This window comes from Dasypus novemcinctus, chromosome 4, assembly GCF_030445035.2.
Source record: "Dasypus novemcinctus isolate mDasNov1 chromosome 4, mDasNov1.1.hap2, whole genome shotgun sequence".
Classification (NCBI taxonomy): Eukaryota; Metazoa; Chordata; class Mammalia; order Cingulata; family Dasypodidae; genus Dasypus; species Dasypus novemcinctus.
In genome coordinates, this window is record NC_080676.1 from 123,055,825 (window position 1) to 123,127,913 (window position 72,089).

At 35.0% G+C, this 72,089-nt stretch overlaps 2 pseudogenes; both read right to left on the bottom strand.

The window, feature by feature from the left end:
- Positions 1-21,915: 21,915 nt before the first annotated feature.
- LOC139438821 (polyadenylate-binding protein 1 pseudogene) lies at positions 21,916-22,747 on the bottom strand (annotated as a pseudogene).
- Positions 22,036-23,751, bottom strand: LOC101435715 (polyadenylate-binding protein 1 pseudogene; annotated as a pseudogene).
- Positions 23,752-72,089: the final 48,338 nt, after the last annotated feature.

Here is a 72,089-nt window from a genome sequence, read left to right on the forward strand (position 1 = left end):
GTCAACTTATGTTTTATTTCTCCAATGAGGGTTCTGTAGATGTTATGGTAGCATAAATATTAATTCAATATGCATGTAACAGTGCACCCATATTTACAAATTTTCAAGGGGAAGTGAATAAAATAATATTTTCTCACCAAGGCCTAGGTACAGAGATTTTCTTGTAGACTGTCATTGCTTATAGGTAATTTTTTTTTCCTAGTACATCTTTTCACAAAATGCGTCATGCCTTCAAAGAATCCCTTTAACATGAAATTTTATTTTATTTTATTATTATATTTTATTTTATTTTAGTGGATTTAATTATCTTTGACTTTTGAGAGAGTGAAGAAAATCAGAACTTCTGATCCATCAGTGACCCTAGGAGATAGCACAGGACAGCTTCTGGCAATAATGTCTGCACTTCTGTTTCCTCCAAATCATATCTTTTTACTTCAATCCTTTTGTCCTTACTCACATCATAAGGAATTTTCTTAGTTTAGGATTCTGTCTTTAATTTAAGGCTTAGTCTTATTTCTCCTGTGTGACTGTTTTTCTTCATAACAATTTTTTCCTTGTGGCATTTACAGATTTTTTTGTCTTGCTTTGTTTGCCTGTGGGTTTTTTTCTTTTATATTTTAGCTTTGTTTTTTCCTTTGTCCCTACAGATTTCTCTTAAAATTTTCAAAAGTCTAGCAAGGGATATAGTTTTATTTGTGGTTTCTTTTTGTTTGTTTTAATGTTTCCATACTTTAGGTGCTAATGTCTCCACAAGCTTGGTGTTTTGCTGTGGTAGGGCTTTAAAGAAACATAGTTTACCATTCCACCAGAAGCAAGAAGGTCTCCCCCTCTCCAGTCTTCTTTAAATTATCTGAATATTTTATAATCAATATATATCCAGATAACCCCCAAACATGAATATTCATGTTTATCTAACAAAATGTGCTAATACCAAGAATATGTTTAGAATGTATACATTACTAAATATAAACCAAGAATTCATTTAGTATGTATTTATGAGCAGCAGAGAAGAAGCTCCATAAAAAATTCAAAATATATTCTAGCATTTTCTATGTAAAATGTTCAAATTATTGGGGGAAAATAGAATATTCAATAAATAGTGTTAGGATATTGATTAGGGAACTAAAATAAAATTAAGGACCATATCATACATGTAATACCCAGGATATATTTCTAAAGAGTCAAATTTTAAATTTAAGTTTATAAAATACTAGAGGAAATCAAGTTGGAATTCAGATATTACTCCCAAGTGATAAAGGTTTTTAAATTTTCAAAGAAATCCCAGAATCCATAAAAGATTGATAGAATTTTAAATTTCTACATAAAAAATAGCATGAGATAAATTAAATTATTAAAGAAAAACTAGGAAAAATTACTTACAACCCTTATCACAAAGAACTTATTTCTCTAACTTTTCCATGGTATACACACTTGAGTAAATACACAGGTTTTATAAGGTTAGATCAACAATGCAGGCGCTCCAATACCAGAAAACTAAGAAGATCAGAATCTTTCCACCTCAAAGTTATTCCAGGCTATTGTAGCATACCAGTTTGGAAGTTTTATTTGGGATTTTAGACAGTAAAAATGCTAACTCTTCAATAGGGAAATAAGGGACAAAGGACATAAACATACATTTTACAGAAGACAAAATTCATAGAACTTTAGGATAACAAAGTTAAGAAGGAGGTTTCTCAATATATTATCTCTTACATATTTTGACCTTTGTACTTTCCTTTTGACTGCAATTTAAAAGTATATCTCCAATTAAGCATTACTCAGAGAGTCAATAACAAATGAAAGTACCTAGTACCTAGAACCAGACTTCCTGGGTTCAAATATGGCACTTATGTATGGTGTGAGCTTAGATAAAATTTTTAAAAAGTCTATGCTTTAGTTCTCCATTGGTTCTCTAGTGGTAAATTGGGCAAAATAATAGTATATATACATATATGTGTGTATATATATATACATATACATATATCAAGGATCTTGTGAGGATTAAGATAATGCCTATAAAGTCTAAAAGAGTACCTGATCAACAAGTCTAATCTTTTTTGTTTGTTTTTTTGTATAATTATTCTTATTGGAATAATGAAAATTCTCTAATAATGATCGAAGTGATGAATGCACAACTATGCGACTACACCAAATACCATTGATTGTACTTTGGATGGATTATATGCTTTATTAATATATGTCAATAAATTTGATTTAAAAAATAGCAAGCAATGAAATGATCATTTCATACAAACATTCATAGACCACAATAAAGCTGATTTAATGTTATTCCCAGTGGAAAATGTTTTTTTTTCTTTAATTAAAGAAAGAGTAATTTCTGTATGTATATTTGGATTGAATATTTAGATACACTTAGAATATTTGCCTGATCCTTTATCAAAATGTATACTTAGCTGCTCTAGCAGGATGTTCTTAACCAAAATTTCGGCACCTGGGACCAAATTTGGTTTGCATCTCATCATCATCTGATTTACATCAGCTTTTGTCCCTCTGGATCTTAGCAATGGTAAAGAGAAAAAGACAGTTTCAGGCCTCTGGTATTTTCCAAACTAATGCTTATGGCATTTTACTTTATGTCCATCAGGGACAGAAAGAATATTTGAGGAAATAATGACTGAAAACTTACCAATACAAAACATAAATATCAATATCCAAGAAGGACAATGCATCCAAACAGAGTAAAACTGAATAGACCTACTCCAGGATGCCTACTATTCAGAATGACAAATATCAGAGATAAAGAGAGGGTTCTTAAAGCAGCAAAAGAAAAGCATCACATATAAGGGAACCTCAATAAGATTAAGTGCTGACCTCACATCAGAAACCATGGAGGCAAGAAGAAAGTGGTATGGTATTTTTAATGTACTAAAGAGAAAAACTACCTGCCAAGAATTCTGTATACGTCAAAACTGTCCTTCGAAAATAAGGATGAGTATCAAGTCTTCACAGACAAACAAAAACTGAGAGTATGTTACCAAAAGAGAAGAATTACAAGAGATGCTAAAGGGAGTAATGTGGGCTGAAGGGGAAGAAAAGAAGAGCAAGAGACTTGGAGAAGTGTTAGAAGTGAAGATTATTAGGGGAAATTAAAGGGTAAAAGATATACAGTGGTGAGATATGATAATGGAAAGCCAAAGGATTCAATGGATGAAGTAAATAAATCTTTCACAGTAATAACATTGAATGTTAATAGCTTGAACCTCCAATCAAAAGACATAGACTGATAGAATGGATAAAAAGATATAAGTCATCTATATGCAGTCTACAAGAGACTCACTGCAGATGCAACAACACAACCAGTGTGAAAGTGAAATTTTGGAAAATATATTCCATGCAAATGGCAACCAAAAAAGATCTGAAGTAGCAGTACTAATTTTATACAAAATTAATTTTAAAAGCAAAACTGCATAAGGGATGAAGAAGATCCATTATAATATTAATAAAATGGGCAATTCACCTAGAAGTAGTAACTATAATAAATATTTATGCATAAAACCTGGGTGCCCCAAGATACATGAGGTACACACTGGCAAAACTGAAGACAGAAACAGACATATCTACAATAATAGTTGAAGATTTGAATATAATCTCAGCATTGGATAGCATATCTGGACAGAGGATTCTTAAAGAAACAGAGAGCTTGAATAACATGATAAATGAATAATTAGATCTAACAGACATTTATAGAGCATTACACCAAAAGAAAGAAAGAAAGAAAGAAAGAAAGAAAGAAAGAAAGAAAGAAAGAAAGAAAGAAAGAAAGAAAGAAAGAAAGAAAGAAAGAAAGAAAGAAAGAAAGAAAGAAAGAAAGACTAAAATTGAAGACTTAATTACATACTTCAAGGAAGAAGAAAAAGAAAAGCAAATTAATTCCAAAATCACACCAAAGAAAGGAAATAATAAAGATCAGAACAGAAATAAATGAAATTGGGAACAACAGAAAAAAAGAAAAAATAGTCAGAATTAACAAAGCCAAAATATGGTTCTTTGAGAAAATCAAAAAAGTTGCCAAAACCTTGTAATGAGAAATAAAAAAAGAGAAAATATGCAAATTAACAAAATAAGAAATGAGAGAGGGGATATTACAACTGACCCCACAGAAATAAGACAGCTCATAAGAGGATATTATGAATAGCTATACACCAAAAAACTAGACAACATAGATAAAATGGACAAATTGCTAGAAAAGTTGAACAATTTACACTAAGCCTAGAAGAAATAGAACATCTCAACAAATGAATCACAAGAAAAGAGATTGAAACAGTCACCAAAAACTTCACGAAGATGAAAAGCCCAGGACCAGACCTCTTCACAAGTTAATTCTATCAATCATTCAAAGATGAACTAATAAAAATCTTTCTCAAGCACCTCAAAAAAATAATTGAACAGGAATGAACACTGTCAAACTCATTCTATGAATCCAACATCACCTTAATACACAAACCAGATAAAGATACAATGAAAAAAGAAAATTTCAGACCAATATCTCTAATGAATATATGATTCTCAATGTAACAGGATTAGACTTATTTAACATTTCCCTACACAAGACTCTTCTGCCCCTTTTATTTGAACCTATAATTAGCACTATTATTAGCATCATTAAATGTATGTCCCACTGACTTGATCTTTGGTCCATTCTTATGCCAGTTGAGCCCTGAATCTCAGCAAGTATAGTTACACCTACTCTCCAGTTCATTAGACTCACCCAGGACAACTAACAAAAGGATGATGGGCAATGCCTATTTCGAAAAAACAGAGAATATCTACAACAGTAAGCAATACAGTTCCAACCATCTGCCTCATGAGATCTAAGTCCATCTCAATTAGAAACAGAATGGGCATCACCATCCCCAAATTCTTAAGATTGAAGAATGAACAAACACAAAGGAGGACTGCAACTATGGACTAAAGTAGACTTATTATTATTTTAGTAATGAAAGAAATTTTAATATCGATATAAAGACAGCAGTCACCAGATGTTCTGAGGGGAGGGAGAGGAAGAATAGGTGTAATATGGGGCATTTTTGGGACATTGGAACTGTTCTGCATGAAATCGCAATGATGAATACAAGGCATTATACATTTTCTCAAAACCTATAAAATTGTGTGGAGCAAAGTGAAAACCATAATGTAAACTATAGTCCATGATTAGTAACAATGCTTCACTGTGTGTCCATCAACTGCAGCAAGTGTACCACACTAATGAAAGATGCTGTTAATATGAGAAAGTGGGGGAGGGGTGGGGTATATGAGAACCCATTATATTTTTCATGTAATATTTATGTAATCTAAAGCTTCTTTAAAAATAAAAGAATAACTCAAAAAATACTCAGCAAAATTTTGCAAACTGAATCCAAAAGAATTATACTCCATGATCAAGTGGGTTTTACCCCAAGTGTGCAAGCATTTTTAATACAAAAATCTCAATTAGGGTAATAAACCACATTAATAAATTGCAGAAGAAAAATCACATGATCCCCTTGAATGATGTAGAATAGGCATTTGACAAAATACACTGTCCTTTCTTAATAAAAACACTCCAAAAAGTTGGAATAGAAGGAAGCTTTCTCAACATGGTAAAGAGCATATATGAAAAACCCACAGCTAGCATTAGACACAACAGTGAAATACAGAAAGCTTTCCTGCTGAAGATCTGGAACAAAACAATACTGTAAGCTATGTTATTAAATATTCGTGTTAGAATTTCCAGCTAGGACAATTCAGCAAGATAAAGAATGAAAAGGCATTCAAATAGGAAAGTAAAAGGTAAAACATTCACTATTCATTGATTATTTGATCCTATATCTAGAAAATCCTGAAAATTGCACCAGAAGCTACTAGAACAAATAGAAGAGTTTGGCTAAGTGGAGGGATACAAGATTAATACACAAAATCAGTAGTGTTTCTATACACTACTGCTGAGCAATCTGAGGAGGGAAGCGGAATAAAAAATCCATACACAAAAGTGCCTCAAAGAATGAAGTATTTAGAAATAAACTTAACAAAGGACATAAAGGACCTATATTCTGAAAACTACAAAACATCACTAAGAGAAACTAGAGAAAACTTAAGTAAATGGAAGGACATTCCATGTTAATGGACCAGAAGACTAAATAATATTAAGATGTCAATTCTACACAAAGTGATTGACATATTCATTGCAATCCCAATCAAAATCACAACAGAAATGTTTGCAGAAATGGAAAAGCAATGATCAAATTTATTTGGGAAGTTAACAGGCCTCAAATCAAATAGCCAAAAATGTCTTGAAAAAGAATGAAGTTTGAGTATTATCAAGTCCTGATAAAGCATATTACTTAAATTAAGTGGTAAAAACAGCATGGTACTGGCATAAAGATAGATTGTCCAAAGTAACCAAATCAAGAAAGCAGAAATGGACTCTCACATGTACAGTCAAGTGACTTTTGACAAGGCTGATAAACCTTCCCAGGTGACCAAAACCACCTAATCAACAAATAGTGCTGAGAAAACTGGATACATATCCAAAAGAAAGAAAAAATACCCCTATCTCTCACCTTATGCAAAAATTAACTCCAAATGGATCAAGGACCTAAATATAAAAGTGACGACCATAAAACTTCTAGAAGAAAATCTTGGAAAACATCTTCAAGATCTTGTAGATGATCATGAGCAAAAACAACAACAAAAATAGATAAATAGGACCTCCTATTTTTTTTTTTTTTTTTTTTTTTTTTTGCTTCAGATGACTTTAAGAAGGTATAAATGCATCCTACACATTGGGAGAAAATTTCTGGAAGCCACATATCCAATAAGGGTTTGATTTCCGTGTTATGTAAAGAGATCATACAACTCAATTATAAAAAGACAAGCAACCCAATTGTAAAGATGGGCAAAAGATTTGAACATAAATTTTTCCAAAGAAAAAATACAAATAGCCAAAAATCACGTGGAAAGATGCCCAACAGCATTAGCTATTAGTGAAATGCAGATCAAAACTACAATGAGATACGATTTCACACCTTTTAGAAATGCCATTATTTAAGAAAAAAAAAAACTACAGGAAACTACAAGTGCTGGAAAGAATGTAAAGAAACAGGAACACTCCTTCACTGTTGGTAGGAATGTAGAATGGTGCAACCTCTGTGGAAGACAGTTTGGCAGTACCTCAAGAAGTTGAAGATAGGACTACTATATGAGCCAGCAATCCTGTACTATGAATATATGCAGAAGAACTGAAAGCAAGGACTCAAACTCACATTTGCATACCAATGTTCCATGGTCTCACTAATACAAACTAAATATGATGAGTAAAATGGAGGTGATTCTAGAGTTTAGATTACTAGGACATAGAGAATGAGAGCTGAATCTTATTGTATGTAGCATTATTAATAATGTTGATTGTAAAAGTGTAGAAATAATAGAGTTGAGCGTGACACAATGTAGTGAGTATAACACGGCTGATTTAGAAATGTGACTGTTACTGAAATGGGAAGTCTGTGTACAAAAATGTCAATGGGACAGGAAACTAGAGAATAGTCTAGGAAATGTATAACATACTAATTTTATTGCTGGGTGAAGATTGTGAGATTGTCATTAATAGTAAAAATATAAGAAAGCTCTTCCTTAGAATATGGTGATACATGGAAAAATTATAAATAATTTAACTTATGAAAGATAGTTAACAATATTATTGTAATATTTTGCAGTAGTCGCAAGAAGATATTTCAATACTAAGGGACAATTAGAGAGGATTACAGTGGGATTCGGAATTTTTCCATTTGGAGTAATGAAAACTTTCTAAAGTTGACTGAGGTGATGACAACATAACTGATGAAAATGAAAGCGATTGAGTGTACACGTTGAATGGATTGTACAAAGCATTAAACTGTATAGAAAAGGGAACTCAGTGGTGAGTGATGGACTGTGGTTAATAGAAAAAAATATGAGAACATTTGTTCATGAATGATAGCAAATATATAATACAGGGTTTTTAATAATTGAGTGGGTTGGGGGATAATACACCAAACATAAGATATTGACTATAGTTAGTAGTAATTCCTTCCCTCCCCTTCCCTCCCCTTCCCTTTCCTTTCCTTTCCTGGAATTGGGGTTGATTCCAGGACCTCTTATGTGGGAAGTCAGCACTCAACCACTGAGCCATATTGACTCCCCTGATTTGGATTTTCCCTTTGTTTGCTTCTTTGTTTTGTTTTGTTTTGTTTTGATTTTAGGAGGCACCTCAACTGAACCTGGGATCTCCCAGGTGCAAAGCAGTCCTCAATTGCTTGAACCACATCCACTCCCCAGTTAGTAGCAATGTTTTGATGGTGTTCTTTCACTGTTTGTAATAAATGGTTCATATCAGTGCAAGGTGTTGGTGGTTGGCAGATATATAGGAACCTTGTATGATGATATGAATGTTAATTTTGTAAATTAACAAATTTTATTATACATTTATTTTTTATGTGTGATCATGTATGAATGACATACTTCAATAAAATTTTATTTTAAAAAAAGGAATGAAGTTCTGATATGTATGGCAACATGGATGAAGACATATGGAGTGAAATAAGCCAGATGCAAAAGGACATTGTATGATCTCACTGAAATGAAATGATTAGCATAAGTAAACTTGTAGTACCAACTCTAGAACATAGGCTACCACAGGATGGGCTGGGATTAGAGAATGGAAAGTTAAGTCTTGAGATGTACAAGGTTCTGTTGGAATGATGGGGAAGTTTAATAATGGACAGTGGGGATGGCAGCACAACATTTTGAGTGTAATTAACACCTCCAAAATATATATCTGAATGTGGTTAAAAAGTGAAATGTAAGGTTGTGCATATGGTAATAGAATAAAAATAAGACAAACTGAACTTTAAGTTAAACCATGGACTATAGTTAATACTACACAATTATATAAATGTTCAAATTTTTATAATTGTAACAAATGTTCCATTTCAAGTTAAGGTGCAAATAGGAGAGTAGTATATTGGATTCCTCTCTCTTTGTAGGATTGCTCTGTGATCCCAGAACTTTTCTAATAAAGAAAAGAAACTAAAAAGTTCAAGAAGGTAACAAGGAAATTTAAAGGCCCTTTGCCACATTTCCTCATAGTCTCTGTCAGCTTTTCCCAGACATTATAAATAAAATTTTATTGTAAGATAAAAAAAAACTTTGTGAACTTGGTTTAGGCAAATATTTTTTAGATAAAATACCAAAAGCACAATTCATAAAATTAATATGATTGTGCAGACTTCATCAAAATTAAAATCTTCTCTTCAAAATATATTTAATTGAAATGAAAAAATAAAGAACCAAAAAGGTCTTTAAGAATATCAACATAAAAATCTGTTTGTAAATGTTTATAGCAGCTTTACTCATTATTGCCAAAATTAGGACACAATCCAAAAGTCCCTCAACTGCACAATTGATAAAGACACTGTGGTGCATTCATTCATGAAATATTACTCAGCAATAAAACTGAATGGTTACTTAACATGTAATATGGGTAAATCTAAAATGCACTATGCTAATTGAAAGAAATAAGACCACCAAATATATATATTTGTATGATTCCATTTTTATGACATTCTTGGAAAGGCAAAGCTATAGAAATTGAAAAAAAATTCAGTGATTGCCAGGGCAGAGGATACATTAAAGGGTTGAGTCCAATATGACACAGGGGGTTTTGAGGTGTGAGGATACTGTTTTTATCTTGATCATGGTGGTGGTTCATTAAAATTGCAAATTTGTATACTTTAAGAAACATAAATATTACTTCATATAAATTATACCATAATGTAAAAAAAAACATGGAAAAATGATTATATGCAGATGAATTATCAAACCTGGGATCAGAAAACCTCAGATGGAATTGCCTTCCTATGCAATCTGCAAGCTATACAAAATATAATAAACTGTTTAACTTTTCTGAGACTTTCTTAAATGTAAAATGGAAATAATAAAATCTGCCTCTTCTATCTCATACAATTATTGAAAGTGTCAGATAAAATAAGTACAAGGGTATTTGCACAATATAAAATACCCAAAATATCAAGTATGATCATGAAACAGGGTTTTGAATAAATAATCAAGTCAAGATATCTAATATAGCATACTATAGGTAATATTTTTTGTCTTTATTTTTTTAATGCTACATTAAAAAAATATGAGGTCCCCATATACACTAACCCCCCTCACCCCACTCCTCCCCCCATAATAACAACCTCCTCAATCATCATGAGACATTCATTGCATTTGGTGAATACATCTCTGAGCACTGCTGCACTGCTGCACTTCATGGTCAATGGTCCACACCATAGCCCACACTCTCCCACAGTCCATCCAGTGGGCCATGGGAGGACATATGATGTCTGGTAACTGTCCCTGCAGCACCACCCAGGACAATTCCAACCCCTGAAAATGCCCCCACATCACATCTCTTCCTCCCACTCCCTACCCCCGGCAGCCACCATGGCCACTTTCTCCACACCAATGCCACATTTTCTTTGATTACTAATCACAATAGTTCAAGAATAGAATATCAGTAAGTCCACTCTACCCATACTCTATTCCTCCATCCTGTGGACCCTAGAATGCTGTGTCCACTCCACATCTATAATATTTTTAATCTGCCATTTTTAATTAATTTACATGCCAATAAATACATGCATCATTTTCAATTGTCTTTTAAAGAACTCTTTCACATGTTATTCTTTAAACTTTCCTATACTGTTAAATTTCCACATATAATTTTTGTGAATTTAAAAATTTTAAATCACAAAAATGAAGAACATGAAATTGTTATTTCATAACCTGTTCCAAAGTACATTGAGCAATGAGCTTAAAGCTGAACTTTGAAAATGAAATAAATTAATACTGCTTGAGACATTAAAATGAAAATAAATCACAATTTAGAATTTCAAAATAAAAGCTCTTTATAAGCTTTAAATCTTCAAATTTAAGTATCCGCTTACCCTACTACGAAGTGTTCTCAATTATACAAGGTTTATATAATAACAAATTTTGTTATGTAAAAATTATCCAAGAATAGTTAGGAACCAGAGTGGATATTTAATTAATTCAATTAAGAGCATTAATATCATAAGTAATATAATTTTAATTTTGAGCTTTCGTAAATTTCAAGGAGAGTAACAATATGGTATTTATGTAGAAATAAAAATCTCTTCTGACTAAAAGTTTAGAAATTGGTAGATGTTCCAGGTTGCACCTTTACTCCAAGTAGGATAGCTTTATAGCAGATGGAATTTTGGCCACAGATAAAGCAAATAGATCATCAGTATAATAGTGTTCCTTGCCATATCCTATGAATGAATGTTGAATTTCTGAGTAAAAGGGTAGAGTCATCAGTAAGTGAAACAGCTTAAGGAAGAGATGGCATTTCTCAAAGAAATACTCTGTAGATAAGAAGAAATATTGAAGCAGGTACTTAGAGATCTAATTTCTTTTAATTTACCTCATCTCTGAAAGACATAGCAATTATTCTAACTTATGGCAATAATCTCTTATAAGATTAACTAATGCTAGACAAGCCAGGAGGATTTATACTTATTTATAATGCATATGTGGAATAGAATGAAAACACCACAAATGCATAAACCTGTGATGTTAATGATTTTTTAAAAACATACCTCTACTGTCATTAAATTGCTCTTTTAAAATATGCATCTAGAGATTAATTCATAAGAAATAATTTCCAATGAAGTTAAACTATAAAATGAAGCTGAAAATCATCTCTCCATAGAAAAATATTCAAAGAATTGTGTAGCAAGATGAAGAGTAACCAAGACAATAGAAAAGTAAACATGTATATCTTACAGGAGCAGCATTATTCAACTTACTTAAATCACATGCAACTATCATTAGGAAATGGATAGGTAGGTAGGTAGGTAGGTAGATAGATAGATAGGTAGGTAGATAGATAGATAGATAGATAGATAGATAGATAGATAGATAGATAGATAGATAGATAGATAGATCAATCCAGACTGAAGGTAGAGAAGATAGACATACTGAATTAGTATTTCAAATGGAAAGATTAAGCAAACCATATGTGATCCTTACCTTCAGGAACATTTGAAACACTTTTATAGAGCAATTCTTGAAAATCACAGGTGAAAGATTCTGATATTCCTCAGCAAGTTATTAAAAAATTATAAATATTTGATAAAAGAATCATTTCCTTCAGTAATTTCTATTTATTTATTTTCCATATTTCTCAAAAGATCTACAATCAAGTTTGGATTCTAATATAATTCTGTAAGTCATATTTTCTTAAGCCCATGATAATGGCAGCAAGTGCACAATATCATAACTTGAAAAAAACACTATACATTTTCCCATTCTTTTCATGGTTCTGCAAGTTGCATTCATTATCTCTTATATAATTTTTCTTGTTTTCTAAAATAGAACCTTATCCAGATGTAGTAGAAATTTCAAGTACTTACTTATAACCAGTTCTCCTTCCCTTTATTGCTTATAATTGGCTTGCTGATTGGGCCCTTTGATGAAATGTGGACAAGTAACTACTAATATTTCTGTCCGATGGAGAACAGATGACCTAGAGAGTTGCTCAGATCTAAGGTAGATGTTATTCAACCAAGTAGGTTTATGTGTTTGTCTATGGAGACGTTGCAGTTGTTTGTTACTATAGCATAACCTAGACTATCTGTACTAAAATAGTAGGTCAGCAGTATAAAGTAAATTTTCAAATTATTACACAATTTTCATATATCTTTTCAGCTTTGCCCTCCAAAAGAGTACCTAAATTGAGTTTTCCTCATACCCATCCCTCTGCCCCTGAATATTCCATAACCTCTGTAGCTGCCAATATCATTTCACTTGCCCCAGTGCCTTGAGGTTGTGTTGTGCTGTGTAAGCCCTTCCCAGAAAGTAAGGAATTGCCTTACTTTCTCATAGGCAGGAATTGCCAGGATTTCACACCTGTCTTATATATAATAACATTTATTTTTTCATGATTAACAGTTAAAAAAATAAAATAATTGAGATTTTAATATGGTTTAAATTCTGACAATATCACATAGTTTATATTCATTTTCACCCATCATCTGGAAATACTTGCAAAGGCTTTTATTTAGTATTCTGGGTTTCATTTTATTTATAAATCTGTGCCCAAAAAGGTAATGGCAGCCAATACTGTACTTTCATGGGCTCATACCTATGCCCATGTTCACAACATAACTCAGTGCTGTGAATGCACTGATCTGCCAGCAGAAGGAGCAGAAGCTGTGGACCATTACCCCAGTGACAGGCCAATTAGACTTGGTTTCAGATGACCAACTGGTCCACACAAAATGGGAAACAATACGAAGACAAGTAGAAGCACTACTCCATAGAGATATGGACAATACCTGACCCCTAGTGGGTTATGCTATCTGTAATGGGTGGGAGTAGCTTCCAGCTGAACATGTAACATTAAGGGAAATAGTACCCCAGTGTATTGAACAATGTTTCAATGATTCCCAGAGAATAGCAGGATGGGCCCCCCAGTTTTCTTGTAATTGTACTGTAGTCAATAGTCAAACCACCTATTGGTGGGAACATCTGGGATCCATATGAAAATGGGTTGTGTTAATCAGCATTGGTTTTACAATTTTCTTAGTTATGTTTTGTTATGCCTTATATTGTTGCTGTGGCCTTTGAGCCCAGGGTGTGCCCTGTGGTGTTGAGCCCCTAAGATGCCAGCTATTTAAGGGTGGAATGGATGGGAAGCTACCAATAGTTAAATGGCCTGAGCATCCTGGATACTTCTTTGCTACATCCGGGATGCAGTGACACAGCATAACTGCACTCAGCTTCCAGAGGATGACCTTGATTCCAACTAGCCCATAAGCCAGCTAATCAGTATATGTAGCATGATAGGTATGCCACTGTAAGAGTTAATCATATATTCTAATAATAGTAACATAAAGGCCTCTACCATGTAAAGAGAGATGCAGAGAGAACAAAGGAAGCTTAAAAGAACAGAAGCACAAAAAGCACAGAAATGTGGAAAAGAACATGGAATAAACTCAATACACATAAACTCCCTGTGACTCCACATGCCTTTTTCTTTGCTTGGACCCAACAGATGGTGTATTAGCCAAAGGGGTACCGATACAAAATACCAGAAATAGGTTGGTTTTTATTTTATTTTTCTGCATATGGTTTATTTGTATGCAGAATACATACAATACATAACAACAATCTCCTCCATCATCATGAGACATTCATTGCATTTGGAGAATACATCTCTGAGCACCACTGCACCTCATGGTCAATGGTCCACATCATAGCCCACACTCTCCCATGTTCCATCCAGTGGGCCATGGGAGGACACACAATGTCCAGTAATTGTGCCAGCAGCACCACCCAGGACAACTCCAAGTCCCAAAAAGGCCTCCACATCTCATCTCTTCCTCCCATTCCCCACACCCAGCAGCCACCATGGCCACTTTCTCCACACCAATGCCACATTTTCTTCAATTACTAATCACAATAGTTCATGAATAGAATATCAGTAAGTCCACTCTAATCCATATTCTATTCCTCCATCCTGTGGACCTTGGATTGGTTGTGTCCACTCCACATTTATATATCAAGAGGGGGCTTAGACTGGTTTTATAAGAGTATTCATTTTGGGTAGAAGCTTACACTTACCAGGCCAAAAGCATAAGTTACTTCCTCACTAAAGTCTTTTGCCATATGTTGGAGCAAGATGACTGCCAATGTCTGCCAAGATTTCAGGCTTCTTGAGTTCCTCTCTTCCTGGGGATCATTTCTCTGCAGACTCAGCACCTCTGTTTTCTCCACAAGGTCAGCTGTAGTCTATGAGGCTTACTAGGCTTTGCATCTCTCCAGAAGGCCAGTTGCAGACTATCAGACAAATGGCTCTGTCTCTCTCCCCAGGGTTTCTTTCTTGTCTAAGGAGCCATCTCTATTCTTCTGTGTTTTTATTCCTCTGAGTTCACTTCATGGGTTCCAGCTCAAAACTCCAGCATCAAAACTCCAACATCCAATAATTTAATCATGTTCACGTACAGTTTACAAACATAATCCAATATCTATTTTTGGAATTCATGAACCATACCAAACTGCTCAGATGGATAAATAAATTGTGCCTAGTCACACAATGGAATACCTCATATCACTGGAAATGAATAAATTCATAGTATACACGCAGTATACATGAAAATCACAAATACAACATTGTGCTAATAAAGCTAATCACAAAAGAAATAAATCTATTTATATAAAATCAAAAATAGGTGAAACTACTACATAGTCAAGAGTCATAATAAGATGATATAGGGTGGTCCTTCTAGGGAATATTATTGGAAAGGGAGCACAGTTGGCTTTCTGGACTGCATGTCATGTTCACTTTATTGATCTGGGTGCTGGATGCACCGGTTTGCTTAATTCACAAAATTTATAACTTCAGAATTATGTACCTTTTCTTTTGTGCACTACGCTGCAATAAAATATATATATATATATATATATATTTAAGTTTAGGTACCCAATTATACCTTTAGTGATGTAACTTTTAAATAAACAAAGAATTGAACATACATGTAAATTGTTCAAGTAAAGGAGATCACAATATAAAAATTTACATAAGTGCACAGACTTCAAAGCAAACTTATTTATGGATGTTTCTGAATAACATGACTCACTATATCACTTTTTAAATCCAAGATGTTTATTTCCCAAATCAAATGATGTCTTTTATTTATATTTCATAATTAGCTAAAATAAGCATCTAGAAAAGTATGGTAGCATGATATGTAAAAGTATGTATTCATTTTCTTTCCCTGAACACATATATTCTATTCCTATACTTGTATCTGATAACCTCCATGCAAATTCCAACCTGAGAGAGCTAGATTTGAATGGAAAATAAAAGCAACAAATGTTTGACTTTGTAGTTCAAAAGCCACTGACCTTAAAGGCTGAAGATCTAAAAGTGTATCTGAAAGCCACAGGCTGAGAAAAGGAGGAGGTAGGTGCTGATGAGATTATAGACTTCAATCTCCCCTTCACTGAGAACTATTCGTTCCTTTATCAGAGAATTCTGTGAACATCCAAAACAAGTTACCTTCCTTTCCTCCCTCTGGGGAGGACCTTGCAAAACCTAAGCCAGCAGCCAGTTTCAGCCTCCTGAGAATTACACACGCATGTGACCCAACCTTTGTAAAGCACCTTCCTCTTAACACCTCAGGTAATTATTAAACTCACAAAAAAATGTAGGATGCAACCCTAGGCACCTGTGTGTTCATGATCCTATGAGATGAGGCCCTGAGTAAATTGGGACCACACAAAACCAGCCAGACATTTCCCATAGAGCAGAAAGAGCAGAGAAACAAATCCTGCCTATAACAAAATTTTATTACTGAGTTTATATTTCTTTCAGGGCTATGAAGATGGGGAAAGGTGATTAAACATGATAGGATTTTTGTATGCATCCAATTCCAATGATTGTATATAGATTGCAAAAGCATCATATTCACTTCAATTATCATTGTAACCTCTAGAGGAAAAAGTAGAGGTATTTAATTACTCCTTGATATCAGGGACTATATCTCTATATACTCATTAATTGACATATCATGCACACTCAATACATGAATATTGAATGAAGGAGAATAAAGGAACAAATGAATGAATGAATAACCTGCTTTCTATCATACTTACCACAAAAGCACATATAATTATTAGGCACTTGAGACATGCATTGAATGCTAGGAGATTTGCAGATTCTGAAGAGGTAAGCTACGAGGAATTTACCCTTGTGATGTATTATTACATTACTAAGGCATTTCAAAGCAAATTTAATTTTGATTACAGTACTCACCCAGAAAATAAGGGATAAAATGGTAGAAGCTAATGAGTTCAGTGTTGCCATTCAGAATTTTAATAAATATAAGGAAACTTCTGGGATTGAGGGACTTTTCTTTAATGTTTTGTGAAGGAAAATTCTGTTTTGCTGATGTAGAGCCCTGCAGTTCTTTCACTGGGACTTTTAAAGTAAAAATTATGCAGAAAACTCCTCTTATAACAATATTACTTGCAATTGTTTCTTTTGCATTGTTTTCTAAAACCCCAGGCTAATAATAATAATTGTACTATTTTGCCCGTCTTTTATTTTTAAACCAGTGTATCATGCCAGTATCCCTAGACCCAGGGGAAACATTTTAAGTTTAATGTACAGGGTAAGGTTTTTAGTGAAAATACAAAACTCATTATGAAGTTTCAAGACTTTGCAAAAGTATACCTATAAGAGTATTGTAGCAGTTTGATATGGTTATGAATTCCAAAAATAGATATGGGATTATGTTTGTAATCTGGTCTGTACCTTGCTGTGATTGAGTTATGATTAGGGCTTTGATTGAGCCATGTCATTAGGGTGTTGAGTCCATGCCCCTTGGTGGGAGGGGACTCACAGATAAAAGGCATGGCAAAGGACAGAGCTAAGGGTTTCTAATGTTGGAGTATTGATGTTGGAGTTTGATGTTCAAGTCTTAAGATGGAGCCCTAGGGAAAGAGACAGAGCTGTTTCCTGAGAGTCTACAGCTGTACTTGCGAAGCAAGGCAAGGCCTAGAGAGCCTCATAGTCTACAGCTGATCTTGTGGAGGAAAGAGAGAAGCTGAGCCCAGAGGAACCCAGAAAGCCTGAACCCTCACAGACATCAGCAGCCATCTTGCTCCAACACATGGAAATAGACTTTGGTGAGGCTTCATTGCCTGGCAACTGTAAGCTCCTACCCCTCCTTTATAATGCCCAGCAGATTTCTTCTATTTCACATCAGCACTGCTTTGGCTGACTAATGTAAATATCTTGTAGAAATAATCAAATGGTCAGTTTTTTAAACTGAGAAGAAATTGCTCTAGAGGCAACTAGATGTGTTTTGTTTTTTGGAAAAGTTATCAGTGCTAATTTTATTCATCATAATCCAAAGGCTTGCCCTACCCATTCACTGGAGCTTTTCTCTTTTATCTTCCCCAATAAACCTCTTGCACTCTTAACTCTGCCTTAGTGTCAGCTTCACCAGTTTCCTGGGAAGACTCAAGTAATACAGAGGAAGAGTTACAGGCATCACATTTATTATTTCCATTTATTCATTTATAAACCTGAACATATAGATGGGCTTGGGGTTAGAGAAACAGGAAGAATCTCAAATCTTAAGGCACATATAACAGTCTTAGCCAACCCAACAGAAGATTAATAGCAAAGATTGTCAACACAGGAGTCCAGCACTGGAAAGAAATGGGTCCACCTAGGACCCCCACCCACCCACTGCACTAGTCCATTGGCTAAGGGCTGCCAAGGAAGAGTGTAGTCTTATACAGAAGGCTGCAGTGGATCCTGAAAGTGCTAACCCATAGAAGCAAACTAACCTCCTGGAGTTGAATGGCAAGTGATTTTTTGAGGGGACATAGGTGCTGGCTTAAGGCCATGGTTGCCACCCCTTCAACCTCAGGAATGCCTAAGACATTGATCCTTGGTTAAATTCCTTTCAATAGCAATTCAAGGAATATAAAGAAGGGTATCAGATTTAAAATAATGATTTTTTAAATGTTCTATGTACTCTACGTTGTTCCAAAAGTTTTAAAATACATTGTACTTGAGGTTTTCAAGTTTATTTATTTTATAACCTCTAATTGCAGAGTGACATTGGACAAGGTATGAAACCTAAAAGGATGCCATTGATAATATGTCTCCTAAGCTGAGATGGATCTCACCTAAGTTACTCTTATGCCTCCTGACCACACATTCAAGCGTCGTGTGCTTGAACTATTGAACATCACCTAAGAGTTACAAGACTGCCATCACCTTGATGCTGTGGATACAAGTAGACCATCTCTTAAAAACAAGAGAGAGACTCTGGGCCAGGTTTACTCTCTCACAAGAACCAAACATTGGAAAAACTCCAACTGTTTGTCAACAGAAGATAAGATAAACAAATTGTGATAAACCTATACAGTGGAATTCTCTAGAAACAAAATGGAATAGACTACTGATACATGCAACAATATGGATGCATCTCAAAACATTCAAGGTAAGTGAAAGAAGCTAGACACATTATTTACTGTATAATTGCACACGTGAAGTTCTGGAACAAGCAAAGTTAATTTAGGATAAAATCAAGGAATGATTGCCTCTGGTGGAGGGCAATTGGCAGAATTATCTAGATATTTGTGGTTTATTTGGGATAAATAAAAGTTCAATAATGTTTGTAAGTGGTCCATCAATTTTCTTTATAACTCCTTCTTCTCAGTAGCAATTAGTAGTAAAACATGTAAAATTTTAATGTTTAGTTTCTTACTGGTAATTTCAAAAATATACTCCTATAAGAATGAATGAGTTCATTGGAGCTCAATAATGAAATGGTTATATATGAAGATACCACTGTTGGCAGCTCTGGTCACAGGGTAGGTGTTGAACAAAATAGAGTAGGTTTCTTTTCTAGACACAACAAAAACTGGGCAAGACCCCAATTCTTTTTGCACTACCAAATATAACATTTCTACTTCTGCCAATAGGGCAGATCTTCCTTACTAATATAACTTGCTGAAATTAAAGGAAGCAATTCCTCCACCATTTGCCCAGGAAACACTAACACTTGGTTGAAGTGGTAAGGTAAATTGACTGACCAAATTTATAGCTGAGAAAACCATTTAGGGTTTGGTACAGCCAAACAATCATGTATTTTTTCATCAACAAAAATAAATGAGCTATCAAGCCATGAAAAGACAAGGAGAAAGCTCAAATGCATATTGCTAAGTGGAAGAGGCCAGTCTGAAAGGCTCCATACTGTTTGATTCAAACTATAGAACATTCTGAAAATGAAAATTATGGACACAATAAAAAAGACCTGGGGTTACCAGTGATAGACGGAAGGAGAAAAGGGATGAATAGGTGGAACATAGGAGACTTTCAGGGCAGTGAAACTATTCTTTATGGCACTGTAATGGTGTAATGATATGATGTATTTGTTAAACCCCATAGAATTGTAAAACACAAAGTGAACCCTCACGTAAAGTATGGACTTTAGCTAATAATAATGTATTAATATTGCTTCATCGCCTCTAACAAACATATCACATTAATGCAAGGTGTTCATATGAGGGGAATTTCTGAAGAGCAAAGAGAGTTTATGTGGGAAGTCTGTACTACTGCTAATTTGTTGTCACTCTAAAAGTTCTCTAAAAATAAAGTCTATTATTAAAAATAATTATAATAAAATCCATTAGGTTCTTGGGTTCAATGGACCTCACTAGTCAAATGCAACAATTGTGTAGTATCTATTATTGATGGAAGAGATAGAGGACAGGAGCTTCTTTGCTATGTCCAGAGGTATGAATTCAAAGTGAATCAGGATTTCATTCCAGAGGTTATGCTTATGCATTTCTCAGAAAGATCTCTTTGACTGCCACGTAAATATTGCCTCAAATAGCAGGACTCCTGAAGGTTTAAGAGACATCCAGACAATACAGTCAGGACAGAGAGCTCAGGAGTTTCACATCTTGCCAGTGGGCCCTACTTTCAAATGTATGCTCCCCAGTGTGACAGAGTTGGACTCAGTTGTGGTTTCCCTACACATGGCTCAGAAGAACACTAGAGTAGATAGGTGTATATACAAGAGACTTAAATCTTTGGGCTGCCCATGTGCCAGCTGGGTTCTGAATCTCAACAGAGTTGCAACACCTACTCTCCAGTTCATTGAACTCACCCAGGACAACTAACAAGGAAATGATGATGGACAGAGATCATGCCAAGGAACAGAGAGAGTCTGCAACTGCAAGCAAGATAGTACCAGAGGCAGACCGGGCATCACCATCCCAGAATCCTCAGGATTGGGGAATAAATGATGGACTAGAGTAGACATACTATTATTCTAGTATAGACTCTTTATGATTCTAGCAATGGAAGAATTTATATTATTGATGTGGAGGCAGTGGCCACTGGAGGTTCTGAGGGGAAGAAGAGGGGGAAAAAAAGGTATAATATGGAGGTATCTTTGGGACATTGAAATTATCCAGAATGATGTTGCAATGACAGATACAGGTCATTATATATTTTGTCATAAATTATAAAATTGTGTGGGAGAGAGTTTAAACTATAATGTAAACTATAATCCACATTTAGTGGCAATACTCCAAAATGTGTTCATCAATTTTAACAGATGTACCACATGAATGAAAGATGTTAATGTGAGAAAGTGTGGGGTGGTAGGGAGTGGTGCATATGGAAATTCCCTACATTTTTAAACTTAACTTTTATGTAATCTAAGTATCTTTTACAGGAAAAAAACAAAAAAAACAAAACAGGAATATGGTGACAGCTAACATTGGCTAACATGGTTTTTATTTCTTTTTTTTTTTTTTTAGGAGGTATCAGGGATTGAATCCAGGACCTCATGCATGGGAAGCAGGCACTCCATCAGTGGGCTACATCCACTCACATTTTTTGTTTGCACTGTTTAAGGAATTTTTATTAGAGCAAGAATTTTATAATCCAGATTAATTTCCTTGCTCATTTATCAATGCTGTTATCTAAAGCAGAAGTGATAAACAAAATTTAAAAATGAATGCTTTAAATTTTTGTACTTTGCAAAAATTCTTTCACCTAGGGTCTATACAATATTAATTTGTTTTCATATTTTACTTGTTTTTTTCTTTGTTTTTAAATCAATAAGTCTTCTAGGACTAGTATTATGTGTGCGAGACCTGGCATTTGTTCGGTACATAAGGTACATGGTTTCTTTTTCTTTTTTTTTTAATTTATTTTATATTTTGCAATATTTTTTCCACAATATTTAAGTTTTTCGATGTTTATTTTTGTTTGCTGAAGCACAAGTTTCTTTTCATGGTCCTGGATCAATTTCAAACAGTTGGAATACCAGAGGCAATGTTACCTGCTTTCTGGGTAGACCCTTTAGCTTGATAGGCTTGTAGTACAGCTACAGCTTCATCTACTTTAGAATGAAGAGACTCCAGAGACTCAAGCCTATGAAGAAGCTCTGAATTACCAATCTCCAACAACATGCCAGTGATTTTTACCAGCAAGAGTAGGGTGCATGGCTTGAATAAGAGGAAAGAGCTATTTACCCAACATATGCTTTTGCTCTTGAGCAGGGGCAGATGCCAACGTGGAAGCAGTCGAAGGTTCCTGTGTACAAGATCAGCAGGCTCCTGCATGGTAATTTGTGGCTGTGCATTAAGATGTTGTTGTGGATTGCAAACTTCCACAGCATATTTATACTGTGGAATGGTATGGACAAAGGAGTAGCTGCTGGACATAGACCCATTGTCTGTGTTGATGTATTAGCAACACATTATGTTGACTTGACTTGTGGAACCTGTGAAAAAGCTGGTTGCATAGTACTAAATGGTGGTCTAGGAGCAGCTAGGCAAATAGCACCAGGTATATTTTGGAATGGATGAAGTGTGGCACCTTGAGCATTTCAATGAATATTTGGTCTTAGTTGAGCAATTTGATTAGGATAATATGCAGCATGGTTCTGAGTCTGTGGGATAGCTATCATGAAATAATCTGAAGAGGTGCTGGTTGATAGGAGTTGAGTACAGGGTTAGGCACAGCTCTTACACTTGTCATTCTCTGCACATACTGATTGGTGAGGTGAGCCTGGCACTCTTCTTTGCACTGAGCTAAAGCTACATATAATGGCTTGGTGGCCACAATTCTACCATTCATTTCTGTAACTGCTTAAGTGGCTTCTTCTAGGGAGGAGAAACACAAAACCAAACCCTTTGCTGCAACTACCCTCCATCATAACCTCTGCACTAGTGATTGCATCAAATGGAGAAAATTCTTTCTGGAGACGTTCGTCATCAATACTATCAAGATTTTTCACGTAAAGGTTAACACCCTGGTACTTGATGATCCTATCTTACTTCATCTGTTCACATTTGCACTTAAGTTCTGTCATTCCACTTTTTTTCTGAGCTCACATTTATTTTTCTTTGAGCTCCTTTCCATTCATCTCATGGGCAGCTTTCTGTTTATCTTCATGCTTTTTGATGCTCACAAATCCAAAACCTTTAGATTTTCCACTTTCACTAGCCATTACTTTCACACTTAAGGCAAGCCCAAATTTTACAAAGACATCCTTAAGGCACTCATCATCCATGTCTTTTCCAAAATTCTTGATGTAAATATCAGTGAATTCTTTCGCCCTAGCTCCAAGTTCTTTTCGAGACTTGAATTGTTCAACAAAATTTTTTGTGATCATTTTAGAAACATCCCATTCATTTTTTCAATAGTTCTTTCAGCTGCTCTTCCTGTGTCTCAAAATGTACAAATCCATAGCCCTTGGAACCATTTTCCTCACAAACCACCTTACATGAAAGGATGTTACCAAAAGCAGAAAACATCATACAGAACTTTACCATCAGTAGATCTGTCCACATTTTTAATGAATATGTTGCTCACCCCACTTTTGCGAAGTTATGTATCACGCTGAGACCACATGATGTTTACTGGTTTGCCCTTTATAACACTAAAATCCATGGCGTCCAGAGCACGCTCCCTGTCCGCCGGCTGCCGGACGTTCACACAGGCGTAGCTCAAGGAGCGGCAGCGATCGTGTCCCCGCAGACCCACATGGTGACGGTGGGCCCGGCCGAGCTAAACTTCTCCTGGAACATGGCCTCGGTCACGTCAAGTTGTAGGTCCCATACGTAGAGCGAAGCATAGGGTAGTTAGGGCGCTGGAGTTCATCTCTGCAAAGCTGCCCTGGCAAATCCACAATCCGTGACCTTTCCATGAGAGGAGAAAGGGCGCTGGGGCCGGAAGTCAGAGGGGAAGGGAGGGGCGGGTGCAAGCGCAGAGGGACAAACTTCACCTGGACTGAAGACTACTCGACAGTCTCTGCGGAATCGAATTGACGCCCAGCCGCTGGTTGCTGGCTGGGCGGCGATGGTCGCGGTGTCAGTCCGGGAAGCAGGAAAGCGTGGGTCTCTTGGTTCCTTCTTGGAGGTGTTGCGGGGCCGCGGGCAGGTCGGTCTTTCGACTGCTTCACCGAGTTATTTTTTTATAAAAAAGGAAAATAAAAATATAATAAAAGTCTTGGGGGGGAGACGGTGATGTTTTTGGCAAAAATTTTGGGGTTTTTTGAAAAGATTTTCAATTTTTAAAAAATAATAAATGTGTATTCCGAAGCCGGAGCACACTCCGCACTTAGCACTAATAGCTGGGGAAAAGGTAATCTGTGTTTTAGAAAGGGCATTCCAAGTCCTTACCGGATGGTTCATTTCCTCATAATCATAAATATTTAACCATACCAATTTTCATGCATTGGATATTGTAAAATATACTATTACAGAAATGATAAATTTCAAGAGCATGTAATAAATATGCAAATTCAGCTGGTTGAATGGAAAGATTAAGAACAGAATTACACACCTTCCTTCATTGTCAGGGATATCGGAGAATTTGGCCCTGGAATTACAAGTGCTTACATCATTGACTTACAAAATATGTAACAGTGTGCAAACTACTAAGGTAAATGAGGTTATTGTGGAGGTTGCTATATTTTGTGAACTATTGCAACAATTAATCTAAGCACAAAGTATCTGGTTGTTAATTGATTAAATGCAACTGCATCCCCCTCCAAAGGAAACTAATTATACAACTTGAGAGAAGATATGACTAAATTAAAAAACTGAAAGGAAGGCAGAACTATCTTCTTTGAGCTGAGATCGTACTTGATTATGTCGGCCTCACTTTTTACAAGCTATTCAAAGTAGTGCCTAGAGTCATGAGAACTCAGCTGTTTGTAAGGAACTCTCAGCTGGTTGGTGGGCAACCCTCTGACATACCGATGAAGGTACTGGTTGCTGGGAGTGTACATACACCAGGAGCGGATATGTTCAAAATGGTATAGGCATCCAAAGGGATATAAGCAGAGCATTGACAGCATTGCAGCAAATTCAGTGAATCTACAGCCAGAGTCCTCCAGGTTAACACCTCTTCCTCCATCAGGCTCATCACCAAAGTTTATTGATCTTAATAATTCAATATCCTTCCAATATATCTAATTTCCTCTCTCACTGTACTACAGGATACCACTTCTTAAATGGACTTCTGCAGTCTACACATGCCTTTTACTTTTCCTCAATTTCTCAAACTTAAGCCAAAAAGATATTTTCAATTTGCAAATTTGATTTTATTATCTCTTCACTCTCATGTCCCATTTCCTTCTTTTCCTTATGTTTCAAATCTTTCAATGACTTTCTTTTGCACTTAGTGGGGACTGTGTTGTAAATTAGCCTGTTAAGATCCTGGAGCTGAATCGACGTACCTTTCCAGCCACATACATTACCACACTTGTACCTCCGTTCTCAGATCCAGCAGCATCAGAGTTTTATTAGTACCTTGTATGGGCAGTGGGCAATACTAATTGTTGGACATGGGGCCTTGCATATGGTATTCTTTCTTAGATGCTCCTTTACTCTTGTTTCACCTTATTTCCTGCTTATTCTTCACATGGGAATAGGACACCATTTCCTCACTGAAGCCTTCCAGACCTCTGCTTTATTCTACTGTTTCTGTGTGTGTGTGTGTGTGTGTGTGTGTGTGTGTATTTAATATTTTTCTTTCTTCTGGACTATAAATTACATGATATAATGACAGGCAGAGTCAGATCCATTTTTACTCACAATATCGCCCTCAGTGCCAAACAAAGTATCTGTATTACACATTCTATAAATGAACACATTTTAATAAATATACAATATGAATGGATGAATGAATATCACTAATTAACATATTGATTTCTATTATTTGTTAGTCATCATTATCTTATCCATGATCATTTTTAGTCTAAGAGCACCTTACAGGGATATCATCCACAATGTTGGTATATTTACATATTGTCTCAGTTCTACTTTTTAATATTACTACTGCATTTTATAACAGTGTTACCCCTTGCTTATTTTCAGAACAAATTCTCTCTCTTTTTCATGTTTAGTTTTTTTTTTAATATTTATTCAGCTCCTTGTTGGAGATTTGGGCCCAAAGGGTATCGGGAATGAAAGAAAGAGAAAACAGGGAAGGAAACAAAGAGCAAGAACAAGTGAAAGAGCTGGGATCAGGGGGTCTGCGAGTAATAACTCCTTAGACAACTTTATTGTTTACAAGGGGCTCTCTATATACCCCAGTCTACCTGACATCAAGCAGCAACATGCAGTTAACTATCAGCATTACCCATAGTCTAAGGAATTTAAAAAAAATCTTATCTCAAGGTACAAAGTCTAAGTGTTCTATTCACTACAAAAGATATGTGCTCATCTTTTCTTTCAGCCTTTAACAGCTTCATCCCATTTGCCAGGAATTCTTTATTACTGCATTCCTTAGGTTTCAAGCGTAGTCATGGAGACAGCACATCTCTCCTTGTGAGGCCACTGTGCCTCAGTTTCCAACACTCCTTCCCTTCTCATTCTGTCATTTTATTATCTCTTCTTTAATTCATAATTCAAAGTCACCATTCTATTTTAGGGTACACAATGAATGCCATCTCAAATAATTTTTTATTTCTGAGGGAATATTTTCATAAGTATGCTTTCCGACTATTTATTGAGTAGTGTTAGGTTTCTTCTTTTATCTTGTAGAATCTTTCCCTTAAAGCTTATCATTTAAAATATTCAGTATCAAACACTGATAATTCTATCTAGGCTTGAGGGGATTTTTCTCACTCACTTAAATGGATTTGCCACTCATGTTCCTGGAGGATGTTTTTACATTTCTTTCCCTAGAGATAATTAACTGTCCAGTGATTTCCCTGAAGTTTAGAAAAAGTTGAGGATATAAATTACCTAGCAGGAGAATTCCAAGTTTTAGCACTTTCAACTCTGTTTTGGGTGAAAGCACTGCAAAAATTCTATGCCAAATGTGGCTTCCTTTATCATGACGCTATCTTTTACATTATACATTACCTTTGACGTTGTTGGAATTTGGGGGAGCCTAGCCAGAACTTGACCTGTAACTGTCTTGCTAATGATATCCCATGGCCTCTGTATTGATCCCACTATTCTTCCTGGTCTTGCCACCTCTTTTCATGCTGTTTTTGAGGAAAACTTCAGCTCCTCAAACTGCCACTGTTAATGCCATGATGCTTTGGGTAACTGCCCATACTTTGCATGGTGACCTAACCATGCTGCCTCATCTCTGTTCATGTACTTCAACCCTAAAACGGAGAAACACAGCACAGAATGCTTTCCTAAATCACTAGAAACCTTTGACCTGGTATAGTTATGTGTGCCTCTGAGACAACTTGTACATTTCCCTTTAAAGTGCACCAAAGAAAAGCCAAGTGGAGCTTTCAACATTTTATAACTTACTCTTAACACCATTTCTCATCCTTCTAAAATAGGCAATGTTTTTTGTTTTTTGTTTTTTTTTTTACCCAGTTTCTTCTCCATGTATTTTAATAGTTCTTAACTCATTTTATGGAAGATGGGTTACAAGATGGAAGATGAGATACCATTAATTTTTGTTAATTCTTTATTATATGTATAATGGAAATCTGAAATTCTTTAAAATTCATAGAATTTAGATGATGTTTGATTCATCTTTAGAGTCTAGCTGAATTCTTTATATTTAACGTTGCTTTATTTTTGGGGATTTTCTTTATTATTTATTTGGACTGGGAAAATGTTGGAGAGATAAATGACTATACTCAAATGTTTCCTGCATTGTCTAGTCAACTTTAATTTCATTTTCCCTTGTCCCTTTCAAATTAGATTTTAAACTTTTTGAGAGAAAGATTCATATCATATTTGATATTGCCCAATAACACTTAGAAAAATTCTATAAAATGTTAAATGGAGTAATTAGTAGAAATGTTTATACAGAATGAAAGTCCTTGATTGCTTTAAATTTAATATTCTAACTGTCCCAATTACAAGTATAGTTCAGTTGGTTGCCCTTATTGAAGTTTACCTACATAATATTTCACAGAAATATTTTATTAGTTGGTTTGATAGGGAAAAGAAACAAACATTGGTCTCTGGTGTTTATAAAGCAATTTCAGACTTTTCTCATTCTCTTTATTTTGTGAAGTAGATTGAGCAAGGATTGCTATTTCAATTTTACCAAAGACATAACTGAGGCTCTTGGGAAGGTAAAGAAACTTCTCAATATTGGATAGGAAACAAGGGGTAAAACAGACTCAAACATGGGTTTTTTTTTTTTACTTTGTATCTCATATACTTGTCACCAGAACTTGAAACAACAAGGTTTTGCACAAAAGAAAAGCAAAGTCTTTAATCAATGTAGAGAAAAGAAGAAAGGAGTAATTTTTATTAATGCAGTAAAATATACTGGAAATACAAATTTATAGAGTGATATTTTATTTTGAATGTCAGAATTTGAATGCATTTTAGAGCAAATAAGTACCTAGATATTGAACATACTAATGTAACTTTACAAACTTATAAAACATCAGATTTTGAATGTAATACTAGAAGAAACATCCGAACATTGAGGTAAAATATATGTAAATATGATCCTTTTTGGGCGTCTGAATATCTGAGCCTTATGGTCCTCTTGTACCAAAGACTCATTTACTTAGCATCCTAAACTTTTTATTAATTTCCTGCTTAAAAATATGTGATTATGTTTTTTGGGACAGTAGCAGTAAACAGACAAAAATCTCTGTTGTAAACAAGCATACATTCTAATAAGATTGACATAAATAATTTTGGGTAAGAACTAAAGAATAATTAAATAAGAAATAATGAGGAAGAATGGAAGAGATGACAACCATGGAAGTTCTTATTTTGTTCTTGGATAACTACTTTAATCTAGTAATTCTACTCTGCCAAATAGATTTTTTGTTCTACCAGTGTACATGAAATTCTCGATGTGTGCTCCTATTTTGCATAAAATATTGAAGATCCCTCTTAGAACAGATACAAGTTCACTAAAAGAAGTAATTTAGACTGTCAAATTATTTAGCTAGTCTCCTAGCAAAGTTCTGTTGTGATTATATAGAAAACCAATAACATTTGACTATGAGGAGGTGAAAAAAATAAGAAAAAAAATGAGTCATTTAGTATTAGCTGATAGTTTGGTACAAATGGAATTCAAGATGAAAAGATACTGCCCCTTGTCTTAGAAAATTGTTTCTGAACCTGTAAAGCTGAGTCAATGTCTATGAAATCCAAGATGCATGACTAGGCAGCTCTGGTGTAAAAGTCTTAATATAATCTTTTAATCTCTCTAATTTTGATGCAGTTTATGTGAAATGACCTGGTTCTAGATGTTTATGACTAAACTTGTCCCTATCTGCAATGTTTTACAATTTAAAATAAAAGAATGTGCAAATAATTTGTTCATTAGGCCACTGCATATTTCACTATCAATGTTTCCCTAATACTGGGCATCAGTACATAATGAGGTATATAATAAGGGAAAAGTAATTATCTCTGGGGATTTTTAAATCAGATGTATCTATATTTTGCCCAGAAAACTCCAATTTGAAGAAAATGTTTCAGTCCTGAAGGAAATGGTGCACAAAATATTTTATGATCTGGTCTTTAACTGTGCAATTTAACTCATGGAAAACAATTAAGGCATTAAATAGACTCAAGGTATTTGTTTGTCATTTTTATTGGGGCAAAAACAGATAAGACAGTTTTAATGAAAGACTTAATTATACACACCTAATTATGAATATTTTAAAGAAATAAATGTACACAAATGGAGTTCTTATAAGGTTAATAATTATTCTTTTAAAATATAATCAAAGATTTTTGGAAATCCCAGCAAGGATCTTTTAAAAGAGATAGCTTTAAATTAGGTAAGGAAGAAAAGTAAAGAGCAATGTTAAATCTGAATGACAACTCCTGTGAATAAGTAATTCAATAGAATTTAAATATAAACATATTTTACAAAGAAGTAAAAATCCTTCTGGGGGAAAAAGAAAGGGAACTTTAACAAACTTTAATTTGCATATTTTAGAAATAGCAAATGATCTGAAATTATCTGAAAAAGTTGCAGTCCATTTCATGGCTTTCTACATCGTCACATGTCTATCAAGTTTAAGAACATGGAATTTAGGCAAAGCCATTTTTATTTTGCAAATATGCTAAAGTCAAAGAATTTGCCAGAAATATGAAATTATGTGTATATTTCATTAAATCTGAAATAAAAAACAACAGTATTTCTGAACAGTGTAAAAAGTGTACCAAATAATTCTGATATTTAAAGTCTAAGAAGCAGAATAGCATTATTCTAATAGTCTATAGTATTGAGGAAAAGACAACATATGAAGCCAGACATAATGTCAAAAAGTTTATCTTTTTATTGCCTAGTAATACTATGAAAACCTTGAGAAAAGAAATGAAGAGTGACTACAATGTTGACTCTGAACCCCCCCAAAAATAATAAAATAAATGTCTTTCCTTGTGTTGAGTAAATATCTTATTTTTATTTCAAGGAAAGAAATTGCTTTGGTGGTAGCAAAATAGCTCAAATAAACACTGAATGTAATTTGGATGAAATAGATTTTAGAATTTAGATGTTTTGAGTCCTCTCAGTTTTCTAAGTTAAAATCAAAGTACAATATATCTGGCTCCAGTCTTAAGAGAATTTGCTATAGTAATACTAGAAATAAATGTATCATGTTTCATGTGAATATTCCCAATGTCTTTGAGTTTTATAGGTGTAAATAAATTGCTAGGATTTGGGCTGGGGAAATTATTGTACTGGGATTTAAATTTTTAAGATATGAGTGTCAATATAATCTTATTTTAGGGCAGAATACACTACGAACTTTATCAGTTCTATTTTTATATATAATTTAAGCTATATTTCTGAATATAGATGGAGAAAAGAAGAATAAAAAACAAACCAATACAAACATTCAGAAACAGATTTCAAACAAAGCATGTTCCATAGATTTGGGGTTATCTAATGTATCAAGCTTGGAAAAATAATCAGTAAAGGAACAGAGAATAACTGGAGTGTTTGGAACATACCATTTTGAAAATTTATTGTGAAACTTTTGAGTAAACTAGCTCCAGACTTGCATTACGAGACATGAAAAAAAAAGGAACTAAGGAAAAGTGGATATGGAATAAAGACTTTTAGAAGTTGATGCTTCATAAGTAAACTGGAGAGAATCCCTCTATTCATCATATAGGAGGCAAGTCACTGTGGAAAATACGGAGTATATGCAATTTTGTGTTTGTGTATGTCTGTCTATCATCTAGCTATAGATCTATCTATCTAATTATCTATTTAACTAATCTATATCTAGCTGTCTTGCTCTCTAGCTATCATCCCTCTCTTCCCAAACTGCCTTAACTAGTAGCTATCTATCTCCTTTTTATTGAGAACAACAACAAAAAAAAACCTCACTCAGATTACAGCATACTTGGAATGTAAAGGATATATTCTTTCAGGATATTTTATACTATGAAAACAATATATGTATTTCCTATTTGTAAATATAAAGTGATATTTTGATAGTTAATATCTGAATGGCAAATATGCCTTTCAAATTCCTTATCCACCTGTTATAAATCACTGATTTTGAAATTTACAATGTTGTACGGTAACTCTTCAGAGGAGCAAACGCTAATTTCTTTTACAAATGAAATGAACACCATTGCAAAATGATGACCTTATTTTCTTCAAGCAATTTATTCCTCTAGGAAGTGATTAAAAAGCAGAAACTATATGGATTTTGAGTGAATGGATAAACAGGATAAATTGCATTGTCCCATCTCCTTTGAACAAATTAAATCACACTAAAAAGTACAATAAATTTATCGAAAGACAAATACTCCCAGAGAAATAAGTGTGGACGTGAGAGGCTCCTTTGTCCTTCTGGTGCTGGTGGCATGAGATAGGACAGGGAGGAAATTATATTGGCTGATTGTGCTGTCTATGAGCTTCTGGCATTGTTAGCACCAGCTTGAAGAGTCACTAATACTTTCTCTCATTCACCTCTCTCCTTCCTGAATCAGCTCCAAATGATTGTTTATGGCAGAGAACATTCCTGATTTGTGGTACCAAAGGTAATCTTGATCCTCCACACACTTAGGAAAACACCATAAAGCAAGCATCTTCTTAGGTAAGTTACTTTGGAATGCCTTATATACTTTAAACCACAGAAAACAGAAAATGGGGAAAGCAGATGTGGCTCAAGGGATGGGGCCTCTGTCTACCAAATGAGAGGGCAGGGATTTGTTCCCTGGTGCCTCCTGGTGAAAAAGAAGAGAAAGCGTGCCTGCTCGGTGAGCCAGTACCTGCGTATCAAGCTGAGTGCCGGCAAGGTGAGTGAAGTGCCTGTGTGGAGAGCCGAGTGTGCGCGTGGCTGCCCACGCTTTGAGCTGAGTGCCCACGTGGTGAGCTAAGTGCCTGCATGAGTGACTGTGCGGCAAGTCGAGTGTCTGCGCAGCAAGCCAAGTGCTCACACAGTGAGCCAGTGCCTGTGCAAGTGAGTCATACAGCATGATGATGATGCAACAAAAGAGAGATGAAGGGGAGAGTCAAGGTGAAGCGCAACAAATATCAGTAACTGAGGTGGAACAATTGACAGGGAACCTCTCTCCACATCAGTGGTCCCAGGATCAAATCCCAGTGAATCCTAGAGGAAACACAGAAGAGAAGACAATAAGAGAAATAGATACAGAAGATAACACAGGAAATGGATGCAGACAGCAAAAACAGCAAGGTGAGGAGGGGGAGGGAAAGAAAAAATACAGAAAAAGAATTGTAGGAGATGCATTTTTCAGGGTTTGAAGATAAATGAAATAGTCTCTAAGTTTATGGTACTTAATATCTCCTAACACTATATACTATGAGGTACTTGAAGTATATTTTTATTTTGCTAGCAGTTATAAACATAGTCATGGTTGTATATTCTGTTCATTTTGGGATTTGCAATTGGCATTGCAAATTTAGTGCTAAGTTAAATAAATCACAATAAGGAAAAATAAACATTTTACTGTTTTACCCAGAAGAGTGATATGTGTAAGGTAGAGAAATCAACAAAGTGAGCATTTTCTGAGTAATGCAGAAATTCCACAAAGTTCTACTAAGAGATTCAGCAGGCATAATGTCTCACTTTGAGTCTTGCTCTAATTTACTCTGACCTTGACCTTGACCAGCTTACTTTGGTTTTGTTTCATAGTTTTCTCAGTAAATTAAAAAGAAAAGAATAAATGGGAAAAAGGATTACTAAGCCTTATCACTATATAACATTATGGAAGGCATTAAGAACTAGTTAAAACACCTCATGCTTCCTACAAAAAATCTCCCTGTAAAGACTTGGTATATCATTTTTCATCTTGGCATTTTCCCCTTGTTGTTGTGTTGGGATTCTTTTGAGCATAGATCTCCGAGATTGGCAATTTGCGTAGTACATAGATGATTCTGGAACCATTCTACTTCCCATTTGTAAGTCAATATAAGTAAATGTGACCTTCAGGTCTTTCAAGATGAAAAGAGACAGCCTTAAAGTTAATTCATTGTGTCACCTAACCTCTCTCCCCTTCAGGTAGAAAAAGATATTGAGCCTTCTAGCTCAGTGAACTTAAATGTGTGACAAATAAAGGGCATTTTGCATAAATGCATTTCCAGTTGAACTTTAATTTTGGTAAATTGCTTAATATTTTCTGCTTCAAAAATGGAGCGCCTTCTGATAAAGAATACATTGAAGATATAAAATTAATTTGCTTATACACATACAAAGCAAATCTTGAATAAATATTTTCATTAGGAAGGTGGTCTTTGTAATAACACCCTTATTACAGCAAGCAATAATGAGGCATGACATTTAATTCTCAACTATTTTAAAAATGCCTTAAAAGTCATGCATTAGTAATATCTTTGACAAAAATTATATGTAACGTAAGGAGACATAGAGGGTAGCTGTTATTTGTTTTTGCTGACCCATCCAGTTTATTTCTTTCATTTCTAATGTTAACCATTCAACTTCTTACAGAATATAATCTTTATTATATATATCAGCAGTAGCAACTTGGATAAACAAACCAGATAGATTAGTTAGAATCCATGTAACACAGGGTTTTAAGCATGTGATGGAATGTGCCTTGTGTCAAAATGCCAGCTAATAAGAGAAAAGTAAAATAAAAATTAGAATAACCATAGCAAATATGCTGTTAAATAATTAAACATGTTGGTAATTTTTACATAGAATTCCTAACTTAAATAAGACAGATAATGTAGAAAAATAATATATATTTTTAAACACTTTAAAGAGTATGTATTAGGGAAAATCATTTTAAAGATATAATAATGAAAATGATTTATTGCTCATGATTGTATCTAATTAGATGCGTCATGTCACTCTATCATCAGTACAAATCTATTGGTTAGTTAACTCTCTTCCTCTTTTATACATGAAGAAACTGAATCTCAAAGAAATGTTATTTCCCAAGTTTTAATAGCAAGTTAGAAATGAAGCCGGGATTTTAAATCAAATCTACTTGCTCCAGGTTTCCACTAAGCCATATTGTGTATAAACTTATTTATCTTATGGATATGAGCTCTTTGCATTAAATTTGAAATGCATGTGAATAGTTATGAGCTAAAATGATTATTTAAAAAAATAAAGTACAGCCTATGTTTGAATTGACTGCCTTATGACCTTTTTGAACATGCTGTGTTTTGATTGTCTTGTTCAAACATGCTGTCTACCTGTAGAAACATACAGTTGGACTTCATGAAAGAGTAGAAGTAATTGCTTATTTGAGGGGCAATAGGGAAAATTGCCCCCTCCACGTCTAGTACTTACTTATCAAGACATTTCCCAAACAAGTTTCTGCCAACTGCACCCCTAAAAGAGTCATTCCTTAGTTTACATATTGTCCTCTCCTTGTGATCCACATTAAATCATACATATTGTCAAAGAATTATGAGGCGAATAACTCAGAGGTAAATGCTTTCAAACAACTCAGAGAATCATTCTGCGATAACTCGGCAGAGTACAGCTGAAATTTACCCAGACATGAATAAGGTCAGTCATGTATAGATGATGTCATTGAACAAAGAAAATGTTGTAAAGACTTGAGTTACAGATAATCTGTGGAAATGAGTCTTGTTTGCTTTATTTTTATTTTGAGTAAGTAGATTGGCTAGCAGCCATCCAGGAGGGCAGTTTGCCTTGGGAAGATGAAATTAGGAAAGGGAATATTGAAATGTGTTCCCTAAAAAAAAATTTCAGCTCTGAGGACAAATATGCAGTGTTCTTTGGTTTGGAATAATACCTGTGATTGCCATTTGGTGGCACTTTTTCCTCTGTTAGTGTGGATTTACCCCATGTCCCTGTCTATGATTTTCTAATATATGCATTTTTGAGAATCTAACCCCTTACTACAGGTTTTCCTCTCCTCCATGCAACCTAATAGATTTTTTTTAAGAAGGCAGAATTTCCTTAACTAAGGTGTCCAGAGTATCAGCTCAATCCCAGACACTTAGCAGTTCTATGAATAGATGCTATAGTAAGCCACATTGATACCGTAGGACACTTTTTTTGGCCCTAACACTTTTTGCTTTGTACCCAAATCTACTCTAACCCACAAGCAGGTTCTGCAAAATAGCTCTCTGGTTAACATTTTCTCCAAAGGTACATTTGTAAAATGTACATATCTCTTAATAAAACACTTTTCAGCTGACATTTACTAGTTTACACTCGATGTGCTTGTATTAGTCAGCCAAAGGGGTGCTGATGCAAAGTATAACAGAAATTGGTTGGTTTTTATAAAGGGTATTAATTTGGGATAGGAGCTTACAGATATCAGGTCATAAAACATAAGTTACTTCCCTCACAAAAGTCTATTTGGAACAAGACGGCTGCCAATGTCTGCGAGGGTTCAGGTTTCCTGGGTTCCTACATTCCTGGGGCTTGCTTTTCTCTGGGTTCAAGGTTCCTTCCTTCCTGGGGCTGCCTTCTCTTTCGCTGACTTCCCAGGGCTCCAATTTAAGTCTTCAGTATCAAATTCCAACATCAAAACTCCAACTTCAGAAACCCTCAACTCTGTTCTTTTCCATGCCTTTTATTTGTGATAAAAGGTCTAATCCTAACTCAATCATGCCCAGGTACAGATCAGATTACAAGCATAATCCAGTATTTCTTTTTGGAATTCATCAATTATATCAAACTGCTACAGTGCTAGAAAGGTCTTTCATTGCACTGCAGATATAATTGGTAGAATATCAATATAACAAGCAGTTTTTAAAAACACCAGATATCAACCAAGGGGATGGTTCTGGGAGAGGCTATCAGTCATGCACCTACATATAAAGCAATGTTTGTTAACAGCCATACTAATTGGTGTTCAGGAAGTGATCATGTAAGCATGTTACTTTCTAACGTCATGAGGGTCTTCTTACCATTAGAGATCATTATCTTAAATTCCCAGGTCTAACTGCTTTCTGCTATCCAATTAGCTGGGTCTCTTTGGAGCATTACCATAATCCAAAACAAGAATTTTGTAAAATTTATCAGTTACAGAAAAAAAGCGTTCCCAGGAAACGTGGAGCAAAGCACACAACAGTTGGTATACCAAGGGACTCTTGGTAAATAAAGTTTCAACTATCCTGAGGGGCTTTTTTGCCATTTACCATGTGGCAATGTTTTGTAAAATTCTGAACATACAGAACTTGCAAACAGTCATAAGGAAAACAATGCTAGGCTATTCAGTTCCCATGAAATAATAAATATAAAAAAGTTATAATAAGAGTATGAGAACAAAATTTTTCTCTATCTCACATTGTCATGAAAATTTTTATAAAATTGTTACTTTGTAATAACTATTAGAAGAGAGGAACCCCACCTCTTTGTATGTAAATAAGAGAAGAAACTGTATATAATTACTGAATATAATTATCATCAGCTCTTGGGTATAAATGAGAGAAAAAAGTCACCCAAAGATAGGGAAGTACTGAACAGTTAGCATTCTTGTAACTAGACCATAGATGTGCATCACTGTATCTACCTTAGTTTTCTGGTTACTAAAGCAAATACCATACAATGGGTTTCCTCAAACAGTATGAATGTATTGACTCACAGTTTTGAGGCTAGGAGATATTCAAAACTAAGGCAATCTTTTCTTCCTGAAGACTGCAGTATTCTGGGGCTGGTTGCTGGCCATCCATGGTCCTTTTATCTATCACATGGTAAAGCAAATGTTGGCCTTTCCTGACTGACTCTCACTCTGCCTGAAAAGAACTCCAGTAATCTGGATTAAAACCCAAATTCATTTAGTTGGGAACACATTAACTAAGGTAACATCTTGAAGAGGCCTTATTTACAACATTGATCAGAATGTGATCAAGACAATGAATACGTCTAAACTGACACTCATTATTCAATCCACATAACCATCCCTCTTAAAAAGAAATTTGCCCGTGGAACTGAGAGTCTACAACTGCAAGCAAGAGGGTCCCATCCATAAGCCCTATGAGAAAACAGCCCCCTCTCAATTAGAGGTGGAGTGGACCTCACCATCCCAGAATCCTTAGGATTGGGGAATGACCTATGAACTAAAGTAGACTTACTGTATTCTACTATAGACTTGTGATTCTAGCAATGGAAGAAATTATATCATTGATGTGGAGGCAGTGGCCACTGGAGGTTCTGAGGGCAGTGAGAGGAAAAACAGGTGTAATATGGGGGCATTTTTGGGACATGGGAATTGTCCTGAATGACATTGCAATGACAGATATGGCCGTTATAACTTTTGTCATAACTTACAGAATTGGGTGGGAGAGATGGTAAACTACAAGGTAAACTTTAATCCATGCTTAGTGGCAATGCTCCAAAATGTGTTCATCAATTGCAATGAATATACCTCACTAATTAAGGATGTGGTTAATGTGGGGAAAAGTAGAAGGTGTGAGGAGGAGGGCATATGGGAACCCCTATATTTTTTATGTGACATTTGTATAATTCAAGTATCTAAAAGAAAAAAAAAAGTATGCAATGTTGGGGGTCCTCAGACCCATGAAGCAGTTTAAGGAGAAAATTACCAGCAAATAGCTGAAAACTCATCTGGCCATAGTCTTGGTTTCCTAGGGCTGCCATAACAAATCACTACAAACTAGGTGACTTAAAAGAACATATATTAATCATCTCATAGTTCAGAAGACTGGAAGTCTGAAATATAGTGTTAGCAGAGCCATTCTTCCTTTGAAAGCTGTAGGGAAGAATTCTTACTCTTCTACCTTCCGACATGTGCCATCAAGTCTTAATATTGCGTGGCTTGGATCTGCAACACTTCATTCTCTGCTTCCAGAGATTGAATGGCCTCCTCTCTTTCAGTCTGTCTGTTTCCAAATTTCCCTCTTCTTATTAGGATATCAGTCATATTGCCTTAAGGATCACCCTAATCCAATTTCACCCAGTGAATCACATCCTCAAAGACACTATTCCCAAAAAGTGTCAGATTCAGAGGAAATGGGGTTAAGATTTGAACACATCTTTTTTTTGGGGGGTGAGACAATTCAACCCTTGATTAACATGTCATATTATTATGAGTAGAAAATAAAAGGGCATGGAGAAAAATCTTTCTAACTGATACGTGTCATTTAGAGTTCTGATACATTATTTATTGCCTTATAAAAGAATCTACCAATTAGTTAATTAATTGTGGTTTGGAATAAGGAAAGAATCCTCCTTAATATATGGTCAAAATTTTTCTTAAAACAAGCTGGATAAGTGCTATTAATTGTTCCCTTAAATTTTCCTAAGCAATCAGGAAGTTTCAGAAGATGAGGAGAACAGTCATCATATTAATTAGCATATTCTGAAAACATTTGTTGAAAGCTTTCAATATAAATAGTATGATGAAAATATTTGTATAAATCAAAGCTCCAGCTTTCATGGAGCTTATATTCGGTTGGATTATATTCTAGCATGGTAGATATCACATTTCCCCATCATATTAATATTATATTCCATTGCTTACTTGCAATATCTTCTGCTCCATTTTTCTTTTATTTATTTTTTTTACCTATAAAGATAATTTTATCAGTTTACCATAGTCATTCCTAGCAGAGGGTGGGGTTAAATATATAGCACTAGGAACTAGGAACAGTAAGAAAGGAGAAAAGTTTCCTCCCCTTAATCCCAAAGATTTTTAAAATATTTATTGTAGTAGTATATACATATATGTAACTCAGAATTTCACATTTTAGTAATATTCTTTGGTACTATTCAGTGATATTAATTACATTAATGGTATTATTATTATGCTATTATCACCAGCATACATTTCCCCAACTTTCCCATAACCTCAAACAGAAACTCCACACCCATTAAGCAGTAACATCTCTGTCCTCTTTCCCCACCCCACCCTCAGCCCCACCCCCACCCCTATAACAGGTAATCTACTATCTGTCTCTATGTAATCCATTTATTCTAGATATTTCATATGAGCAAGAACATGCAATATTTGTGGGTTTTTGTTTAGCCTATTTCACTCATTATGAATTCAAGTTTCATCCACGTTGTAGCATATATCAGAACTTCATTGCTTTAAATGGATGAAAAATATTCAACTGTGTATATATACCAAATTTTGTATGGATTATATGGCAACCATTTAGCTCCTGTGAATAATGCTGCAAAAAATATTAGTGTGCAAATATCTCTTTGAGTCACTACTTACAATTCTTTTTATATATTACAAGAAATAGGATTGCCTGGTCATTAATAATTCTATTTTCAAGTTTCTGAGGAACCAGCAAACTGACTTCCACTCTGGTTGCACCATTTTATAATGCTATCAATAATATATAAGGATTTGAATTTCTCACCATCCTGGCCAACTCTTGTTATTAGGTGTATGTCTCAATAATTAATCATTCTGTGGGTGTGAAGTGGCATCTCAATGTTCTTTTTTTAATAAATCAATTTTATTGATACATATTAATAAACATATCATGTATTCAAAGTGTGCAATCTTTAGTATTTGCTATAATCACAGAGATGTGCATTCATCATTTCAGTCATTGTTGAAGCATTATCATTATTTCAATAATACTAATAATAAACAAAAAACAGACAAACAAGAAAATTTCTCTACTCTCAATCTCTCTATGCTTCCCCCACTGTACAAAGCTGCTGTTTCTGGTTATTCTATCCAAAGTGTTTAATCAATGACTTTTTGTATAATCACAATGTTGAACATTCATCAACTCAAAAATTTTAGAACAATTTCATTACTCCAAAAGTAAAGATTCCACATCCCTCCTTAGCATTCCTTCCTCAGACCTACAAAACCACTAATCTCCTTTCATCTTTATAAATTGATTTATATTTACATTTTTTTATAAATGGAATCATACAATATATAGTACTCTGTGTCTGGTCTCCACTTAGCATAATGTTTTTGGGTCTTTAAGTGTGATATTAACATTTTGTATTATTAACTTAAACATTCATTCAGCTTTAAAGAAAAACAGTCACATATGCAATTCTACCCATATTCATATTTCACATAACATATTTAGTTCGTATTAAGGCAATCATGCAGTATTTGTGTTTTTGTGTTTGGCTTGCTTCACTCAACATAATGTCCTCCAGGTTCATCCATGCTGTCATATGTTTCATGACTTCATTTCTTCTTATAGCTGCATACTATTCCATCGTGTGTATACTTCACAATTTGTTTATCCAGTTAATGAACCCCTGGGTTGTTTCCAACTTTTGGCTATCATGAATAGTGCAGCTGTAAATAATTGTGGCCAGACATCTATTCATGCCACTGCTCTCAGGTCTTCTGGATATGACATTGCCAGGTCCCATGGCAAGTCTATATTCAATTTCCTTAGGAACTGCCAAACAATCCTCCACAGTGGCTGTACCATTCTACATTCCCACCAACAATGAATAAGCATTCCTATCTCTCCACATCCTCTCCAACATTTATTCTTTTCTGACTTTTTAATAACGGTGAGTCAAAAAGGTGTGAAATGATATTTCATTGTAGTTTTGATTTGCATGTCCCTAATTGCTAGTGATGTTGAACAATTTTTCATGTGTTTCTTCACCATTTGTATTTTTTCTTTGGACAGTTATCTTTTCAAGTCTTTTGCCCATTTTTTTAATTGGATACTTTGTGGGGTTTTTTTTTTTTGTTGTTCTTGAGTTGTATGATCTCCTTATATATCATGAATATTAAACGCTTATCAATATGTGATTGGCAAATATTTTCTCCCATTAAGTTGACTGCCTTTTGACTCTTTTGACAAAGCCCTTTGAGGTGCAAAAGTGAAGTTTGTGGAGGTTCCAATTATTTATATTTTTGTTGTTGTTGCCTGTGCTTTGGGTGTAGTTTAAAAAAGTACCACTTACCACAAGATCTTGAGGATGTTTTCCTACATTTTCTTCTTGGAGTTTTATGGTTGATGTTTTTATATTTAAATCCTTGATCCCAATTTTTGCATAAGGTTGAGATAATGGCCCCCTTTCTTTCTTTAGGATGTGGCTATCCTGTTCTCGCAGCATCACTTGTTGAATAGACTGTTCTGGCCCAGCTGGGTGGGCTTAACAGCCATGTCAAAAATCACTTGGCTGTAGATGTGAGGGTCAATTTCTGAGTTCTTGATTTGGTTCCACTGATCAATCTGTCTATCCTGATGCCAGTACCATGCTGTTATTAACACTGTAGCTAAGTAATATGCTTTAAAGTCTGGAAGTGAGAAACCTCCAACTTTGTTCTTCCTTTTTGTGATATTTTTTGCTAATTTGGGCCACTTACCCTTCCAAATAAATTTAATTATTGGCTTTTTGATTTCTGCAAAAAAGGCTGTTGGGATTTTTACTGGGATTGTGTAGAATCTGTAAGTCAGTGTGGGTAGAATTGACATCTAAATGACATTTATCCTTCCAATCCGTGAATGCAGAATGTCCTTCTATTTAAATCTTCTTCAGTTTCTTTTAGCAATGTTTTGTAATTTTATGAATACAGGTCTTTTATGTCCTGAGTTAAGTTTATTCCTAAATACTTGATTGTTTTAGTTGCTATTATAAATGGATTTTTTTCCACTTTCCTCCTCAGATTGCACATTAGCTGTGTATAGAAACGCTATTGATTTTTGCATATTAACTTTGTATCCCATCACTTTGCTGAACTCGTCTATTAATTCTGGTAGTTTTTTTGAAATTTTCAGGATTTCCTAGATATAGGATCATGTCATTAGAAGGTTTAATTCTTACGTTCCGATTTGGGTGCCTTTTCTTTCTTTGTCTAACCTAATTGCTCTAGCTAGAACTTCTAGCATAATATTGCATAATAATTGTGACAATGAGCATCCTTATCTTGTTCTGAGCTCAGTGGGAAAAAATCCACTCCTTCACTATTGAGTACAGTGCTAATTGTAGGTTTTTCATATATGCGCTTTAGCATATTGTGAAAGCCTTCTTCTATTTCTGTATTTTGGAGTGTTTTTATCATGAAAGGGTACTGTATTCTGTTGCATTCCCTTTCTGCATCAATTGAGAGGATCATGTGATTTTTCTTCAATTTATCAATGTGGTTTGTTACACTAATTGATTTTTTTGTGTTGACCCTGCCTGGCATACCTAGGCATGCCATTTGATCATGGTGTATAATTCTTATAATGTGCTTTTGGATTCTGTTTGTAAGTATTTTGTTTAGGAGTTTTAAAAAAATCTATATTCATTAGAGATATTGGTCCATAATTGTCTTTATCTGATTTTGAAATTAGGGTGATATTGGCTTCATAGAATGAGTTTGGCTGCATTCTTTCCTGTTCAATTTTTTGGAAGAGCTAGAGCAAGATTGGTATTAGTTCATCTTTGAATGATTGGTAAAATTCACCTGTGAAGCCATCTGATCCAAGGCTTTTCATCTTTGGGAGGTTTTTGATGACTGTTTCAATCACTTCACTTGTGATCAGTTTGTTGAGGTATTCTATTTCTTCTAAAATCAATGTAGGTATTTTGTGTGTTCCCAGAAATTTGTCTATCTCATCTACATTTTCTAGTTTTTTTTGGCATACAGTTGTTTCATAGTGTTCTCTTAAGATCTCTTATTTTTACAGGGTTAGTGGCAATGCCCCCCCTCTTATTTCTGATTTTATTTGTGTCTTCTCTCTTTTTGTCTTTTTCAGTCTAGCTAAGGATTGATCTTCTCAAAGAAACAACTTTTGGTTTTGTTGGCTCATTTTTTTTTGTTCTCAATTTCATTTATTTCTTTTCTGATCTTTACTATTTCTTTCCTTTGGCTTAGTTTGGGAATAGTTTGCTATTCATTTTCTAGTTCCACCAGATCTGAGTTTAGATCTTCATCTTCAGCTCTTTCTTCTTCTTTAATGTAGGAATTGAGGGCTATAAATTTTCCTCTCAGCACTGCCTTTGCTGTGTCCCATAGGTTTTGATATGTTGTGTTTTGATTTTCATTTGCCTCAAGAGACCTATTGAATTCTTTTGCAGTTTCTTCTTTGACCCCCTGATTGTTTAAGTAGGTGTTGTTTAATCTCCATGTATTATATGAATTTTCCCTTTTTCTTTCCATTATTAATTTCCAGCTTCATTTCATTATGATCAATGAAAGTGTTTTGTATAATTTCAATCTTTTTTATATTTATTGAGACTGATCTTGTGATCCAACATATGGTTTATCTTGGAGAAGGATCCATGAACACTTGAAAAGAATGTATATCCTGCTCTTTTGAGGTGCAATGCTCTATAGATGCCTGTTAGGTCTAGTTCATTTTTCATATTATGCAAATTCTATTTCTTTATTTATCCTCTGCCTGGATGTTCTATCCAATACCAAGAGTGGTGTATTGAAATCTCCAACTAGTATTTTAGAGACATCTATTTCTTCCTTCAGCTTTGCCAGTGTATGTCTCATGTATATTGGGGCACTAAGATTAGGTGCTTAAATATCTAGAATAGTTATTTCTTCTTGTTGGATTTTCCCTTTTATTAATCTTTAATGACCTTCTTCATCCCTTATAAAAATTTTACTTTTAAACTCTATTTTGCCCAATATTAGTATTGCTACCCTAGCTCTTTTTTTAGCCATTGTTTATTTGTAATATATTTTCCCAAAACTTCAGTTTTAACCTGGTTGTGTCCTTATGTCTGAGGTGAGTCCCTTGTAGACAACATATAGATGGCTCATACGATTTAATCATTTCTATCAGTCTCTGTCTTTTGATTGAAGAGTTCAAGCTATTATCTTTCAATGTTATAACTGCAAAGACATTACTTATCTCATCCATTTTGACCTTTGGTTTTCTGTTGTTATATCATACTATAGTTTATCTTTTTACCCTTTCTAATAGTCTTCATTTCTACACTCTTCAAGTCTTTTACCCTTGTTTTTCTTTCCTGTCAGGCTGAAGCACTCTCTTTAGTATATCTTATAATTCTAGTGTTTTGGTAACATATTTTATCAGTTTTTGTTTGTTTGTGAAAATTTTGAACTTCACTTTTGAAGGACAGCTTTGCTGGATATAGAATTCTTGGCTAGCAGTTTTTCTCTTTTAATATCTTAAATACATCATACCACTTTCTTTTCTCCTCCATGGTTTCGATGAGAGGTCAATACATAATCTTGTCATGTTTCCCTTGTATGTCATGCTTTGTTTTTCTCTTGCTGCTTTCAAAATCTCCTTTTTGTCTCTGATATTAGTCATTCTGAATAGTAGGTGTCTCAAGGTAGGTCTGTTCATGTTTATTCTATTTGGGGTGTGTTGTCTTTCTTGGATATTGATATTTTTGTCTTTCATCAGGATAGGGAAGTTTTCAGTCATTATTTCCTCAAATATTCTTTGTCCCTTTTCCATTTTCTTTTCCTTCTAGGATGTTGATAATGCATATGTTTTTGCGTTTCACATTGTCATTCAATTCCCTGAGACCCTGTTCCATTTTTTCCATTACCTTCTCTTTCTGTTCTCTGTCTTTTCCAGTTCAGATGTTCTGTCTTCAAATTACTAATTCTGGATAAGGGGTGGGAATAAGGCCAGCAGGGTAGACAGATAAAGCTTAGCTATTACTAAAACTACTGAGAGAAATTCTAGGTCTGCCTTGGTGACCTGCTTAGGGATACAGCAGACCAGGGCACTTCTTCACAACTAACAGAAGAGTCAGGGACAAAGAGGAGGAAACTGAAACACCAAACTGTGAGTTATTGATCCTCCTGGCCACTGGAAAGGCCTCCCCTTCCCCCATCCATTAGATATCAGATGAGGCTAAAACTCCTGGCAAATAATATCTAAGAGAAGAACAAACTTCTTCATCCCTGCCAGCACCTCTACATATATAGAGAGTGGAGGGTGGTTGCTCTGGGTCATCTAAGAGTATGCTTGAAAGGAAAGAAAGCTGGAAGCTGGCAAAATATCTTGAGTTTCTTCTACCTGTGGCTGAGAGTAGTGCTTATACCCTGCACTCAGGACAAATAGCCTAAGTGGAGCTGCCAGCTTCTTCCTCCAAAAGGAGTGTGATGGCAAACTCCCTGAAAGGACAAAGGGTGGGAGAGAATGGAGAGTGGTCTAATTGCAGTTATTGTATTGAATGGAGAGTGGTCTAATTGCTTAACCCCTCTTGGGTGTCTGTAATAACCCTGATGTGACAGGGATGAAGGAGGAGGAACTCCTCAGGCAGACTGATCTCATCAGGCAGGCTGCAATGCCTAACATCCTAGGTAAAGAGATAATTTACAACAGATAGGAGACAATAACAAGGATGGAAAAGATGCCAATAGGTTTCTGAAAATTTTGCTAATTCAAGAAGGCACATTAACTTAGTGGAAGAGCTCCTGCTTAGCAAATACAAATCTGGTTCAATCCCTGGCTTCTCTCTGAGGAGGGGCACAATGTTAACTATCAAACATTCAGTGAAATTTATGACAGGAACATATTGGCATCCTCTCTGTATTAGATTTATTGGATCTCATTAAAACAAAAAGAGGTTTCATTTTAACTTTCCTTATTTTACTCACTGAAATTCGGCTTAAAACCTGCAGAGGACAGACTGCAGGGTGACTGATTGTTGAAAAGCAATAGCCTGAATAGATTGCTAGGGGTCCAAGAGAAAAGGTAGTTTTTATCTTGGCTTTTTGATCCTTTTCCTTTTCCTGCCTTCTTCCTTTTTTTTTTATTTTTCTTTTTATAAAACAAATGAACAAAAAAAATCCAAACAGCTGCTGTCTTGATTTCCTATTATTGTATTCCTGCTTCCCTTGTCTCTCTTAGTTTTCTCCCTTTTATTTTGCCAATTTTCTCTACCTATGTTATATCTTTTCCTTCTTTCATCCTTATATTTTCTGCTTTCTGTTGTTCTTTCATTCTGTCTCTTTGGGCTTGGTTTTCAATTTTTATTGCACTCATTTCTCTCTCTCTCTTACTTTCTCTTTTTAAACTTGTTTTCTTTTTTTCTTTCTTTCTCTCTTCAACTTTTTCTTTCTCCCTGTTTCATAATTCTGGACTTTTAATTCATTCTATATTTTTCTCTATACTGTTTCATGTTTCATTGTTTCTATTCCACTTTTCTTATCTTATTCTTCTGTACTTCTTACTCATGTCAATTATTTAATTGCCTACATCTTGTGTGGTCCCTCTTCTGCCTTTTACTATTATCACTACTATGACTCAGTCCCTCTTCTTATCTTTTCCTATTTCTCTGGTACTAACATTTTTTCCCAAGGGAACATAGACAATTGCAAGGAAATAGAATAAGAGAAACAAAGTGTCAAAGTGAAACTTTACCACACTCAAAAACAAAAATATAAAACCATAGAGCAGAGAGAGAAACCAATCACCTGAATAAACACACCAAGATAAACAGATGAATAGATACCAACAAAAAAATACAATCCACAAAAAGAAACAGGAAAAACAAACAAAAGACCAAGGGGAGATACAGAAAATGGAAAAACTAATCAGAACTGTTCAAACAAATATCATGAACCAACTTGCTGTAATGAAGAAAGAGATTAAGGATATTAAGAAGACACTGGGAGAACATAACTAATACAATGGAAATGAATGGCACAATCCAAGAATCAAAAACACTTTGGACATACACAACAGCAAATTTGAATAGGCAGAGGAAAGAATCAGTGATGTAGAAGACATTTGAAATCAAATCAATAATAGATAAAAAGATAGAAAAAATTCAGCAGGGACTCAGAGACTTGAATGACAACATGACACACACAGACATATGTGTTATAGGCATGCCAGAGGGAGAAGATATTACAAAGGGGCAGCAGGAATGTTGGAAGAAATAATAGCTGAAAATTTCCTAACTTTATTGAGGGGATGGATGTACATGTCCAAGAAGCACAGCACACCCTAAACCATATGAAGCCCAAAAGGCCTACTCCAAGACATACACTTGTCAAATCGTCCAATGCTCAAGTCAAAGAGAGAATACTGAAAGCAGCAAGAGAAAAGAGAATCATCACATACAAGGGAAGCTCAAAAAAATTAAGTGCTGATTTCCCATCCAAAATAATGGAGGCAAGAAGGCAGTGGTATAATGTAGTTAAGCTGCTAAGGAAAAAAACTTCTAGCCAAGAAATCTCTATTCAGCTAGATTGGCATTCAAAAATGAGGGAGAGTTCAAAATATTCACAAACAGAATCTAAGAGAATATGTTAATAAGAACCCTGCACTTCAATAAATGCTAAAGGGAGTACTGCCTGTCAAAATGAAAAAAAAAAATGTTTAAAAGAGCTGGAGGAGAGTGTAAGAACAATTAAAAAGACAAAAAGAGTAATGAAAACAATATGTGACATACATAAAGCCAAAGATAATATGACTAATCTAAGTAATTCCATGACAATAATATCTTTGAATGTTGAGGGTCTAAACTCACCAGTCACGCAACACAGACTGACGGAATGGATAAGGAAATATGACCCATCTATACGCTGCATACAAGAAACCTACCTTAGACCCAGGAATTTAAAAAGGCTGAAAGTGAATGGTTGGAAAACAAGTTTACAAGAAAACAACAACCAAAATAGGTTGGGAGGAGCTATACTAATATCTGACAAAATAGACTTTAAATGCAAAAGTATTGTAAGAGACAAAGATGGACACTATATATTAATAAAAAAGGGGTAATCTTTCAGGAAAAAAGAACAATCATAAACATTTATGCACCTAACAAGGGTGCCTCAAACTACATGAGGTAAACAATGGAAAATCTAAGTGGAGAAAAAGATGCCTCTACAATTATAGTGGGAGGATTTAATACACCCTTATCACATTAAACAAAACATCTCAAAAGAGAATCAATAAAGAAACAAAGACTTTGAATAATACATTAGAAGATCTGGACCTAGTAGATATATACAGAACACTACACCCAAGTACAGCAGGATATATACTCTTCTTGAGTACACGTGGATCATTCTCCAAGACAGGCCACAATCCTAGGCCCTGGAACAGCTCTCAATGAATTCAGAAAGACTGAAATTATAACAAACAATATCGCTGACCACAATGGAATAATACTAGAAATCAGAAAGGGTCAGAATACCAGAAAAGGCACAAAGATATGGAATTTAAACAACAAACTCTTAGACAAACAATGGGTCAAGGAGGAAATTGCAAAAGAAATCAGTAGCTACCTTGAAACTAATGAAAATGACAACACACCATATCAAAACCTATGAGACACAGCTAAAGCTGTACTGAGAGGGAAATTCATAGCCATAAATGCATATATCAGAAAAAGCAGAAAGAGATAAAATCAAAGACTAACTGTGCAACTGCAGGAATTAGAAAGAGAACAACAAACTAACTCCAAAAGAAGTAGAAAGAAGGAACTAATAAAGATTAGAGCAGACTAAATGAAATTGAAAATAAGAAAGCAACAGAAAAAATAAAACCAAAAACTGGTACTTCTAGAAGATCAATAAAATTGAAAAACCACTAGCTAGACTAACAAAGAAAAACAGAGAGATGGTGCAGATACACAGAATAAGAAACAAAGAAGGGGATATCACCACTGACCCCACAAAAATAAGGAGTATCATAAGAGGGTACCTTGAAAAATTATATGCCAACAAGGTATACAATTTAGAGGAAATTGACAAATTCTGAGAAATACACAAGCAGCCCACATTATCAAAAGAATAAGTTGATGAGCTCAACAGAACAATCATAAGCAGTGAGATAGAATCAGTCATCAAAAACCTCCTAACTAAGAAGAGCCCAGGACTAGACAGGTCAATTCTAATGAACATTCCAGAAAGAAACTAACACCAATCCTGTTTAATTTCTTCCAAAAAATAAAAGTGGAAGGAACATTGCCTAACTCATTCTATGATACCAACATCACCCTAATATCAAAGCCAAACAAAGACACCTCAAGAAAGGAAAACTATAGACCAATCTCCCTATTTAAACTAGATGCTGAAATCCTCAACAAAGTACTTGCTCATCACATTCAACAACACATCAAATGAACTAAATACCATTAAGTGGGCTTTATCCCAGCTATGCAAGGATGGTTCAATATAAGAAAATCAATCAATGTTATCCACCACATAAACAAACTGAAAAAAAAATCATATAATCATTTCCATAGAGGCATAAAAAACATTTTACAATATACAGCACCATTTCTGGTAAAAACACTATGAAAGAGGGATAGAAGGAAATGTTGTCAACATGATAAAGGGTGTATATGAAAAACCTATAGTAAACATCATACACAACGGTGAAATCCTAAAAGCTTTCCCTGTAAAAATGGGAGCTAGACAAGGATGTCCACTATCACTGCTCCTATTTAACATTGTGTTAGAAGTACTTGCTTGGGCATTTAGGCAAGAAAAAGATGTAAAAGGCATACAGATTGGAAAGGGAGAAGTAAAATTTTCACTTTTGCAGACTACATGATCCTATGTATAGAGTACCCTAAGAAATCTACAACAAAGCTTCTCAAGCTCATAAATGTGTTCAGTAAAGTTGCAGATTATAAGATCAATGCACAAATATTGGTAGCATTTCTGTACACCAATAATGTGCAATCTGATGATAAAATCAGGAAAAAATACCGTTTACAGAAGCAACTAAAAGAATAAAATATTTAGGAATAAATTTAACTAAAGGTGTAAATTACTTATATGCAGAAAATTACATAACGCTGTTAAAGGAAATCAAAGAAGACAAATGAATGGAATGCCATTCCCTGTTCATGGATAGGAAGACTAAATATCATTAAGATGTCTATCCTACCCAAACTGATATACAGATTTAATGCAATCCCAATAAAAATCAACACAGTTTTTTTTTACTGAATTGGAAAAACTATAAAATTTATTTGGAATGGCAAGAGGCCCTGAAAAGCCAAAAACGTATCGAAAAAGAAAAAAATTAAATCATAGGAATCACACTACCTGACTTTTAAACATACTACATATTGGCACAGGGTAGAAATACTGATGAATGGAACTGAATTGAGAGTTCTGATATAGGTCCAGGTATATGCAGTCAACAGCTCTTTGACGAGGTCACCAAGTCCATTAACCCAGAAGAGAATGGCCTCTTCAACAAATGGTGCTTGGAGAACTGGATATCCATATCCAAAAGAGAGAGGAACATTATCTCACACCTTATACAAAAATTAACTCTTGATGGATCAAAGATCTAAATATAAGAGTCAAGATCATAAAGACCTTGGAAGATAATGTAGGGAAACATCTACAGGACCTTGTAATAGGAAAGGATTTCATGACCTTCACATCCAAAGCAAGAGGAGCAAAAAAAAAAGACAAATTGGACTTTTTCAAAATTAAAAACTTTTGCACCTCAAAGGGCTTTGTCAAGAAAGTGAAAAGACAGTCCACCCAATGGGAGAAAATATTTAGCAACCATATATTGGATAGGAGTCTATTATCTGTCTTATATAAAGAAATCCTACACCTCAAAAATAAAAAGACAAAAAAATCCATATTAAAAATGGGCAAATGATTAGAATATACACTTCTCCACAGAAGAAATACAAACAGCTAAAAATCACATGAAAAGATGCTCAATGTCACTGGCTATTAGGGAAATGCAAATCAAAACTAGGATGAGATACCATCTTACACCCATTAGACTGATGGCTATTAAAAAAACAGAGGATTACAAGTGTTGGAAAGGATGTGGAGGAAAAGGAACCCTCATCCACTGCTGGTGGGAATGTAGACTGTTCCAGCCATTGTTGAGTATAATTTGGTGGTTCCTCAGAAAACTAACTATAGATCTGCCATATGATCCAACAATTCTACTGCTGGGTATATACCCAGAAGAATTTAAAGCAAGGACATGAAAAGATATTTGCACTCCAATGTTCATAGTGGCATTATTATTGCTAAAAGTTGGAATCAACCCAAATGCCCTTCAACTGATAAATGGATAATAAAAAGTATGGCATATGCATATAATGGACTATTACTCAGTTGTTAGAAGAAATACAGTACTAACACACAGGACAACATGGATGAAATTTGAGGACCTTATTTTTGAGTGAAGCAAGCCTGCCAATGAAGATCAAATATTACATGAAGTCACTGATATAAATTAAGCAAACTGAGCAGACTCACAGAGCTATTCTGGAAGATAGGTTTACAGGAAATAGAAAGGGAGAAGTAGGCTGTGAGCCAGTGCCCATATGGGTGAAATCTGTGATGAGGTGGAAGCATGCAGTTGTACAGGGAAGGGACATGACAGGGGTATAATGATAATATTGGGTTGGGTGGTATAGGTTTGACAAGGGGGCAGGATGGGGAGGGTAGGTTGAATGGCTCATGGAATTAGGGGGAGGGTTGGGGAAGGGAGCGGGTAAACATTGCAGATTGGCAGGTGTGTGGTTGAAATTATGACATTGGGAATGCTCACTTGGCAATATGATAAGAAAAGGTTACTGGTTGAGGATGTTGGATGAAGGACATTCAGGCCAGGGTCATCTGGGCAGACTTCTAGGGAGTGCACAAGTGATCAATTTGACATAATATGTTGTATCAGTGGGAAGAGACCCACATAATGAGTGGGAAGGTGTTGGACTCCTATCATAGGGAGGCTCACTGTGTTCTCAAACAGAGGGATGGAAGTTACTTGATAGCATCAGTGGTGCCTAATATGGGAGGACAAGTCAGTGTGTCAAGCCCTCAGTGAAAATGCAAGTAACTATAAATCTTGTCCTTAAAGCAGTGAAGCCTGTTGGCCTCCATGGGCCCAAAAGGGAAGGGGAGGGAGGAATAAAATAGATGGAACAGGGGGCAATTTTGGGGTGATGGAAGTGTTCTGCATGATCTTGCAAAGATGAATACAGGCTATGTTAAATTTTATCAGAGTTTATAAATGTATATGGTCTAAAATGTAAACCATAATGTGAACCACTGATGATGGTTAGTAGCTATGTTTCAATATTTATGCATAAATTGTAACAAATGTACCATCCACATATAAAAGGTTATTGATATTCTACTACAGAACTATTGTGACTCTAGTAATGGAATAAACTGTATCATTGATGTGGAGACAGTGGCCATGGGAGTTGCTGAGGGCAGGGAGAGGTAAGAAGAGGTGTGAGATGGGGGCATTTTTGGGACTTGGAGTTCCTGAATAATATCGCGGGAACAGATGCAGGACATTATATATCCTGCCATAGCCACTGAAAGGACTGGGGGATAGTGTAAACTACAATGTAACTATAATCCATGAAGTGTAACAATGCTCCAAAATGTATTCATCAAATACAATGAATGTGCCACACTGATGAAAGAGACAAGAGGCTATTGATGTGAGAGGAGTGGGGGTTAGGTGGGGAGTGGGGCATAAGGGAACCTCTTATATTTTTTAATGTAACATTTTGTGTGATCTATGTATCTTTTAAAAAGACAAGAAAATTTTGCTAAAAAAAGGTTATTGATGGTTAACAATGGAGGTGTATTGAAAAAGTGTGTCAAATGTATGCTGTGGACCATGGTTGGTGGTAATAGTCTGATGATATTACCTCATAATCCACAACAAATTTTCCACTATGGTGTGGTGTATTGGTGAAGGAGTGTTGCATGGGAATTCTACACATGTGTATGATTGTTTCACAAGTTCACAAACTCTGTAATAAAAAAAATATTTAAAAAATAGAGTCAGTTGGGGGAAAAATACACCAAATGTAAGATAAGGACCTTAGTTAGTAGTGATATTTTGGCAATGTTCTCATATAGGTTGTAACATGTTTCACAACAAGGCAAAATATTGGTGGAGGGATAATGTATGAGACTCCTGTATAATGTTATGTATGCTTATTTTGTAAATTCACAGTCTTTAATATATACTTATTGTTTATGCATGTTCATGTAGGAATAATATACTTCAATGAAAATATAGTTTTTTAAATAAAGGTTATTGACGGGAGGAAAAGGGAGAGGAGGAGGATGTTAAGTATACAGGAATCCCCTATATTAAGTATGTGACTCTAGTATGACCTAAAACTTCTTTGATGAAAAAATGAAAAAACAAAAAGTAAGACACTAGGGGAATAAATAGAAGAAAATATTACTATATATATAGATCAACAGTCTTACATTGATGAAAGGCAAATGTAAAAAGTTTTTTTCTTCAAATATTTTTCTCTATTTTTTAATATTCCAATTTTAAAAATATTATTTTATTTTTTTTATTAATTTTTCTGTATTTTCCCTCTTATGTATAAAACTATCATTGCTATTTCATTTTCTTATTAATTGTATGTGGCTACTTTATTGGCTTCATTTTTGAAGAAGTTTTAGATCACAGCAGGGTTACAACTGTGGCTGGGAGGATCACTGGTGTGGGGTGTCAGTGAGGGGGGATACATGGGAGGAAGTTCACCTGGGTATACATATAAGGCATATAAATGTTTTCAAATATTAATTGGGTATTGTCATGGTGGGTAGAGATTCATACAATAACCAAAAATTATCAAATTCCCCATCCAGGGGAGTGCTGCCACATTCTCTAATGGAACAACAAGAATGCCCTAAGTACAGGCACAATGACTTGTGAAAGGTTCATTGAAGGACACTTGATATTGATGACTATGTTTATAAGCTTTTGCTTTTGATATTGAAATAGCTTAGAGACATAGGGTGCTTGAGAGTTACTTACAGGGAGACTACTTTTTGCTCAAATGTGACCTCTCTCTAATCCAAAGTTAGTATATGAAAGCAATAACTTACCCCCAGCACAGGACATGATTCCTGGGGATGAGCCTCCCTGGCACGGAGGGATTGTTACCAAGTACCAGCAAGCAATGCATTTGGAAAAACCAAACCAAACAAACAAACAACAACAAAAAAAAAAATCCCACCTTGACCAAAAAGAAGAAAAGCTAAAGACAAATGAATTTGTATGGCTAAGAGAAATCAAAGTGAGTTGAAAGGCCATTCCAGAGGTAGTGCTTATGCACATCTCAACAGGATCTCATGGACAGCCAAAGTAGATAAGACCCCAGATAGCAAAGCTCCTCAGGGATATGGAGACTTCCAGACACCATCATCAGGACAGACAGGTCAGGAATTTGACCCCTTGTCAGTGGGCCCTAATCTGGTATTTATGCTCCCCAGAGTGACTGAGTTAGACTCAGCAGTGTTTTCCCTATGCATGACTCTTCTGTCCTTCCATTTGAACCTATAATTAGAACTAGAGTTGGTAGGTATACATCCAAGAGAGCTAAATCTTTGGGCTATCCATGTGGTAGCTGAGATTGAATCTCATTGGAGCTAAACACCTCCTCTCTGGTTCAATGGACTCACCCAGGACAACTATGGGGGGGAGATGATGGACAAACAATGTATCGAGGAACCGAGAGTACCTACAACTGAAAGCAAGAGAGTCCCATCTATCAGATATATGGGATTGAAGCCCCCTTCAATTAATGGTGGAGTGGGCATCACCATTATAGAGCCCTCAGGACTGGGAAATTAACTATGGACTAAAATAAACTTTGTACTATTCTACTACAGACTACTTGTGATTCTAGCAATGCAAGTAATACCATTTTGTGGAGGCAGTGACCCATGGATGTTCTGTGTTAGGGAGAGGGAAAAACAGGTATAATGGGAGGCAATTTTTGGTACTTAGAATTCATCTGAATGACATTTCAATGACATATATCAGGCCATAATTTACAGTGTTGAATGGGAAAGGGTGTAAAATACAATGTAAGCTATAATCCATACTTAGTGGCAGTGCTCCAATATGTGTTTATCAATCCAATGAATGTACCACACCGAAGAAAGATGTTGCTAATGTGGGAGAATGTGGGAGGTGGGGGGAGTAGGGCATAAGGGAATCCCCTACATATTCTCTGTAACATTTATGTAATCGAAATATCTTTTAAAAAGTAAAAAAGTGGAAAAAAACAAAACAAACAAAAAAACAAGTAAGAATGGTAAGGGGATTGCCAGCAATTTTAACATACTAATCTTCTCTGACGGATTAAAGAGATAAATATCTTTAAAAACATACCTTTAATTCTGTCTTCAAGCAGTTCAAATCTACTCTTATGTGCCTCTAATGTATTGTTAATTTCATCCATCATATCTTTTGTTCCCATAAGGTCAGTTACATTTCTTTGCAGACTTCCAAATTGTTCTTTACGCTCACCTAGTGTCTTCTTATTATTCTTTATCTCTTTAGTTATATTTTTTTTCAATTCTTTAAAATGATTTAGGAGAGTTGTGTAATTATCAATCATTGTCTTAAATCCTGAATCTCTTCAGGATATTTCCTTTGTTCCAATGGTTTGATCATCACTTCCTGTCTCCCAGTATGGTTTGTAATTTTTTGCTAATGTCTAGGCATATGATATGTTGGTGAATTTATGCTGATGGCCAATTTTTCTCTCTTGCTTAGTTATTTTTTCACAGCTCTTTGATATTTGGTTCAACATATCCTAAGTCTTTAAAATGGTCCAGTTTAAGTTACCAAAATTGTGCGGCCAGGGACTCACTAATAGGGCACAGACTTTATCCCAGGGGTGGGGTGAAGACCTCTAAAAGCAGTTTCTACCCATGTAATTTCCAGACCAGTCAGGTGTACCTCTCTCTCAGTTTTCCTTTGTTTTTGTCTTGACAAAGTCAAGATTCAAAGTGGGTGCTGCTGGCCAAATTTTTTTCTATGTCTCCCAGTATGGCTATATTTAGAATTAAAAAAAACCAAAAAACTAAACTAAATAAAGCAAAATTAAATTAAATTAAACTAATTAAATTTTTAAAAAACACAAAACTTAAAGATAACAAAATCAAATTGAAACTGCATAAACCCTTCCCAAAATGATAGCCCCAGTTCTTAATTAAAATTTATTCTCATCCTGATTTAAGTCAGCCTCCTATATTTCTGGATTATTAAAACTCACATGTGGATCAGAAATATATATAAGAATAAGCTAGATTAATGATCCAGGAATTTTCCTTCAATGATCATTGTGCACATGATGCTGAAATGTTGGCCACTGGATTATCCTAAATTTCTATTGATTTTGTTTGCTATTACCTATTCTTATTTGAACATTTCTGTACTGTAGGTTGTTTCAAAGATTAACATATGACTATAAACTAATTATACTCTAAAATCCAACAAAACCTTTATATGACAAACTTGTTTCACTAGTTAATATTAGAGTAAATTAGAAGTTCAGTAATTATTTCTTTTTATACTTCCAAATTGTGAATTTGCTGCACATTCTAAAGATTTCAGACATTCCAAAGCTCAAATCTATATATAATTAGTAACATTTTCAACAGGTTTAATAATGACACAAATTATACACACACAGTTATGCAGCAGAGAATTTCCTCCAAATTCAGAAATTTTGTTCAAGTCTATTACATTCTAAACACAATGAACCGCAAAAAGAAGACTTGAAATTGAAAATCTGAAATCTTTTATTTTTGTTAAGAACTGTTGTCATGAAATAGAGAAAGAAGTAGCTAATTAACCTTTAAAGGGGTTTTCAATCCATGATTAATGAAAAATACTTATAGTATTCTGATTTATAATTTTTCTTAGTCTTTGATAAAATGATGTAGAAAACATAACTGTGATATTGGGCTTGAGTTCATCTGACATTGATACTGAGTTTGTATTTTTCTTTGTGACATTCCATCATAACTTGGATGATCGCTATCCATGAGCAGTTCTTTTTAAGTTAACTCACATCACTTAATTATTTCTATTAGAAACTCCATCTCAGTTAAATATAATAAAAACATTCTTGCCATGTCTACTCACCCTTCACCCCTTTTTCCTTCAAATTTGTTTTGTTTTGACAACCTTCCTGTAATAGTTGAAATGCAAGTGCAGTAAACAGATGATGCTATCTAAGGTTGTCTGGATTTCTTATAAGGTAAGAGCTCTGTTTGTTTCCTTGTAATCTAATGCCATGACATAGGATTTTTAAATGTTAAAAATTAGCACCAGAAGAAGCCTTGGAGATCTTCTCTTTAACACTCTTACTTTTTCCAAAGAATAATTCAAAGCTTAGAGATGTAAATTACTTACACAAGAGTTCCAAGATATTAATGGGTACAAATTGGGTCTTGATCTCAATATTCTAGGTAGAATGCTCTCTTCCCCTTTAGTTAATCATAAAAGTGAACACTAGAAGGTGACAAGGACATTCTTTTGCACCTATACCTATCCCCTAAAATATACCCTTTAACTGCAGGTTTGCTCTCAATATGAAAATATTCATGGGTGTCTAAAATATGCTGAGACATTTTCCTTCAGAGGTATATAAAAATTTCCTCCTTAACCCTAAAGTAAATGATATTTTCTTTCTTTCCCTCTTTTAAAACTTTCTGTGCTATGATTATTACTATTTCACTGTTCTTTAACATTGACTGTTTCACTTAACTGACTCCTTTGTTGCATTTGAAATAACTGCATTTATTTATAACTTTTTTATCTGAGAAAGAAAACTAGTATTGTCCTTTTCTCAATCAGCTAATCAGAATGCCTACTCATAAAGAGGTCTTTGAAACAACTTTAATTCTACAAATTTCCCTTAGCTTTAGTGTCAAATAGAGTGAATAAAGAAAGATTTTTCTGGGAAACGGACTTTGGCCCAGTGGTTAGGGCGTCCGTCCCCCATATGGGAGGTCCGCGGTTCAAACCCCGGGCCTCCTTGACCCGTGTGGAGCTGGCCATGCGCAGTGCTGATGCGCGCAAGGAGTTCTGTGCCACGCAAGGGTGTTCCCCGCGTGGGGGAGCCCCACGCGCAAGGAGTGCGCCCGTGAGGAAAGCCGCCCAGCGTGAAAAGAAAGTGCAGCCTGCCCAGGAATGGCGCCACCCACACTTCCCGTGCTGCTGACGACAACAGAAGCGGACAAAGAAACAAGACGCAGCAAATAGACACCAAGAACAGACAACCAGGGGAGGGGGGGAAATTAAATAAATAAATAAAGCTTTAAAAAAAAAAAAAGAAAGATTTTTCTTTTCAGTAAATATATATATATATTTGTATTTTTAAAAGCCATTTTAGATCAGGTTTAATAAAAAAAATTCTTTATGTTCGATAGAATAATCATCTTCATTTATTCATCATTAGGCCAAGTGCTGGAAGGAAAACCTTTGTGATTTATTCATTTTGAAATCATCTTTTATTAATTAAGGTGGAAGCACATTTACAACAATCACTGGTAAATGATGTGAAAAAATATTTAGCCCACACTTCTTGATTGCAATATATTTTCTGAAGACTTTTCTTGGTTTTCAAATTGACATTTAGAAACTTCACTCAGATGAAGTGATAAATATTTTGCTTGATATACCAATATAAGCACTAACCTTGTGTCTCCCCAAAGTAAGTACCCTCATTCCTATTTTCAATACATGCTCTCTAGCACTGCTTCATTACTCCTGGGGCGTGACAAAGGAGAGAAAGTGGCATTTCCCTGATATCAGCCGGAAAGCAGAAGGATATTCTGAGGTCCAACTTAGACCATTAGCATTCAAATAAATAGTCTTTCCAGATACCCACGATATATTCATGCTGCCTTATTAATGTGAGTCAGATATCAACTCCTTTGTGTTGGTTTTGCTTTACTCCAATCACAATTGTTGGTATTTAGCAGGCGAGCGCCTTGATTTAAGCCCTTTACTGTCTTAAACTTTCTACAGAATGAGCATTGGGTTGGGGCCATCAGCAGAAATACGGAGGTGCATCTAACAAGATACCATCTTGAAATATCAGAAGTAGTCTACCTGGTTGCTTGATTTTTACATAATAAATGAATTTATTATTTTAAATATAAAATTTGGGCAGCAAATTGTTTCAAAGTAGTATATTTACCTAATTAGTGAGATCATTATCTTCAAACATCCACATAGAATCACTGTAGATTACTGTTGATTTTTTTAAAAAACTGCTGCCTACATCTGTATTGTTTTAGGTTACTTCTGTTACCCATGATACAAAGATTTCTTCACCTTGTATCCAAAGTTTATAATACTATGAAATTGATCAATACACTTCCTATCAGAGTCAACAGGAATTATGTGTGACTGAAAATGCTAAATTATAGTCAATAAGGAAAAGATTGTAAGTGTACTCTGAAAATTGATTTTATTTCAATTTTTCTAAAGCAGCTAGTTATCTCATTAACTTATAATGAGTTATCTCATTATCAATATTTGAAGTCTGAAATGTGTGACAAAAAAAGTCTTAAATAAAAAATGACCTATAGCTGTTTATTTTGAAAATTAAATAAGAAAGAATTAAAAGTATGATTATATCACATTGTTTTGAACTTATTTAAGTAAAATTTATTTTTGCTCTCTAGGACCCAAACAATCCCTTGTAAATACACGTTTCAAAAAAGTATGCCTTAAGCCATATGTTATAAAATTGCAGTTGTTTCTGTCACTTCATTCTATTTGCTAAGGCTCTGCTAAAATTATTTCATTGGTCATACCACGTAATTAATTATTTGTCTCCTGATGTTCTTGAAAGTATTCAAGAATTTAAGAAGGAGGTTATTTTTAGAAAATACATGTTTCTTTATAATATATTTAATGTACAGAAGATACAAATAAAATGTATATTTTTTACTGGTATTAATGAACTTATTATTAAAGCCTTTGTGATTGGACATCTGTGCTTTTGTGTCTCATAAAAAAGTAAAATTATAATATAAACCCATTTTTTGTACCTGCGGTATATTACCCAATTAAATTGAGGGTAATTTCCCAAGAGCCTAAGTAGCACACTGGCAAAGCTGTTGAGTATTAATACTAGTAATTTTTTTGCTTCTAACAGCATTTTGTTTCATGGAGAGATAAGTACTGAGCCTTTCTCACTTAAAATAAATAAGTAAATTGGCCACTATTTTGCAATTCCCTTTCCTCATTTTTTTTTTTTTTTAAGATTCAGATAAGCTATTCTGATGTTTTCAGACGGTCATATTCCTTAGGTGGGGTTACAAGAAAGACAAAATACATCAGATAATTAAGAAAACGACCTTATTCAGGTCATTGCAATTGGGAAAATGTTCATTAATGAGAAATATCTCAAAGAAAAGGAAGTGTCCCTGGGGATTTATAGAAGCAAGTAAAATGAACAAATGTGGGCAGCGCAGCAAGTTTTACTTGTGTTAGGAGGAAGTGTGGAGGTAGGAAGGAGGTGGTGAGTTCATACAACGTGCATAAAGATCCTTTGTTATTAGATCTGACCCAACTCTTTGTCTTTGCCCTATTTTTGCTCCTCTTTTAAATTATGGGCAACTGATACATAGCCAAACATTGTCTTGATTGGTGGAGATTTCAACTGTTTTTAATTGAAAAGAAAAAAACAAGATTGAAGGTGTCTCAACTATTCCTGCTTTCCAGGACCACAAGGGTCAAATAAAGTTCTGCCTTGTTAGTCCCCTTTTTTTCCCAAAATGAATAGAACTTGTTACCGAACAGCTCATAAACTGTCATAACCCTTCTGAGCAAGGGGAAGCAATCTAAGAAACGCGCTAGAAGACTCTAGTTGGCACTTGTACTGTAAAACCAGTTGAGGCACCTGTTGAGAGGTGATAGTGAAGGTCAGTTTTTTTGAGGCATCTGATCTTTTTAAAAAAGAGTTGCTTTCAATGAAAAAGAGGAACTATTAACATAAAAAGTTACATTAACATAAAGATTCAGGAGTTACCTGAGAGTAAACCAATAGATATTAGTTGATTGTATGAGGCAGGAAGAAAATCCTTTGTTTATCCTTGTTGAATTTCGTAAAACACTCAAGCTCAGAAGTCATTGCTCTTTGCCATGTTCTCCACTGTCATCATTACCTCTCATATAAAGACACACATGAGTCACGCATTTCTCCAGATCCCCTTAGTGGCCCACACAATGGCTTGTTCAGGAAAATATCTAGCCCACGCATAGCCTGTCGTGGTGGTGAGTCACTTGGGGTTTATATTACCTTACTATGCTTCTTAGAACTTAGAAAAAATGACCAGCTGCAAAGTGACCTCAAGTTCTCTCAGGGATCTCAACAGTCAGGATTTAGTTCTCAGTGATGCTGAGACAGACAGAAGGGAGAAACATTGGAATCATTATATTGGAAGGCTCCAGCCATATATTGAAGGAAGTTGGAAAACGGAACATTTTGTAAAGATTGACAATTAGGCAAGAAGAGCAGTCCAATTTATAAGTAGGTAATAAAACTGACTTCTGTTTTTATTTTTGTTTGCCTGGGATGTCCATTAAATTTCCACCTGACAAGACAGAATTTAACTATCTATTTGTTATCTGCAATTTACAAAGAGGTGCAAAAATAGCTCAAAGACATGGAACAGACCTAGTATCTCACAACCTAGAAAGCTGTGCTTTAGGAAATGCATACTTTTCAACTGAAATACAGAAATTTTCTCTATGGGGACCACTCATTCGGTGAAAAATAACCTCTTAGAATGATTATTCTTGATCACAAAAATGGCTTGTATCATTAGACTTGGCCTTGTTATTCACATAGGTGCAGCAAAAGTGGTAATTTACCATATAAGTCTTCCTCATTTGTTTCGCTGGACGTTTTTATAAGCAATCTCAGATAGGACTTTGAAAACTTCTTGAGGCTGGGAAGCCAAGTTTCTGATAAATAGAAGCATATCATGACAAATCTCTAGGAACTGTTACCCAGGAAAATAGTGGGTTATCTGCCCAATGCATTCAAAATGACAAAATCCTGAGACACTGGGTGTTAAAGAGAGAAAGAATCTCTTTAACAGGAAATCAGGTGGCCTATTGACCTAAAATCTGTCTCTCTGAACTGCAGTCATTTTGAATTTTTTATAGTATAAAAAGACTGGCAGGTTTATGCTAGACTTAAGTATAGTGGCTGAAGATAACTAAGTTAGAAATGATCTAATTATTGAGCATGTACAGATTGATTAGATTCAAGCTATTGCACATGTGAATGGGCCAATTTTGGTTAGATCTAGGTTTGCCTCATAAGTTAGTTTAGTAATTGGGGTGGGTTAGTTCTGGGCTGACTCATGTTTCTTCATTAATAAATATTAGGGGGCTGTCTAGTCATCATAAGATTTCAAAGGTGTAAAATAAGATGGCAGGGATTCAAGCAGAGGCAAGATACAAGGGTTTTATAGTCATGGGATAAAGGTTTTATAGTTTCACAATCATTATCAAAGATCAAGGCATCTGGCCTCCAGTTTGTGAGTTTCATTAATCTCAGATATTTACTTTTAGCTATTATACAATATGTTAGAAAGTAAAAAGGCATCTATATAATTATTCAATAATCACAACTATTTGTTAATTCTTAATTCTCAGTTACAGAACTTACTATATAACATACAGTTTCTGAAATATTTTTAATATTTTACTCACATAAACTTGATCTAGAGAAGACTAAACATCTCTTCTGATTTAACACTTCCCATGCAACTCATCCATAGTAAGATATCAGATAAATTTAATTATTCCTAGCATAACTTTTTGTAAATTTAAAGAACAAATGTTTGTGATTTTCCAGAGACCCTGTAGGAAATCTCAAGGATAGTTGTAGGAATAAAAGGTATTTAATATCTTCTGGGATTTAATCTTGGGAAAGCAAAATATCAAATGTCAGGAGTTTTGAACACTTAAGATAAGGTCATGGATTCCTGAAAAAGAGTAATTGAGCACCAATTTAAACAAAGTATCATTAAAGGACTGTAAAAGTAATCATAAGAAGTAACATGATTATAAAAAACATTAGCTCTTCCAAAGGAAATTATTCTGTGAAGACACAGAATTTTCCTCCTACCCCATTGTTAAAGGGGGAAATAGCAAAACACGTTTTCCAAATAATACTTCCAGTCTTTTCTGGTTCAAACTGCTTTTCTTTATGAGTTTTCAGTTTAAATGATTAGTTTAACAGTTCAGGTATTGGTTTAAATAATGCCTTTGGATGACTTCATTTTTGTGTGAATTAAGAGTATTTCAAATTTACAATATCCCTCTTCTCTTCCCCAATATGGCATCTAGTTGTTTGAAGAGGACTTATTGCAACTTCATAGCTATAGGCAGAAAGGACTCTTGGATTTATGTGCTGGTTTCCAGATCTTCAGTGATTTCTTTAGAGTAACTAGATATTCAAAACCCTGGATTTGTCACTGCCCTTGTGCGCTGAGTGGTTTCCACTAGTTTCACTGGTATCAAAACCCCTCCCTCTTTCTAACCTTATTCATCTACCAATCCATTGTAATCTGAACAATTCTATGTTCCTTTACTGAGAAAAGCCAGACTTCTGGGCCCCTGGTGCATCATGCATATTACATGTCTTGTGAGTCTTTTCAATGATCTGGACCTATACAGTGCGTGCACCTTCTAACTATAATGTGTTAAAAGTTTATCATGAGATGAGCATATAGTCCAAGCCAATCCAGTCAAATTTTTAAGTGTGTACTAAGAGAGCAAAAACTCCCTTTCTCTGGGTTTGCTATTCTAGGAATGATGTGTTTTGCAATTGTTTGCAACAATGCTTTCACCTTCATCATCCAGATGGAATTCATATGAGAAAGGAAGAAGAGTGATTAGAACAATACACAGAAAAGTAATAAATTCTGCAAGAGAGACACAATGAAAATAAGCAATAATAAAGACACATAGAAAAAATATGAAGTCTTATAACCACCTGTACCATGGACTCTGCAGTTATTTGAGCAATAAATTCCCACTTACGGATTAAACAGTGTGAGCAGCGTTACTGTCACATATAACTGAAAGAACTTTTACTAATATATTATTTAAGGATAAAAGTAATGTTTTATTCATATATTTATATCCAGTTTTAACATAATGCCTAGCATATTCTATGTAAGGTATTTAGTAAATTTTAAATCAAAGAATAAATCTAATGGGTATTCTTAGGAACTCTTTAGAAAAATACTTTCGGTTGTTCTCAAATTCATGAAATTGCAGGCTAACCTCAGTCTACAAATCTCTGTTAAAACTTATAAATTGTTAAAACATATATAATTATATTGAATTTAAAATAATATTATGTATAATAGCTAATTTTATAGTATAGTATAGAAGTGCCACCCTTAAGGTATAATAATTGAAGCACTATTTCTGACTCTCCTTATCTCTTTAAATTAATTTGTAGTACTAAACCTTGAATGCTTCTGAGGCAGGTTAGTACAGGGAAACGAGGAGAAGATGAGCCACAATATGGCCAAGAGACAATATGGACTTTGAGACCCCGCTGAGATCTTGACCTTGACCTTGAGATTCCAGTTGGGACTCCTTCTCAGGTAGGGGAGGCCCTGGATAATTCTAAACAGGTCTACTAATTGGTCCCAGATAATCCCAAACCAAAGGCCTCACTATTGGCCCCCACCATTGGTGGACTAACCAATAACAGCTGGGGCCCCTCCCCATAGCATTAGCAAGGGGAAGAATAAGTAATAGCTTAAAAGGTGACCTCACAAGACAAAGCCCACTCTCTCTGCCTAGAGGAGTCCACATCAAATCTCTGTACGTATTTCCATCCTTCTCTCCCATTTCTCAGCAAGCTCCCTTCTTTCCCCTCATTTCCCAATATTTTTTTTAATGGACTAACTAAACTGGTGTGTTTTTAAATTATTTTATGCAGCATAGCCAAGAACCAAGAGGAATCCAACACTTCTCAAACTTTACATCTAGAAAACCTTTGGCCAGGTCCATGAATTTTCTGGTCACTTTCTTGTGATACAGTACCTTTTGGTCAGTAATAAATATGTCTAGTATAAGAAAATAATCAAAACTTTTAACTTCAATTCAAAGCAAAACTTTTTACTTCCCTCAGTTCAGACTTGATAAGTTGGTGGGGGGTAGCTATTTTTTTCTCTTTCCACATTTCACATCTATGCTCTCGTTCTTCAGTCTGTCAGAGGTGCTTTCATACTCCTCAGGAGAGGAAGAGAAAAGAAGATAGAAGCTTAATGGGGGAAGTGGGAGGAAGGAAGGAAGAAAAGTTCCAATTTGTCTGAAATTGCCATGATCCAATGTCACAATATCAGGATAAATTATGGAACTTGGTTATGGGTTTCTTTATTGCTGGCTATTTGTCTTTGCAATTCTATAGTCTTTTTCTGGCTGGGATGCTCACTCGTCACAGACACTAAACATCTAGAGTCAAATACCTCTTCTCTTTTGCTGAAATCCATTTGCCCTAGAATGTACACTCTTGTGGAAAAAATGAGATTTACCCACACAACCTGTTTCCCATTTGCCCATCAAGAGTAAACTTACCCTCGAGAGACCGTCATAGATTCTTGGCCCAGAAAAACTCTGAGCATTCAGATTGCTCTGCCCTTTCATATTGTCTGGCATGAATCAAATAATAGTCTTAAATTGCAGAAAGACAATTTTGAAACTTTTTGAATTGTCTTCCCCAAATTTCTCTCTTTTGAGTGAGTATAAAGGGAAGCAAACCCTCCCCTACAGCAAAATTTGGTTCTGTATAAAAATCCACTTTTAAAAAATTTCTCCATTCTCCACACAATTTATAACCATGAAGCAAATAAAAACATTTAAACATAGCAAATACTGGTTGTGACCACCTCCTTTTTTGCATGTTCTACTTGTATCATTGAAATTTACATTGACTTTGGGTCTCAATGGAAAATTCCATTTGTATATAACATTGTGTCTGATAGAAAGAATACATTATATAAAAATACTGTCTCAGAAAATATTTTGAAGCCCAGTTTATGGGAAGAAACAACCTAGTTTGAAGTCCCCTCTCTGACTTTCACATTTACCACATTTGTGATGTTCACAAATTGTTTAAAGATTCTAAGCCTCAGTTTTATCCCAAACAGGAAAGATATAACAATACATCCCTCAAAGAATATTCATAAAATCAATGAGCTAATATATTTAAGTACCAGCTTATCTGGAACATGGTAAATTCCCAATCCTCAGCATAGGTTGTCACTAAAATTCTCCTTGTATATATACTAATTTGAATATTATTTTACTGAAAACATAAACAAGTAAAGAAAACTAATGCAAATCAATTGCACTTGGGTGAAATAAATTAGGTCATTTTGTGATACTTGAATATATACTTCATTTTCTTTACCTTTTTCCCTATTTCCTACTCTCTATTTCTTTACCCCTTTATTCTAATTTTCTTCTTTCTACTTCTCATTATATTCTTATTTTCATCTTGCTTCTCTCCCTCCTCTTCCCATATAAGCCCTAGGACCATATAAAAATCCACAAATCCCTCAGCTTTTAAAAAAGATATCAACAATTACTTGAACTGTGTAAAAACTTTGACTAACTGAAACTGTCAATGAATTGGGTATCTTCTCTGAGAATACCACTGTTTATAATTTAAACTCATTAGCTATGGTTAAGGAAAAAAAAGCTATCTCATTTTAATCAATGCTAGAGATCCATAAAGAAAGGTAGGCCCTTATATAGCAAAGCTTTTCCATTTATTTAATAAAGAATGTAACACCTAGTGTCTGTCTATGAAAGGAGTCTGAATTGATCACTATAAACAGAGACAAGCTTAGCAGAATGAATGTCTTTCATAATCAGGCATACATGGGTGTTAGAGCAAGGAGATAACTTCCTGTTCTGCTCTATTTTATGAGATCAGGAGAAATTACATGGATGAAAGAGGATCAGGTAGCTTATTCCCTTTGGTTTCCCTAAATTTCTTACACTTAAGTTAGTATAAGACAAAGAGATGAAGAAAAATCAAGTTAGACACATCATTAGAAACATGGCATACTAAAAGAAGAGTTCCTTATGATCAAAGCTGAGGAAATCTTTTGCAGACAAGTATGGAAATAAAATATCAAGTCATTTAACAAGGCTACAAAATTTATATTACCCAAGGCTGGATGAGGAAGGGGATGTAGAATTTCCTTCCTTCCACCAAAGAACAGAATAAAACTAATCTTCCTTCTCCAAAATCTATGTCTCTCATTTTAAATAACAGACTTCCTTCAATTGCTCCAACCCAACTACTTTTCTCCACGTTGCCAAGTATACGTGTTCACAGCAGAGGCATTGTGCTAGCTGCCAACTATTCCTGTGGTCCCTAACGGACATTCATATTCTAAATGGTGGACCTCAGGACATTCTCTCCAAACACAAATATAATCAAAATATCTAATATCCATTGAATACTTCTGAAATGTTGGGTACAATTTCAAGAACTCTATGTACAGTAACTTATTTTAACATTCACAATAACTCTCTTAATATCCCTATTTACAAATGAGTCCTTGTGGGTTAAAGACTATGCTCATGGTAACTCAGTTGTCAAGATCTAGGACTGGGTTTGAATGCAGGCTACCTAGCTCTGGATTCTACTCTTTATTATTATGCCATACAGATTTTCTTTAAACAGAACCACCATGTAATTACGTATTTACCAACTCAGACCAGTTGGTACAGATTAACATATGAGACAACTTTCAGAACAGTTTGATGTCAAAGATCTCAATAATTTTACTACATTTTTGGTACCTAAAGTGGTCATTGCCTCTATTTTCAGCTGCTGGAGAAGTGGCAGTCATTCAAAGGAAGACTTCTGTCTAGAAGAAATAAGAATTTCAATCCATGAGAAATGCTGACTACACTCATCACTAGTATAGTACCAGGAATCAGGAGTCTTGATTTTTAGATTATTGGTCCTTAAACTTTACCATGTTTCTTTTTGGTGGCCACATGTTTATAAATACCTTTGCATGTTTTATTAAAATCATCTAAAAGAAAGAAGGCTCAACATGAATATTTTTAAGATCATTTTGCATGGATGTAGGTTAATAATAAACAAACAGGTGAATTCTTATTTTCAATTACTACCACATTACAAAACTTTCACAAAGTTTCTAAGACACCAAATATTTTTAAATATACATTACTTATTAGTGTTCTTTTGCTAATTTGCTTTTTAGTGTAAAAGATCAACTAATCATTCCTTTGAAGTGCTCAGTATTTGAATGATAACAGTTAAAAAGGAATATAAAGATTAATCTTCCGGTTGACATTGTAAAGGTGATCTCTACATCAATACACTAATAATTATTAGCATACTGAGATAGAAAAGGGGAAACAATATTCCCATTACTCTCTTCTATATTTCTATCTTATATTAAATTATCTTATCTATTCCCTAATTTTTAAAATCTATATGTGACCTTGATCTAACCCTTCTGAGTGCAATTGTTTATTTAGAGATTTATTAGCTTCATGCCATTTGTACCACACTTTTAGACTGTACTTAGAAGGACAGCACACATTTTCAACAGGCTTTGAACAAAGCAATTCTAACATGCTTTTAATATTACATTAACTGCTGGACACTTATTATTTATATTCTTTACAATATAATTATTAGGCTCATATTACTTTCTTATAACTGCTATAACAAATAACCACAAACTTAGTGACTTATAACAATACACATTTAGTATCATACAGATCTGGATTTTAGAAGTCTAAACTCAGTCTCATGGGCTAAAGTCAAGGTATTGGCAAGGTTGGTTCCTTCTAGAAGCTCTAAGGTAGGAAGTTCTTAATGAGGAGTCCATGAACTTGAATTGGAATTAAAAAATAAAATATTATTCTTATGGAGATGTGTTTATATGAGTGTGGTATTTATTAAATAATATATAGTATAGCATGGACTTAGTAATGGGTGGGTCCATGGTTTTCACCTGATTGGCAAAGGAGTCCATGGAACAAAAAAGGTTAAGAGCCCCTGCTCTAAGGGGAGAATCCATTTTCTTGTCTTTTCTGCATCCTCGGCTCAAGGTTCTTTCTTTGTATTATTCCAGTCTCTTGTTTCTGCAGTCACATTTCATACTTCTGATTCTGACTCCTTGAGAGTCCCTCTTCTATTCATGAACTATTGTGATTAGTAATTGAAGAAAATGTGGCATTGGTGTGGAGAAAGTGGCCATGGTGGCTGCTGGGTGTAGGGAGTGGGAGGAAGAGATGAGATGGGGGGGCATTTTTGGGACTTGGAGTTGTCCTGGGTGGTGCTGCAGGGCCAGTTACTGGACATTGTGTGTCCTCCCATGGCCCACTGGGTGGAATGTGGGAGAGTGTGGGCTATGATGTGGACCATTGACCATGAGGTACAGCGGTGCTCAGAGATGTATTCACCAAATGCAGTGAATGTCTCATGATGATGGAGGAGGCTGTTGTTATGGGAGGAGGCATGGGGTGAGGGGGGTGGGGGATATATGGGGACCTCATATTTTTTTAATGTAATATTAAAAAAATAAAGACAAAAGAATTGGGAAAAAAAAACAAAAAACAAACAAAAACACCCTTGTGATTACATTGGGCCCACCTAAATAATTCAGAATAATCTCTCCACCTCAAGATCTTTAACTTAATCACATCTGTAAAATCACTTTTATCATGTAGGGTAACAGATTCATAGTTTCCAGGAATTAAGAAGTGGATATATTTGGGCAATGATGGAGTAGGCACATTATTCTGCTTACTATAAGGCCTTACTCTATAATAATGAACTGGCCACTACAAACAAAAATGTTTGTTTTTTTGTTTCTGTTTTTTTTTCACTTTCACCTGCCCATCCCAACTGTGATCAATGATACAAAAATATTTTAGTTAAATGCATTTAGGTAATTTGCTTAATGGTAATATATTTTGAATCATTAAATCCTATAAATGGGTTTAAGAAAAATATCGACCCAACATTCTAAAGCATACTGTAAAAAGTGTTTACATAGGGAAGATGACCCCTGAATGGTGATGAATAAGAAGTTAGCTTTTTTGACAAACTAAAGGTATACGTTTTTTAATTTCCCAAAGCATATTCAGTTTTTTTGGCATGTTTAAACTCTAAATTAGCAAAACTACTATCATGCAAATAAAACATTCATTGATTCACTAATCCAAACATTCATTTAATTCATTCACAAATATTTTCTTAATCACATCAGCACCTTACATGAAGCATTGGTCCTAGAAATAGAACACTAAACAAGACAGTTAAGGAAAGTGGATTTGGCCCAATGGATAGGGCCTCCATCTACCACATGGGAGGTCCAAGGTTCAAACCCGGGACCTACTGACCCATGTGATGAGCTGGCCAACTCACAGTTCTGATGCATTCAAGGAGTGCCATGCCATGCAGGGGTGTCCCCCATGTAGGGGAGCTCCATGCACAAAAACTGTGCCCCATAAGGAGAGCTACCCAGTACAAAAAATGTGCAGCCTGCCCAGGAATGGTGCCACACACACACAGAGCTGACACAGCAAGATGATGCAATAAAAATGAGACACAGATTCTGGGTTCCACCGACAAGAATACAAGCAGACACAAGAAGAACACACAGTGAATGGACACACAGAGCAGACACCTGAGAGTGGGGTAGGGAAGGGGAGAGAAATAAATAAAAAATAAATCTTATAAAAAACAAAAAAACACACAAGACAGTTAAAATCTATACCCACATGGAGCTCACATTTTGGTGACTGTGGGAAGAATAAAGTGTTAATGAAGCAAAATATTAGATGAAAATAAGAAATAAAAGAAGTATGGTATTATAATCAGAGACAAGTCAATGAATTCTATAACATACTAACAAAGAAAAAACATAAATGAGATAAGTTTTAGCCAGCCAAAGGAATGCTGACACCAAGTACCAGATCTCTATTGGTTTTTATAAAATGTATTTATTTGGGGTAGAAGCTTACAGCTGCAAGGTCCTAAAGAGTTCAACTCAAGGTACCAAAAGAGGTATTTTTTCACCCAAAGCCATTGGCTATGGGTTGAAACAAGATGGTGGACCATGTCTGTGATGGTTCAGCCTTACTTCTTCCTCTTAAGGTCCCAGCTTCTTCCAATCTCAGCTGTAGGCTGGCAAAAGTCTTGTCTCTCTCCCAGGGGCTCATTTCTTCTGGGCTCAGCTTCTCTTTTCTCTTCCTAAGATCAGCTGTAGAGTATCAGATGAATGTCTTGTCTCCCTGGGGCTTCAGCATCAAAATCAAGTTCTCTTTTCTGTATTTTTTTCTGTGTATCTGCTCTGTGTGTCTACTTCCCTTTGAGAGTGTGTTTCATTAGCCCACCAAGGGGGTGGGAACTCAACCCTGCATATCCTAATGTTGTGGTCAAATCAAAGCCCTAATCTTAATATAATTTACTCAAAGGCATCTCAGCTGAATCTAATACAAAGGGTATCATGCTGAGAGGAACAGACCAGTTTACAAACATAATGAAATACTTCTTTCTGGAATTCATAAATAATATCAAACTTTCACAAGATATATACTATATCAGAGGACATATCTGACCACAGAAAATGTGAGAAAAGTTACATAATATCATATATTTTTTAACAAATGATTTAATCCTTGTGGGCTTAGGTATGAACTGGCTCCAGTATACATATTTCTGGATTTCTTTGGCACATTACAGGCTGTTCAATTTATTAACTGAATTAGCTAAGGTAATAATAAATCATTCATTTTTAAGAATTTTTATTCTGGAAAATTATATACCACTCTAAAATGATCATTTGGAACACTTTCAAGTATATGTCAGTGATATTGATTCCATTCA